We start from the raw sequence: 72,089 nt of genomic DNA on the forward strand, positions 1-72,089 counted from the left end.
CGGAGATACGTAAACAGTCAGAATACGGCGCTGCGGTCGGCAATGCATATGTAAGACAACAAGTGTCTGGCGCAGTTCGTAGATCAGTTATTGCTGCTACAATGGCAAGTTATCAAGATTTAAGTGAGTTTGAACGTGGTGTTATAGTCGGCACATGAACGAGGGGTCACAGCATCTCCGTGGTAGCGATGGAGCGGGGATTTTCCCGTACGACCATTTCACGAGTCTACCGTGAACGTCAGGAATCCGGTAAAACATGAGATTTCCAACATTGCTGCTGCCGGAAAAACATTCCTGCAAGAACGGGACAAACGCCGGCCGAAGTGGCCGCGCGGTTCTGGCGCTGTAGTCTGGAACCGCGAGACCGCTAAGGTCACAGGTTCGAATCCTGCCTCGGGCATGGATGTGTGTGATGTCCTTAGGTTAGTTAGGTTTAACTAGTTCTAAGTTCTAGGGGACTAATGACCTCAGCAGTTGAGTCCCATAGTGCTCAGAGCCATTTGAACCATTTTGAACGGGACAAACAATGACTAAAGAGAATCGTTCAACGTGGCAGAAGCGCAACCCTTCCGCAAACTGCTGCAGATTTCAACGCTGTGCCATCACCTAGTGTCAGCATGGGAACCATTCAACGAAACTTCATCGATGTGGGCTTTCGGATCCGAAGGCCCACTCGTGTACCGTTGATGACTGCACGATACAAAGCTTTACGCCTCGCCTGGGTCCGTCAACACCGACATTGGGCTGTTGATGACTAGAAATATGTCGTCTGGTAGGACGAGTCTTGTTTCAAATTGTGTCGAGTGGATGGACGTGTACGGGTATGGAGACAGCCTCATAAATCCATGGTCCTTGCATGTCAGCAAGGGACTGTCCAAGCTGGTGGATGCTCTGTAATGGTTTGGTGCGTGTCCAGTTGGAGTGATATGGGACCCATGATACGTCTAGATACGACTCTGACTGGTGACACGTACGTACGAATCCTGTCTGATCACGTGCATCCATTCGCGTCCATTGTGCGTTCCAGAGGACTTGTGCAATTTCAGCAGCACAATACAACACCCCACACGTCCATAATTGCTACAGTGTCTACAGCAACACTCTTCCGAGTTTAAACACTTCCGCTGGCTACCAGATTCCCCAGACATGAACGTTATTGAGCATACCTGGGATGCCTTGCAATGTGCTGTTCAGAAGAGATCTCCACCCCCTCGTACTCTTACGGACTTATGGAGAGCCCTGCATGATTCATGATGTCAGTTTCCTCCAGCACTACTTCAGACAATACTCGTGTCCATGCCACGTTTTGTTGCGGCACTTCTGCGTGCTCGAGGGGGCTCTACACGATGTAAGGCAGGTTTACCAGTTTCTTCGGCTTTTCATTGTAGATGTAGCACAGGTTATGTGGTTGTGATGATATAGTTTGTGAGTTGGGACATTGTTGAGAATTGTGTAAATCAGCACTAGTAACTTAAGTTGAGCAGCAAACATATTTGACATTGTAAATAACGGTTTTATATAATGGGCAATATTAAACATAGTACATGGTAAAAATATACAAGATTTAAGTATTACAAGCCATATGGTTGAAGTTTATGGTGTAAGGAATAGTTTTAGTTTTGTGGAGCAGTATGTGTCATTGTGGCGGTTTGTGCGTATGTGGCTGGTTGATAGCATCATGTAAAACTTAAAAGTGGAGATGTGCTCAGCTATAATTGCTCATTTAGGATCACATGGTAATTTTGTGCTGAGTATATGTTATCTCATGTGCGTCTATAGGCTTCCTTTGTTGGCTGTATGACATTTTCATTCAAAAACATTGGCCACTGTGTCTTTTTCTCCATGTGTTGTTTTTCCATAAGCATGAACACTGCAGTTTTTGTCTAGCCTAAAATCGTACATTCCGTTTGTTTACTGTTCCACTGAGGTGGAAATAAGTTTCTTACATTATTGAAAGATGAGAAAACATCTACAAAATAGCAGTAAAAGTTAGATGAATTTGTATACATGTTTTTTGTATTTCTAAATAAATTTTCTTATTGTAATATTTGGAAACATTCAGTAAGGACTCATTATTATCCCTCAAAAAATCTAGAAATTTGAAAATACTCCTCTTTTTTTCTTCTAAAAACAGAGTAATTTCGAAAATGAACCGTTTCTTCTCTCAAAAAGCTCTAAAAAGCTCTCTCTCTCTCTCACACACACACGCACACATACACCACACAAAGAGGTTACCTGTTAAGCAGTTACAGTGTGGCAGGCTGCCCCGTGCTACCTGGTTGCCTCGCAGCTCGTCCGCCGAACGGACACACGAGGTAGGTAGGTTGCCCGCAAGACAGCCCTGTACCACAACGTCGTTCGCGTATTGATCTGTCGGCTGCAAACCGTTCTCACTATTTAGCTCACGACCTTTACTGATCCAAGACTCAACCGACAAAATTTCGGACGTTGTTTGAGATAATTTACTGACTATTTTGGTATAAAAGAAATTTGTAGTCTAGTGCATCTAATTTTGTATGATGTTTAGGGTTCCGTACTTCAAACGGTAAAAACGGAACCTTTGTAGAATCATTTTGTTGTCCGTCTGTCTGTCTGTCAGACTGTTAAGAACCTTTTATCTCAGGACGGTTAGACGGATGAGGTTGAAATTTACCTAACATACTAACGCCTACGATCCCTAGGCTGTGTCACAATTTAAGGCTCTACAGTAAATCAGTCAAAAGATATGGTCATTTACATCACGTGTTTTAACACTCGCAGACTCACTTATCGAATCTAGTAGGGTACTTTTCGTTGACGTAGAATCATGAAATTTGGCTAAATGCAAGGATTCACAGTACAAGTAACGCAAAAAATAGAAAATTATTAATTTGTCATTACATTACATCACATGGAAAAACATATTTTTGTCATTTATCATCCGACTGTCTGTAGTTCAACGACTGTCTTTCTCTTAGAAACGAGTAGACGTATCAAGTTGAAATACACTGTAGCGCCCGCCCCCCCCCCCTTTCTCCCATCTTCCCCAAGGATGGAGAAGTGCCACAACACGACGTGGCATTGACTCGAGTAATGTTTGAGGTAGTGCTGGATGAAATTGACTCCATGAAAGCTGCATGACTCCATAAAGCCGTAGGAATACGAGGGGGTGGAGGTCTCTTCTGAACAGCAGGTTGCCAAACATTCAGGATACGCTGAATAATATTCAGTCTGGGGAGTTTGGTGGCCACCGGAAGTGTTTAAACTCAGAAGAGTGTTACTGGAGCCACTTTGTAGCAGTTCTGGACGTGTGGGGTGTTGCACATTCCTGCTGGAATTTCCCAAGTCCGTCGGAATGCACAATGGACGTGAACGAATGCAGATGATCAGAGAGGATGCTTACGTAAGTATCACCAGTCAGAGTCGTATCTAGACCTATTATGGGTCCCATATCACTCAAACTGTACGCGTCCCACTTCATTACGGTGCCTCCACCAGCTTAGTCCCCTGCTGGTTTGCTCTACCCATAACATTATCTATGTGATAGTTCCAATTTAGGTTATTTGTAATTCTAATCCCTAAGTATTTAGTTGAATTTACAGCCTTCAGATTTGTGTGACCTATCGCGTAATAGAAATTTAGCGGATTACTTCTAGTGCTCATGTGAATAACTTCATAATTTTCTTCATTCAGCGTCAATTGCCACTTTTCGCACCATACAGATATAATATCTAAATCATTTTGCAATTCGTTTTGGTCATCTGATGACTTTTCAAGTCGGTAAATGACAGCATCATCTGCAAACAATCAAGGAGGGCTACTCAGATTGTCTCCTATGTCGCTAATACAGATCAGGAACAGTAGAGGTCATATAACACTTCCTTGGTGAACGCCGGATATTACTTCTGTTTTAGTCGATGACTTTCCATCTGTTACAACGAACTATGACCTTTCTGACAAGAAATCACGAATCCAGTCGCACAACTAAGGCTATATTCCATAGGCTCGCAGTTTGGTTAGAAGGTGCGGCTCGATTGGAACTATTCTACTATTGCTTTCGTAGTTTATATAAAATTGTATTTTCCATCCGACATAGAAAAAAGAATAACTTCCCATAAAATTTCGAGTTGTGTTAGAGATTCGGAATGGTGTAGCACCATTACTAATTCTACTCCGTTTCATTGTCTGCCTCACGGACTAGTGCTAAACAATCTTCTGCAAGGATTATTCGGAAAATAAGTTGAGTTAATTTATAAAAAATGCCAGCATATTAAGAAGTTTTTCCATTACATACAACTTAAAGGTGCAACTGTCAGCTATTTTTCTACGCAATTGTCTTCCAACATCGAGGAACGAGGTTTTCAATGCCTTCTTTGTAGAACTCTGACGCTTGTGAGTTAGCCCATGCTTTGACACTCTCCTTTAACTTACTCTTATCTTCAAACCCCTGTGACGCAAAACTTTTTTTCATCTTAATAAAGAGGTAAGAACTGATGGGTGACCAAATAGGGCTGTATGAAAGATGGGCAAACAACTGAAATTGTTAAGCAACGTTTGTATGCACGCTACACTATTTGAACCAACGTTATCGTACACAAAAACGATATCCGAACTCAGCATCCTACGCATTTTTTTATGTATGCCTTTTTTTTTAACTTGTTTAGGTTATCAAAATAAATTTTGGAGTTTATTGTAGTACTTCTCTCGACAAAATCAACTAGGATTATTCCCTTTCTGTCCCAAATACTACCTCCTTCACCACAAAAGAAATCGTCATCAGTTTTCAAGCAGAAAAAGTCTGACGTCACTTTAAAGTTTTACATGAGGAGTTAATATGGCTCCTCTCTACTGTATCTTTGACATGTGCAACACTTGTTTCATCCCCTGTCACTATATGATTGACGATTTTGTCTCCTTCTGCATCGTAAAGCATCAGAGACAATAATAAGCTCCAAATTTCTTCGTTCTGCAGACATCAGTCTCAAGCTTTGGGATCCACGACGTACAACGTTGTGATAATCAAGTTTATTAGGCACAAGTCCATATGACACTATCATATCTGTGGACAACTAACTGATAGTTCTATAGTGTGTGTCTATAAACCCCCATATCATTTCAAAACTCATAACTTGGAAATTATTACAGATAGAGAATCGTAGTTTGTTGTGCTTTGTTGCAGACTGGAAACGGAGAGCATCAATATGGCAACAGACAAGGACAAGGCGCAAAGTGTCATCTGGTATGCAGAATCCAAATCCGTGACAATTGTACTACGAAATCGTCGACGACAGTATAGGATGACACCACTGGAAAAAGCATAATGGTGAGGTTCAAAAGTCTTAAAGAGACAGACAGTGTCGAAGACCTTTTCCGAAGTAGACGCACCTTGAGTATCAAGCACGTGTTGACAGAGTGCAAGATGCATTTAGACCAAGCCTTCGTAAGTCAATTCGATGTGTACCACGTGCAAACTGCAGGAAGCAAGTCCAATTGTCCATAAAGTTTACATAAGCAGTTTCGCCTTTGCATACCAAGTGCAAATGGTCCAAGCATTGCAGCCAAATGATCTTCCTCTGTGGTATACATTCATGTATTCCATGCTGGCCTCCACAGATACTGACAATACATACTCGAAAAAGTGCCTATTTTCATATGAAGCTACGTTCTACAATTCTGCGCATGTGAATAGCCAATCATTAGGATTCAGGGCTCTAAAAACCCATACAAAACACCTGAACACATGAGTTATCTACATCTACATCTACGTGATTACTCTGATATTCACAGTAAAGTGCCTGTCAGAGCGTTCAGTGAACCACCTTCAAGCTGTCTCTCTACCGTTCCACTCTCGAACGGCGCGCGGGAAAAACGAGCACTTAAATTTTTCTGTGCGAGTCCTGATTTCTCTTATTTTAACGTGATGATTATTTCTCCCTATGTAGGCGGCTGCCAACAGAATGGAAGAAGAAAACTGGTGATTGAAATTTCATGAGAAGATACCGTCGCAACGAAACACGCCTTTGTTTTAATGCTTGCCACTCCAATTCACGTATCATGTCTGTCGCACTATATCCCCTACTTCGCGATAATACGAGCCGCCCTCCGTTGAACTTTTGAGCATCATCCGTCAGTCCCACCTGATACGGATCCCACAACGCACAGCAATACTCCAGAATAGGGCGGACAAGTGTAGTGCAAGCAGTCTCTTTAGTAGACCTGTTGCAGCTTCTAAGTGTTCTGCCAATGAATCGCAGTTTTTGGTTTGCTCTACCCACAACATTATCTATGTGATCATTCCAATTTAGGTTAGTTGTAATTCTAATCCCTAAGTATTTTGTTGAATTTACAGCCTTCAGATTTGTGTAAGTTATCGCGTAATCGAAATTTAGTGGATTTAGTGGATTTCTGTTCATTTTGCAATTCGTTTTGGTCATCTGATGACTTTTCAAATCGGTAAATGACAGTATCATCTGCAAACAATCAAGGAGGTGTACTTAGATCGTCTCCTATATCGCTAGTATAGATCAGGAACAGTAGAGGTCCTATAACACTTTCTTGGGGAACGCCGGATATTACTTCTGTTTTAGTCGATGACTTTCCGTTTAGTACAACGAACTATGACCTTTCTGACAGGAAATCACGAATCCAGTCGCACAACTGAGGCGATATTCCATAGGCACGCAGTCTGGTTAGAAGACGCTTGTGAGGAACGGTGTCGGAAGCCTTCTGGAAATCTAAAAATATGGAATCAATTTGGCATCCCCTGTCGATAGCACTCATTACTTCATGAGTATAAAGAGCTAGTTGTGTTACTCAAGAACGATATTTTCTGGATCCGTGCTGACTATGTGTCAATAAATCGTATTCTTCGAGGTACTTCATAACGTTCCAGTACAGTGTATGTTGCAAAATCCTACTCGAAATCGACGTTAGTGACCTGGGCCTGTAATTCTACGGATTACTCCTACTTCCCTTTTTGGGTATTGGTGTGACTTGAGCAATTTTCCAGTCTTTAGACACGGATCTTTCTGTGAGCAAGCCGTTGTATATAAGTGCTAAATATGGAGCTGTCGTATCAGCATACTCTGAGAGGAACCTGACTGGTATAGAAACTGGACCGGAAGCCATGCCTTTATTAAGTGGTTTAAGCTGCTTTCTGACACCGAGGATATTTACTTCTATGTTTATCTTCTTAGCAGTTGTTCTTGATTGGAATTCAGGAATATTTACTTGGTCTACACTGAAGCTTAATGTATGGCGCGGACTAGTGCACGAGAGGGTGATAAGCCAATTTTCCTACGCAGAAAAGCTGTAACAAATGGTGAACCCCCACAGCGGAGTTTGAATCTGCAGCATCAACGGAATGACAGCCTGAGGCTCCTTGTCACGGTCCTCGCGGCTTGGGTGTATATTGTCCTTAGCGTAAGTTAGTTTAAGTTAGATGAAGTGGTGTGTAAGCTTAAGGACCCATAACCTCAGCAGTTTGGTCCCATAAGATCTTACCGCAAATTTACAACGTTTTGCGGAATGACATTTCCGGAGAGGAGGATGGGTGCGTGATGGTCCAATCGCACGGCCCCTGCGCTCTCGCGATGACGTCCTGTTAGACGTCATGTATGGTGTTACGTCAAGAATCACGTGTACGCAACACTAGTCAGTGATACTGCTACCCTACGTACACGAATAAATGAAGCAATCAAAACTTTTAATGCTGCAGTGCTGAACTGTACATCTGTAGAACTTTAATATCGCCTTGATGTTCTACAAACAACGATTGGAGCATACAATGAAATTATGGCACAACAGTAAAATATGACAGCCGCTAAACGTTTTACAACAAACAACGATGCTCTACGTGAAAAAGTTGCGACGTTATGATTTTTTTTTCAAACGATAGCGCGTCTCTATGGACACACTGTACATTTGTGAACCGACTATTTTCTCTGATTCCGTCATTAACCTTTGCTACAAGTTTTAATTTGTGACAGCAAATGATCGTCCACTTCCTTCATCTTTAGGGACGCTCCCCAACCTTCCCGAATCAAATGGCACCATTTTCTCACAGCGCTATCACTCACAATAGTGTCTCCGTATACTGCTCATAGTTCACTATGAGTGTCTATAGATCTCACGTTTTTCGCACAGAAAAAACGGACACATTCATACTTCTAGCACATAACTCACAGACGCCGAGATTTTTTCCGATGGTAGCGGCCACTTTGATTTGTGGTTACGGCGCAAACAACAGTTCAACAACTTTTCCGCGGAACTGCCAGCCTGGTACTGGGCTGGGCGACACAGCTGTGCTATTACTCCGGTAGCCCCACTGCTCAGCGCAACAGACAGAATCGGAAATTACTTTCCGAACAGCTTTCGAACTTAACGCATTATATGTCTTTCTTTGGATGTCAAGTTTGATATCTAATTTCCTGGCGACTATCAGATTATTCTTTGAATTTTATTGCTTTGGAGTCGGGCAGTTCACGCTTCTAGGGTGGTCTTTGCATGATTGAAGGGCTGAATTGTTGTTAAAGGCGACTATACTGGGTATCGAATTTTTTCTCTGTTCAATAAATACTTGTATATATATTCATCTGGCCCTTTTTTCTGAGCGTACAAAGTATATATACTGTACACATATCACTTCCTAGCTTCCATAAAAGTGGGGGTGAGTAGGGTAGGTAGCCTCTGACATCTAGGGTGCCCCGATCAACAATCATATTGTGCAGGTAGTATCTGAATGCATTCCAAGGAATATGCATGTGGGGGGTCATGGCTAAGCAGAGAGCGAGGGTAAAAGGAGATGGACAGTGAGAGCAGGAGGATAAAGTGGATATAGAAAGGATGAAGGAGGAGATGAGCAGATAGAGGTGGGGAGATGAGAAGGGCAGAGAGAAAGGGGAGGAGGAGGAAATGGACAGAAACAGGGAGAGGAGGAGACTGAGATGGACAGAAATAGGGGAGGAGCAGATAGAAGGAGAGAGAGGAGGAGGAAGTGGACAGAAAGAGGAGTAGAGAGAGGAGATGGACAGAGAGAGGGAGTGGATTAAGATTTGGACAGAGAGGGTTGAGGACGAAATGGGAAGAGGTAGAGGGTGGAGGAAGTGAACAGTGGGGTGAAGGAAATGGACAAAGAGGGGAGAAGGAGGTTGACAGAGAGGGAGGAGAGGATGAGATGCGCTAACAGAAGACTGGAATAAATAAAACCTTGGGCATTGCTGATAATCAGGTGATACAAGAATAAAACTTCTTTCTTGTGGGATCATCGCTACAATTCACTTGTTACTCGTTTTCTGCTAGTATACAAGTTCATATTGTGCGTCCTGTAATACCAATTTCTAAAATATTCATCAAACTGTTTTCAAATGCTTTTTGTTATGAGTTACAACGTTTATTACAGCAAGACGGTAATCATGGTTTAGTGGAATGTAAACTGATGAGTCTTCATTGTTGGTCCTGCTAAAGATCAAACTGTGTGATACAGTTACCATTTCTTGCCGTGAAAGGTGCCTATTTGTCGGCCCTTTCATTGCCTCACTGTACATTTTACCTTTTTTAAATGAATTTTAATATTTATTTACAGCCATTCTTGAGATCATGCAGTAGACAATTTCAATATACTGGTGGTTATAATTAAAATGAAAGTGTTCTGAGTGCTGCAGAGCGGGCGTTATACATCGCAGGACGCTGAAACATCGTAGGTATGTTCATTTAACCGGTGTGCTCACAGAGTAGGATGAAAACAATTATAGTTCCACTCTCTGTCACCAGGTGAAAATATGGCTCTGTAAGCAGTTAGAATGTGAAACGTACCCTGTTTTGACATGCGTAAGCTGTTTATCACTGGGTAACGCATGTTGATTTCCTTTCTGAAATGACTGTTGGTGTAAAGGGTTAAGAGTCTTCTGCACAAATGCAATGGCTATTGAGAAGAAAGATTATGCACTGCTGGTAAAGTTGTCTTATCAGAACGGCAGCAATAGCAGCGGTGCATAATGGGAATATCGCCAACAGAAGAAGCTGTGAAGAGATGACCTAAAGAATACGGTCAAGCAATTTGAAGAAACAGGTGAACTTCTCTCCCCTAGTCAACAGTTCAAAAGATTTCGTATCGCATTTTACATTGGTATCCTTACAAGATTCAGAATGTGAACCAAATGAAGCCCCAAGATAGTTATAAAGCCGTGACTTTGCCCTTCGTCTTTTGGCACACATGGAAAAGAATGACTAATGGCTGGGAAATATTCTTTTCACAGACGAGACATATGTTACTTCACCTAGTGCCGTAAAGGCACAGAAATGTCGCCTATGGTGTTCTACTCCGGCACATGTACAGAAACGTCCAATGTATTCAGCTTACATGACGTATTATAACTTTAAGACATAAACTCGGGAATTTTGTGCCGGCCGGTGTGGCTGAGCGGTTCTAGGCGCTTCAGTCTGGAACCGCGCGACCGCTACGGTCGCAGGTTAGATTCCTGCCTCGGGCATGGATGTGTGTGATGTCCTTAGGTTAGATCGGTGTAAGTAGTTCTAAGTTCTAGGGGACTGATGACCTCAGATGTTAAGTTCCATAGTGCTCAGAGCCATTTGAACCTTTTTTTTATTGTGTCGTGTAGTTTCACAAGATCCTTCATTCTCGTGCCATTTTTATTCGAGGAAATGACACCTCACGGGTCTGTTAGGTATACAGAGATATCTGCACATTATAATGGTCTCATTGTGCAAACACATGAAACCAGCTTTGCAGGAACGCAACTGTGTCGACACCACTATGGGGCGACACTACATGTCACATGCCAGGTGAAAGATTTGCTTCGAGAAACCATCAGTAACGACTACATCGCCTCTAGGCAATTTCAAGATGTGTGGTCTTCCAGATTCCTCGACCTACTTCCATGCAACCGTTCATTTTTGGGACATCTGAAAGATTGTGTCTATCAGGGGTTAGAAGGTTGGCATATGACAACATATCGCTCTGATTACGCCGGATACACTGTGAGAAACTGTCGATGTTGGGGGAGACCGTACTGAACACATGTTGTAGCTTGCGACCATATCCTAATAAACGTTCCAGGACCACTATTATCACGTGTTTGATCGTTCCTCCCCTTCTCCTGCATCACATCATATTCTGGCTGTTTACAGCGACATATTTTCACCTGATGGCAGAAAGGAAACTATTATTTTTTCGGAATTATCTGCGACTGCACCGATTAAAGAACATATGTACAATGTTCAGCGTCCTACGACGTATACAGCCCATACAGCAGCATTCGGTACACCGTCAGTTTAATTATAACCGCACAGCAAAAGGATATAAGCTTTTTCACAAACTCTTTGCTAAGTCACTATGTCAGTATTGTGTCTCTGACGAGCCTGTTTGCTCTGAGCCAATAGCATTTGTTGAGTGGTGACAAGCAATGTGTCTTGCTTGTTCGAAACGCGTTGGCCTTTACTGCGTCTTGTCTGTTTCCTGTATAAATATGGTTATGGTTTAATTTTCGATTTTCCAAAATTTTGTTAATTTCGTATATGTTTATTATCTCCTTTTTACCCATATTTAATGCAAGAATCTGGTTTATTTTAGAAAAAAATTCCCGAGTTTATGTCCTAAAGTTATAATACGTCATATAAGTCTCCCTAAATTCCTATCTTTTACTCATAAAACGTTAATTTTAAGATTTTCTTTTGTTAATTACTTTTAAGTCTAAGCATTTAAATCTTAAGTATTATTAACCCTTATTAAAAACAAGAAATAACACATAAGTTTCACATTCTGTACATGTACAATTTCGTATTGTGTAAGGACGACCCATCATAGTAACTATGTGGCAGATCATTTGTGAATTGCAGCAAATAAATAAATGAATTAAAATAAATAGTATTAAGTTGGAGACGTATTTTCGAAATGACATGAAGTCATCATTGTTTGATAGGGAGCTATGTTGTTGAACAGACTTTACCACCTACAAGAATTCAATTAATACCAATTCAGTTTACATTCAGAGCTGAAGTATAGTTATCCGTGTGAGATCACCTGGCTTTGTTTACAAGTATCGCTCTGCACACATGTATTTTGTTGTGTTTATGCAGAGTGGGATGGATGCGAAGAGGTTGTAAATTCATAATCGCTTGGAAGCTGGTTACTGCATCAGCTATAACTTCATTTCATTCCGCACTAACTTAAATTCACAGATATTAAGTGTTTTCTACTGGTTATTCTGGATTAAGTATCCGATTAGGTTTTCTCGGTTTGTAAGGCTGAGTACAGTTAGATTATACCCACGAGCTTGCAAGCTGTGTCAGTTGTCTTTAAAGGTCAGTACGTTCATGACTGAAATCATGTGTTGCGAGCTTACTTCCCAGACACAAACAGTACGTTTACTTGCTTCATTTCAGTGTGCTACACTAATGAGCCACCATCTTGTCTTGCTATGGAAGTCAAATTCGTTATTCAAAGTCACTTTAATAAATCATCACTCAACTGCTGAGCAGGCATTGAAAATTATAAATAGTAATCAATATAAATTCTATGCATGCCAGTTAGGAGTTGAATAATGTAAGGCTACAAAATTATTATGTGATGCGAGACTTGAGGTTCCACTTCTTCACTGAACTACTACGATAACATGTACGACGAGAAGTAAAACATTTATTAAATAATCTATCAGCTAATTGATAGAGTGGGGTGAAAAAAGTCATGGGACACCTAACGTTGAGTTCGACCTCCTTTTGCCTGACGGAGAGCAGCAACTCTACGTGATATGGACTCGACAGTAATATGGATGCGTGGTGCATGTTCTTTCAGTTCGAATATGTCCGAAAGAACAGACACCACAGGAATGCGCAGCTGCGATAAATATTATGTAAACTGAGGATCAGGAGGGAGAAAGGAAAGGAAAGGGAAGGAACTATTGATGTCAACTGCATCGGTCTTTTATGTGGAATCAGCGGTTAGGAGCGAAAATGTGTGCCTGACCAAGACTCAAACCCAGGATCTTCTGTTTACTAGCTAGATGCGCTAACCACTGTGCCATTCAGACACAGTGTTTATCGCAGTTGCGCGGACTGTCTCGATACACCTCCGCACCGATCCACATTCCCAGCTACCGCCACCTATCCGCAGGCCCGTCCGTGTCCTCTATCGTCGCTACTTTCAGATTCCCTCAGGAGGTCGAACACCCCGTTGCACCTGCATGAATAGTTCCTTCCCCTTATTTTCCCAGGCACCTCGCATTCAGACAACTGATTCGCCTCGATGGATAATGTATCAACCTCCTTCGGTGCCGATGCACAATTACGTTCGAACTCCTGTGGGAATTTCTGATCAGTCAGCATGGAGGACATGGTTGGGGATTACAAATAGGTGGCGCTAGATAGCAATATGGGTCGACAGGCAGGCATGCCGCGATAATCCGAGCTCTTGTGAAAAAACACTGCGTCAGGATGGCGCATTGGCTAATGCAACAGCGGGCTAGTAAACAGAAGATCCCAGGTTCGAGTCGCGGTCTGGCATATTTTCACTCACCTTTACTGATTCCTCATAATGTCCTTAAGCAGCTGACATCAATTCCCTACCTTTCCTTTCTTTTTCCCCCCATCCACCCTCAGTTCACATCTCCGAAAGAATAGGCACCATGCATACACATAACTGGTCGCCTCGATGGGCAACAAATCCACCACCTTCGGTGCGGATTCACTATTACGTGCGACATTCAGTGGTAAAAAAGTAGCGAGCATGGAGGACATGGATGGGGACTGTGGGTAGGTGGCGCTAGACGGGAATGTGGTTCGGTGGGAAGGCGTGCCGAGAGACTCTGTGCAGTCGAGATCAACACTGTGTCTGGATGGCGTTGTGGTTAACGCGGCTGCCTAGTAAGCAGCAGATACCGATTTTAAAGCACACATTATTACACGTTGCCGCTGATTCCACATGAAGTGCCGATGCAACTGACGTCAATAATTCCTTCCCTTTCCTTCCGTTTCCCCCTCCTTCACGCTCTGTTTACGTAATATGGACTCAACTAGTCGGTGGAAGTCCCTTGCATAAATATTGAACCATGCCGCCTCTATAGGCGTCCATAAATGCGAAAGAGTTTCCGGTGAAGGAGTTTGTACACGAACTGACCTCTCGATTACGTCCCACAAATGTTCGATGAAATTTAGGGCGATCTGGGTGGCCAAATCAGTCGCCCAAATTGTCGAGAATGTTCTTCAAACTACTCTCGAACAATTGTAGCCCAATGCCGTGGCACATTGTCATCCATAAGAATTCAATCGTTATTTGAGAAAATGAAATTCATGAATGGCTGCAAATGGTCTCCAAGTAGCCGAACATAACATTTCCAGTCAATGATCGGTTCAGTTGGACCAGTGAACCCATTCCATTAGACGTAAACACAGCCCACACCATTATGGAGTCACCACCAGTTTACACAGTGGCTTGTTGACAACTTGGGTCCATGGTTGCGTGGGTTTTGCGCCGCACTCGAACCCTACCGTCAGTTCTTGTCAACTGTAATCGGGACTCATCTGACCGGGCCACGGTTCTCCAGTCGTCTAGGGTCCATCCAATATGGTCAGGAGCCCCGGATAGGCGCTGCTGGTGTGGTCGTGCCGTTAGAGAAGGTGCTCGCGTCAGTCGTGTGCTGCCATAGGCACTTAACGCAAGATTTCGTTGCACTATAGTAACGAATATGTTCGTCGTACGTCCCACATTGATTTCTGCTGTTATGTTACGCAGTGTTGCTCCTCTGTTAGCGATGAAAACTGTACGCAAATGCTGCTGCTCCCGGTCGTTTAGCGAAGGCCGTCGGCCAAGACATTGTACGTGGTGAGAGGTAGTACCTGAAATTTGATAATTCGGCATGCTCTCGACACAGTGAATCTCGGAATATAGATTTCCCCAGCGATGTCCGTACTGGAAAATGCGTCTAACTTCAACAACTATTCCGCGTTCAAAGTCTGTTAATTCCCGCCGTATGGCCATAATCACGTCGGAAACCTTTTCACATGAATCATCTCAGTACAAATAATTGATCTGCCAATGCACTGTCCTTTTATACCTTGTGAACGCGAAACTACCCGCTATCCCCTGAATTTCGTCACCTCAGTCTATTTTTGCACTGTGAATTGCAGTCCCCCTAACTTTGAGTAATTTTGAAGATTAATTAAGAAGCGAAACTAAACATGGTAAAACAAAATTATATTGTGGTATCAGCAGGATACAAGTGGAAGTTAATTTCGTGGGGTTTTAAGCAACAGGTCTTGGAACTGATGTCCCTCATTGTTAATGCACTACTGCAACGGTCTCTGAAGTTCTGCATAACTCTGTGACGCATCTGTTGCGGAATGCGGCCTACCTCGTGGCATATTGCATGCTTTGAGGTTTTTAGGCCCCTGGATATCGAGGTAGCCCCACTAAAAGTAGTCGCACGGAGTTAAATCCTGCGAGCGTGCGGGCCACGGAATGTCACCGCTCCGAGAGATCAAGCGTCCAGGGGAGTTTTCCCTCAAAACAGAAATAGAATTTCTAACAGCTTCGGCGGTGGCATAATCCTGCTGAAACCATATTAGTCCAAAATCTAACTTCTGACGTTTTAGTTAAAAAAATAGTTAGTTCTTGCTGACACACCGTTCAGAATTGATAGTAACAGCACAGTGTTTCTCCTCAAAGAATTAAGGCCGAATGACTCCACTTCTGATTGCACGTCACACTACCACACGCACGGACGTTTTCTAAACAACAACATCTAATACCGTTAAGGAACCACGTTTCGAGGGGGTATCTGATAAAGACTGTAATGATACACTATTGGCCATTAAAATTGCTACATCAAGAAGAAATGCAGATGATAAACGGGTATTCATTGGACAAATATATTATACTAAAACTGACATGTGATTACATTTACGCGCAGTTTGGGTGCATAGATCCTGAGAAATCAGTACCCAGAACAACCACCTCTGGCCGTAATAACGGCCTTGATACGACTGGGCATTGAGTCAAACAGAGCTTGGACGGCGTGTACAGGTACAGCTGCCCATGCAGCTTCAACACGATACCACAGTCACCAAGAGTAGTGACTGGCGTATAGTGACGAGCCACTTGCTCGGCCACCATTGACCAGACGTTTTCAATTAGTGAGAGATCTGGAGAATGTGCTGGCCAGGGCATCAGTCGAACATTTTCTGTATCCAGAAAGGCCCGTACAGGACCTGCAACATGCGGTCGTGCATTATCCTGCTGAAATGTAGGGTTTCGCAGGGAATGAAGGATAGAGCCACGGGTCGTAACACATCTGAAATGTAACGTCCACTGTCCAACGTACCGTCAATGCGAACAAGAGGTGACCGAGACGTGTAACCAATGGCACCCCATACCATCACGCTAGGTGATACGGCAGTATGGCGATGACGAATACACGCTTCCAATGTGCGTTCACCGTGATATCGCCAAACACGGATGCGACCATCATGATGCTGTAAACAGCACCTGGATTCATCCGGAAAAATGATGTTTTGCCATTAGTGCACCCAGGTTCGTCGTTGAGTACACCATCGCAGGCGCTCCTGTCTGTGATGCAGCGTCAAGGGTAACCGCAGCCACGGTCTCCGAGCTGATAGTCCATGCTGCTGCAAACATCGTCGAACTGTTCGTGCAGACGGTTGTTGTCTTGCAAACGTCCCCATCTGTTGGCTCAGGAATCGAGACGTGGCTGCACGATCCGTTACAGCCATGCGGATAAAATGCCTCTCATCTCGACTCCTAGTGATATGAGGCCGCTGGGATCCAGCACGGCGTTTCGTATTACCCTCCTGAACCCACCGATTCCATATTCTGCTAACAGTCATTGGATCTCGACCAACGCGAGCAGCAATGTCGCCATACGATAAACCGCAATCGCAATAGTCTACAATCTGACATTTATCGAAGTCGCAAACATGATGGTACGCATTTCTCCTCCTTACACGAGGCATCACAACAACGTTTCACCAGGCAACGCCGGTCAACTGCTGTTTGTTTATGAGAAATCTTTTGGAAACTTTCCTCATGTCAGCACGTTGTAGGTGTCGCCACCGGCGCCAACCTTGTGTGAATGCTCTGAAAAGCTAATCATTTGCATATCACGGCATCTTCTTTCTGTCGGTTAAATTTCGCATTTGTAGCACGTCATCTTCGTGGTGTAGCAATTTTAATGGCCAGTAGTGTAGATCGATTTTGGGAAAAGTGCGTTCGATGTCAAAAATGCGTTGCTCGGCCTACCAAACATGTTTACAACTGACCGTGGCACTAACGGAGACTTCCACTAATACAGCCCCATTCCCCATCCTTGCAACATGTTCCCTCTCACCATCTTGAAAGTAGGAATGCTTCCCTGCTCCATCCCGTGCTTGCATAACCGGGAAAAGTGCCCCATACCACAGCTGCACGGAATAAACGAAAAGTTAACACATATATTCAAAGTAATCTGTTACTTTCTTGTAACTATCCAATCACAATACATACGGTATTTCAATATTTAGGTCCCATTTTTCCCCCCTGCGGTTACTTTATGTAACGCGATGTGTAGGGTAGGTGAGGGTAAAGGCCCGAGTGGAGTAAAAACCAGCACCGAGTTTTTGAATTAACTGTCATTCAGGGATTGACCATCTGGTAGCAGGTTTGTGTTATTGTAACTTATTTTTCGTCTCGGCAGGTCGCTCCGTGGTAGGAAAATGAGAAGTCTGTTTTTTAGTACTTACATGTAACTTTTCTGATGTTTTAGTTGAACGTTCTATAACGCAGGGTCCCAAATGAAGAATCAACGAATCACTCATTGACTCTACTGCATTTAAACTTCACTTTCGCATGTAGATAATTCTACATCTACATCTATACTCTGCAAATCACCGTGAAGTGCATGGCACATGATACGCCGCATTGTACCAGTTTTTAGGGTTTCTTCTTGTTCCATTCACGTATGGAGCGCGTGATGAATGATTGTTTGAATGTCTCCGTGGGTATAGTAATTATTCTAAATCTTATCCTCAAGATCTCTATGTGAGCGATGCGTAGGGGGTAGTAGTATATCCCTAGAGTAATTTTTTAAATCCGGCTCTTGAAACTTTGTTAATAGACTTTGTCGGGATTGTTCCGTTTGGTCCCAAAAATCGGCAATGGTACATTTATCAGAAAATGACCAAAGGGGGCAAATCCCCGTATGTATGTATTTTGGGATAAATCCCCCCAACTGCAACGAGCCGGCTGTGGTGGCCGAGCGGTTCTAGGCGCTACAGTCTGGAACCGCGCGACCTCAGAAGTTAAGTCCCATAGTGATCAGAGCCATTTGAACCATTTTTGCAACAGCATGACGACAGTTCTTCAATGACAGACCCTGCAAAATATGACATTCAGCACACACTGTTAGATTACCTCACCGGAAGATATTCCGCTGTCCACAACAAAGAATTAGAGGAAACCGTCTGGTAAAACGCTGAAATCTGTACGTATAGCGTCAACACCAAATAAGTGCCGTATATGAGGTGAATGCATGGGAAAAGAAACGCTTGCTATTGAAACGTATGACGTGCAAAAGAAAGAAAAGAGCTTGCTGTAGAAACAAATCGACGGAAGTTAGTTTTCATTATATCAGTGCCAAAAAAGAAAGATAACAGATTAGACAGCCAGTTGATTATTATCCAGAGTCAGATTCAGATTTTTCACATCGTGACAGTAGCTCACATATAGACATGGGCTTACTATTTGGCAAAGTATATGAAGAAGAAAGTCAAGGGTCTGGGATTTCAAGGGAGAATTAAAGGACCAAACAGAGTACACAATTTACTAGGTTCCTAGCCAGCTTATCCTCAGTCATTGAACTCTTTCAGGTTACCCTATTAATGCTCCTTTCGTGGAGAAGAAAATGTTGTTTGCGTCCAGTATTAGCATCATGTTATAATTTATGACATTTAAGTTCAATATTTTGTTGGGTTACTTGGTTACAACACAACAGTGTTACAAAGGATTATCTGATGTGTTTTTATTATTAAATCATCCATGTTTATCTCAAATAGGGCAAAGACTCACATTGTGGGGTTTTAACCCATTTTGTGGGGTAAAACTCAGCAATTTTAATTCTAGCTAAATTGTAATTTTCTCTGTAATTAATAGTCAGACAGAGCTGAAATTTGGACGGGTTATAAGTTGCAACCCAGCCTATGACTTCATCCTGAAATCACGAAAAAATCCATCCCTCATTCCACACAATATTTGGAAAAATGAAAATTCCGTAGCTTTATCCTCATCTATTTCACGACTATTTCTCATGTGTATTTGAGTCAGATCTTGTTACTCACTATTTGCCCTTGGGCACTACACATACGCACGAACAAACGAACGCACGCACACACACGATCTGATTACAAATTAATATGTGAAGTGCGCGTAGAAGCATACATTACATGACCGTATGTATATGCAGTTGATCAATGTACTGGTTGAGTAGGTGAATGAAAACTGTTTTACACCAATGAGTGACCTATTATTACTGCAATTTCACATCCACGATGTTAGTGAAAGCGGAATGTGAAGTGTGATGGGATGTTAACGTTTTTATTGCTGAACACCGTTGATTGCAATTTAAAACCAAAAATATTCGTCAAATTACTACTACTTTTGATTGTGTATCTGTCAGGTGCTGTTCATTCAGTATATTTAAGTGTCATTCTTCAGGAATAAGAACGGAGCTGTAGCTGCCTGTGAACGTCCCACATCATCTGCTAATCTAACCTGATGTGCATATTTTATGCTCAAAAACTGCTCCAGTATACATCAAAACCTGCCTGACAATAAATTAGTCAAGTTCTTCTGAATAGAGCCGAACGAATCCGTGCAACTTAATAACGTCTGGCTGTTGTGTGGACTGTAAAACGACGCACAGAAAGTCACAGCTTGCTCACCAGAATAATTTGCACGGCTACCGTCCCTGACGTTGGGATATTGTTCCAGCGAGGCCTAAAATTTTATGTAACAGAAGCAGTCAAATGAAAACGAGAAATAAATAAAAAGTAACAAAGCTGTTTATTATTTCATAAGTAAATGCCTTAACTGCTAATACAGTTATCCCATTATGAGACACACTGGTGAATGGCTTTATCGGAAAATGCTTTCGGTTGCCTGCGGAACTACGAGCGTACTCAGGCAGACACCTCGTCTGAAGCAAATCGACGGCCACTGAAAGCTTTCTTCAGAGCATAAAAAATATGGAAATCGTAAGGGGAGAGGTCGGAACTGTATGGAGGATATGCAAGGGATTCCAGCGAAACATCTGGAGCGTAGTCGCAATAACTTTAGAAACATGTGGACGGGAATCTCTGGAAACAGAATGATGCTATTCGTGAACATTAGTGGATGTTTAGACTCGATGGCGAACTGACATTTTTGCAAAGTTCGCGCGAGTACGCTTCAATTTTTGCAAATTGTCCACGTCGACACTATGCAAAAATTGAAGCGCGCCATGGAGTCCAAATGATATAGAAATGGGATAATTAACTGTACGTTTCTTTTTCCAATTCAGAAAAAACGGAAAAAAGACAAGGTAAATGAGTACTTGGTAACGAGTAATTAGAATAAACAGCGACCTCTTACAAGCTCTATTTTTTCGTTGAGTATGCCTTAGTAACGAACAAACATTATAATAATATATCTGTTAACAAAAACAATTTACAGTTTTAGTGTGAAATGATCATTCCCTAGCGTACATGAAGGTGTTAAAAGCGTTGTACGAAATTTGGAGTGTGTCAGAGGTTAAGACATGCTAACAATCATCGTTGCTGAGACATGATACTGTTAACCCATCCGTACTAGTTTGGTCTTTGTATGATAGTAATTCGTAAAGCAACGAACAATGCTGTGTTACAGATCGGTTTCAAGTACAGTAATATTTTTGTTTTTGAATATGTTGTGATTTGATAACTTATGCGGATATATGTGGCATGTTGACTCCGATATCTGAACTTTTACAGACATTGGCACAGGATGAGCTGCCGAATAAATGCAATGATCTGTAATATTTCTGCATCATTTGTACAAATATTTGCCGACGTTTCCGACAAATGGTGCCTATTCGTCTTCGTACATATCCAGGCTACAGAAATGAACGGAACTGATGCCAACCGTTAAAAGGTAAGAAACTGTTTGTGCCAACGAGAGACTAAGGTCATGTCTGACATTTCGGTCTGAACCGCAACGCCTGCTGTTCTGCTAATTATTCCTGATTAGTTCGTGCGGTGCAGTGAGTGCAGAAGGGCTGTTAGTCAGGTTAGAGGGTCTCGGGAAATCACAAGAAGGGCTTCAGTCACAAAGGGTGCAGGCCGACCACAGGAAGACCGTAGATACAAGAAACATCGGTATAACAGTTGTCGTAGCTGTGTTGCGAAAATACCAGAGCTCCAAGCGCTAATAGAAAGCACTCGCACTGAAAGCTGGTTAAAGCCGGAGATAAGCTCAGCTGAAATTTTTGCGAAGAACCTAACGATGTTCCGAAAGGATAGGCTAGACACATTTGGCAGTGGCGTGTTTGTTGCTGTTAGCAGTAGATTATCTTGTCCTGTAGATAGTTCCTGTGAGTTAGTGTGGGCAGAGGCCATTGATGGCAAACGGAATAAAATTTTACCGACCTCCCAATTCAGATGCTACAGTTGCTGAAAGGTTCAGAGAAAACTTGAGTCTGATTCGATTATAGTTTATGGTGACTTTAATTTACCCTCGATAAGTTGGGCGAAAATACATATTTAATTGCGGAGCTACGCATAACACATCATCCTAAATTATACTAAACGCATTCTCTGATAATTATTTCGAGCAGTAAGCTCGTGAGCCCACGCGAATAGTAAACAGTTGTGAAAACACAACTGACCTCTTAGCAACAAATAATCTTAAGTTAATAACGAGCATCAAACTGATACAGGGATTAGTGAACACAGGGTTGTAGTAGCGAGATTGACTACTATAACACCCAAATCCCCCAAAAATAAGCGAAAAATATACCTATTCAGAAAAACAGATAAAAATTCACTTGACGCCTTCCCGAGAGACAATCTCCACTGCTTCTAAATTTATAAGTGTAGACCAAATGTGGCTTGAATTCAAAGACGTAGTATCGGCAGCAATTGAGAGATTTATACCAAATAAATTAACAAACGACGCAGCTGATCCTCCTTGGTACACAAAACGGGTTACAACACTGTTGCAGAAACAACGAAACAAACATGCCAAATTTAAAACAGACGCAAAATCCCCAAGATTGGCGATCTTTTACAAAAGCTCGAAACTTAGCGCGCACTTCAATGCGAGTTCCTTGTAATAGTTTCCACAACGAAACTTTGTCTCGAAACCTGGCAGAAAATCCAAAGAGATTCTGGTCGTATGTGAAGTATGTTAGCGGCAAGAAACAATCAATGCCTTCCAATGCGATAGCAATGGAGTGAAGACAGTGCTGCCAAAGCAGAGTTACTAAACACAGCGTTCCTAAATGCCTTCACAAAAGAAGAAGAAATAAATATTCCAGAATGCGAACCAAGAACAGCTGCCAACATGAGTAACATAGAAGTAAAGTGAAGCAACTTAAATCACTTAATAAAAGCAAGTCTTCTGGTACAGTCTGTATGCACTAAATTACAGGCCCATATCATTAACGTCGATATGCAGCAGGATTTTAGAACATGTATTGTGTTCGAACATTATGAATTACCTCGATTAAACGGTCTATTGGCTCACAGTCAACATGGATTTAGAAAACATAGTTCTTGTGAAACACAACTAGCTCTTTATTCGCATGAACCGTTGAGGGCTATTGACAAGGGATGTCAGCTTGATTCCGTATTTCTGGATAAACTGCAAAACGATTTAGAAGATATATCTGAATGGTGCGAAAATTGGCAGTTGACCCTAAATAACGAAAAGTGTGAGGTCATCCGCATGAGTGCTAAAAGGAATCCGTTAAACGTCGCTTACACGATAAATCAGTCAAATCTAAAGGCCGTAAATATAACTAAATACAAGGGCAGTTTTTGTTTGAACCTCCGATCGCTTAGTATAGAAGCTAAGCGAGCGGCAGAAAGTGGACATGCGCTATAGGCTACTGTGCAATTCTCGCACTACACACTCCCCCATTTTTGACCTCAAGGCATCAATTTGCGTTGTACTACAGCCACGTAAACATGGCTGCCGTCATTGTTGCTCCCGCCAAGTGTGAATTACGAAGTGTAATTCGGTTTCTGCAAGCTGAAGGGAATATTGCAGCAGAAATTCATCCGAGAATGAGCCAAGTGTTCGGTGATGACTTCACGACTGATGGCGTTGTGCGTGAATGGTGCCGAAAGTTTTAAGATGTCCGAAATAACGTTCATGATGCAGGGTGCCAAGGACGCATGTCTGTCGTTACAGCTGATCTTGCTGAACGAGTCGACAGAATGATTACAGAAAATCGTAGGTTCACGGTAACTGCTTTGTCTATGGAAATTCCGGAAGTTTCAAGATCTGTCGTACACTCTATCGTTACTGAACATTTAGGCTACAAAAAACTTTGTGCTCGTTGGGTTCCAAAAATTCTGACGGACGCCCACAAAAGTCACCGAATGGTGTCAGCTTTGAATTTCCTTGACCGTTATTTCGATGAAGGAGAGTACTTCTTGAAATCAATTGTTACTAGAGATGAAACTTGGATCCAGTACGACACATTGGAAACAAAACGACAATCACAACAGTGGATGCATCCAAATTCACCAAACAAACCAAAAAAATTCAATCAAACATTCAACATCAGAAAGGTTATGGCTACCGTGTTTTGGGACCAAAAAGGTGTGTTGCTTGTAGAGTTTATGCAGCTCAAAACCACTATAAATGCAGCTGCTTGTTATGACACTTCATGACGTTTGTGGAGAGCCATTCAGAATAAACGAAGAGGACTGCTAACTTCAGCAGTTCTGTTGATCGATGGTAACACTCGTCCACAAACTGCTTGCACAACCAAACGGCTTCTTGAACAATTTCATTGGGACTTTTTCGATCATCCGCCGTACAGTCCTGACTTGACACCCAGCGACTTCCACGTTTTCCCTGAACTGAAGACGTAGCTAGGACGGCAGCACCTTCAAACCAACGAATATCTTCAAAACAACGTCAATGCTCATTTGACATCATTGGCGGCAACATTTTTTGAAGAGGGAATTGCAAAGCTTATCCACAGGTATGATAAATGTCTCAGTCTTTTCGGTGATTATGTTGAAAAGTAACCATAAGTGCACAAAACTCTTGGTATTAAAATAATTGTTTTCTATGAACTTGTCTTTTATTTGTAGCCTATCAAAGGTTGAAAAAAAAATGGCCTTCGTACCTAGGAATTACAATTACGAACAAATGAAATTGGAAGCAACACACAGAAAATGTTGTGGGGAAGGCTAACCAAAGACTGCGTTTTATTGGCAGGACACTTAGAAAACGTAACAGTCAACTCCAGAGTTGACTGTATTTCATTATACCAGAACTTTGAATCTGAACTGTCCTTCCGGAAATTTATCTTGTATGGTGTTTAAGGGTACAGACCTTCAGCTTTACACTGTCCCATCAGGACTGCAAATGGCTACCAATGTGCTTTGTGTCTTTACTGGTTACTGACAGGTTCCTAGTAGTGTTTGTATTCTTCTTAAGAGCCTTCAGTCTTATACGATGTTTAAGTTTATTCGTTGTTCCACCAGCAGAGACTGCCTCGCCGAGGCCTTCAGCCTCCCCCGCCCCCCCCCCCCCCCCCCCGCACTATAAATATTATTCCCTACTACTCGAGGAGAGACTTTCTTTTCAGTACTGTTCTTCCTTATTCAAGGAGTAGTTGTCTTAGTCATGTGATTAATTCTTGAGTTGTACTAAAGAGCCCGCATCTCGTGGTCGTGAGGTAGCGTTCTCGCTTCCCACGCCCGGGTTCCCGGGTTCGATTCCCGGCGGGGTCAGGGATTTTCTCTGCCTCGTGATGGCTGGGTGTTGTGTGCTGTCCTTAGGCTAGTTAGGTTTAAGTAGTTCTAAGTTATAGGGGACTGATGACCGTAGATGTTAAGTCCCATAGTGCTCAGAGCCATTTGAACCATTTTGTACTAAACAACACGTCAGAGAAGACGTATTCTCTTTTCTTAAAAAAACTTTGTTCTACCGCATCCATGTGAACAGTGTCTTGTCCGCCAAATCAGGCGAACGCTACAGTTTTGGCTCCTCTATAGGCGTTCTACTGTTCTATGGAGTGGGAAAGTGAATTTTTACCAGGACTGCAGGCAGATGCCTGCAAAACGAAACAAAAAATTAACCATGCGTATTTTTGAGACATGATATTTAAAACCTTATGACTACAGTTAACAGTGTCGTTTATCGACTAGTGAATTCACCAGAAAATTGTAAAACGATTTAGAAAAGATATCTGTGTGGTGCTAAATTTGACAATTGACCCTAAATAACGAAAACTGTGAGGTCACTCACATGAGTGCTGAAAGGGATCCGTTAAACTACGGTTACACGATAAACCAGTCAAATCTAAAGATCGTAAATTCAACTAAACACCTAGGAATTACAGTTACGAACAACTGTACTTGGAAAGAACACACAGAAAATGTTGTGGAGAAGGAAAACCAAAGACTTTGTTTTATTGGCTGAACATTTAGAAAATGTAACAGACCTACTGAGGAGACAGAGTACCCTTCGCTTGTCCGTCCTCTTTTAGAATACTGCTGCGTGGTGTGAGATCCTTACCAGATAGGATTGACGGAGTACATCGCAAAAGTTCAAAGAAGGGCAGCACATTCTGTATTATCGCGAAATGTGGGAGAGAGTGTCACTGAAACGATACAGGATTTGGGCTGGACGTCATTAAAACAAAGGCGTTTTTCATTGCGATGGAATCTTCTCACGAAATTCCAATCACCAACTTCCTCGTCCGAATCCGAAAATATTTTGTTGACGCCGACCCACATAGGGAGGAACGATCACCACGATAAAATAAGGGAAATCAGAGCTCGCACGGAAAGATACCAGTATTCGATCTTTCCGCGCGCTATACGAGACTGGGATAATATATATTTGCAAAGGTGGTTCGATGAACACTCTGCCAGGCACTTAAATGTGATTTGCAGAGTATCCCTGTAGATGTAGTAAGTTTTTTGAGGAGGGAGCTTGCAGAACTTAAAATTACATTATTACTTCCATTGCATACCTCGTCAAAGGGTCATAACATAACAACGTGATAAGGACAACAGGATGTGTGAAGAAGGATTAAATACAGCCTTGCCGGCCGAAGTGGCCGTGCGGTTAAAGGCGCTGCCAGTCTGGAACCGCAAGACCGCTACGGTCGCAGGTTCGAATCCTGCCTCGGGCATGGATGTTTGTGATGTCCTTAGGTTAGTTAGGTTTAACTAGTTCTAATTTCTAGGGGACTAATGACCTCAGCAGTTGAGTCCCATAGTGCTCAGAGCCATTTGAACCAAATACAGCCTTTCTATGTGTTACATTAGTGTATGACATATGACAGGGAGGGCGGGGAGGGGAGCATAGTGCCTTTCACCATGTAGTGTGTAGTGACTTGTGTTTTAAACAGATGATGGATCTTTACGATTACTGTCAATATGATGTGCAGAAAAACTGAGATGATTTGTCACAATACTAGAGTCTGAGTGTCACAGAGAATGAGGAATATTATTCCACTTTCTTCCTTAAACGTTGCAATCTTAATTCCACGGAAAGCTCTATTCCAGCAGGGCATTTCACAGCCATTAGGTGTAACAAGCTGGGAGCGTTGCGTCCGTTTGTGGTTACGTGGTCTCGCATATAAGGCAGGGATCTAGGTCACTGTTTAGCAGCGAGCGAAGTGGCGCTGTGCCAAATGTGTGGCTACGAGCTAGTCCGGCACAGATGCAGTATGATCCTAGTTTTCCTAGCATTTTCATAATTGCTTCAGCTGTTTGCTAGGAAATCGGCTTTGTTACTGAATAAAATAAACTGACTAATGCTTAATAATATCGACTTCGCAAGGGCGCTTCATTCTGTTGAGAGGACTGGGTGTAAAACACAGGTATAGAGAAGTAACGTGTAGTATCCGTGAAAAACAAGCAGAGTATCAGGACAGACAGAAAGACAAAGCTGTGTTGTATAACGTAAGACTGCAGCTTACCTTCCCTGTTATTTTACTTATATATCGACGCAAAAATGATCAAACTGAAAGAAAATTTCAATAAATTAATCGAAGCGTAAATAATAACCACAGAATTCTTAGGTTCGCTGACGGAATAACCCTTCTGACAGTGAAACTGTTAATTCTTGAGTCTATATAATCAGATAATTTGCAGCCAGAGAGGGTAATAAGATATGCTTTTAATTTTCTTTAGTAATCTTAAGGATTCCCAAATTCTTATGATACTGTGTGAAGGCAGCGAGTAATAATCAATCTCTTACGAATTAAACCATGTCTTATAACTGGAAACTTCATTAATGCTATTTTAAGCAATATAAACTTCCAAGTTATAATGGGGAATAAGATGAGCTCTCTAAGGAAGCTTAATAATGGCCTTCCACAAGGATCAGTGCTATTCCCTCTTCCTTTTTACCTGTAAATAGAATACGTGCCTCAGGCACCATCAAGGAAACTTGGGTATGCTGACGATTGGGCTCTTGCTGCGAGTCGCAAAGCCCTTTGCAATACTGAGTCTGTCTTGACCGAAGACCTGCAAATTGTTGGCAAATACTTCCGCAACTGGAGTACGGTCCAGTACGGCCAAAAAAGAAGCCGCCAATCTCCACTTCAACAACAAGATGGTCTACAACAAAATAAAGGTATATTTCGAAGGGAAACAGCTGATGTATAACTGAAGACTACGTTATCTGAGGGTCACACTTGACAGGCCGCTGAGCTTTAAAGGGCACTTGCTGAGAACTGCGGTTAGGATGAAGACAAGGAGACACACCTTGTAGAAACTTAGTGCTATGAAAAGGAGTTCATCAGCTCCAACACGAAGAACCACAGCTTCTGGATTGGTGGGTCTGGATCAACAGCCCACACACCAGACTCGTCGACTGCTAGCTGAGTGGTCAGCGCGACAGAATGTCAATCCTAAGGGCCCGGGTTCGATTCCCGGCTGGGTCCGCTCAGGGACTGCGTGTTGTGTTGTCCTAATCATCATCATTTCATCCCTATCGATATGCAAGTCGCCGAAGTGGCGTCTAATCGAAAGACTTGCACCCGGCGAACGGTCTACCCGACGGGAGGTCCTAATCACACGACATTTTCAGTTATTTATCACAGAGACAATCAGAAACATTCCAACTTCCAAGCTGCCTATCTCATCCATACGTTCCCCCATCGTGATGGCAACAAGCAGTCTCTTGTGATAGTTTACAGAAATAACTGGTGATCCTTATCTTCTGGTACGAGAGCACATTCTAGCACTCAATAAAAACAGAATTTGCTTCCGTTGCTCATCTCGACAATGTGCAAAATTTTTTATGGGTTACGGACTAACAACAACAGACCGATGTACAGAAAAATGGTGGAACAATGTTACCCAGAACAGCTTAAGATGTCCTGCATCTCGTCCAGGCACCCAAGTTTTGAAGAGCACCACAAGATCTGGTTTGGGCTCAACGGGATAAGGACGAACACTGGAAGATGTGCTGACTCAATCTACAAATGGGCATTAACAAAATCACTCAGCTGTGATTGGCGCAGAACGACAAACGGTTCAGCGTCTCATACATGTGAGCGCCAAAATCGACGTTTTCTTGACAATCTGAAGGCGTTCCTGATCGCAATAAAGACATCAATTGAATGTATTAAGCGGTTGGATATATGTAAGTAACCTTCTCTGCTTTGTAAATACTGTAAATTTAATTAAATTATAATTATGATTATTTTCTGTGCGTTAAATATGTTTATATGTACTATTACGGAAAAACGTTTTGTTGTGTAACGATAAATAAATATGCTAACATCTGAACTGATACTGAGTTTGGACCCTTGGTTAGTATACTTGTGTCGCTGGTCCTTGCGTTTCCCCATTCTGAGATTAGCTTTATTTTTGTGACATAGTCTGTTAATGTGACACTATTTTCTGTTATGAAGATATGACGGCATCCCTATAAGATTGGCTGCCATTAATGTCATACCAGTTTAGTTTGCCAACAGTCGAAGAATTTAGCATGGTCACTGAATATAAGAACAGAATAGTTTTGTATCGAGCCAGGCGAGAATTTCATTTGTTACGCCTTCCTTGGTTTTCTGTGTGGAGAACACCTTACAAAAATCAAATGGGGAAGCAGCTAAAAAGTACTCCTCGGAAAAATGAGACAGTATTTTAGGATAGGTCACACCTAAAAAAACGTTTGAAGACTGGTATATGTACATCTACTTCTACGTGATTACTCTGCAATTCACAATAAAGTGCCTGGCAGAGGGTTCAATGAACCACCTTCAAGCTGTCTCTCTACCGTTCCACTCTCGAACGCAGCGTTCGAAAAACGAGCACTTAAATTTTTCTGTGCGAGCCCCGATTTCTCTTATTTTATCGTGATGATCATTCCTCCCTATGTAGGTGGGTGGCAACAGAATGTTTTCGCAATCGGAGGAGAAAACTGATGTTTGAAATTTCGTGAGAAGATCACGTCGCAACGAAAAACGCCTTTGTTTTAATGATTGTCACTCCAGTTCACGTAGCATATCTGTGGCACTATCTCCCCTACCTTGCGATAATACAAAACGAGCCACCCTTCTTAGTACTTTTTAGATGTCATTCGTCAGATCCACCTGATGCGGATCCCACACCGCACAGCAGTGCTCCAGAATAGGGCGGACAGGCTTGGTGTAAGCAGTCTCTTTAGTAGAACTGTTGCACCTTCTAAGTGTTTTGCCAATGAATCGCAGTCTTTGGTTAGCTCTACCCACAACATTATCTATGTGATAGTTCCAGTTTAGGTTATTTGAATTGTAAACACTAAGTATTTGGTTGAATTTACAGCTTTCAGATTTGTGTGACTCATCGCGTAATTCAAATTTAGCGGATTTCTTTTAATGCTCATGTGAATAACTTCACTTTCTTTATTCAGCGTCGAATGCCACTTTTCGCACCACACAGATATCTTATCTAAATCATTTTGCAATTCGTTTTGTTCATCTGATGACTTTACAAGACGGTAAATGACAGCATCATCTGCAAACAACCTAAGAGGGCCAGTCAGATTGTCTCCTGTGTCGTTAATATAGATTAGGAACAATAGAGGGCCTATAACACTTCCTTGGGGTACACCGATTATTACTTCTGTTTAATTCGATGACTTTTTGCCTATTACTACGAACTATGACAGGAAATGACGAATCCAGTCGCACAACTGAGGCGCTATTCCATAGGCACGCAGTTTGGTTAGAATACGCTTGTGAGGAACGGTGTCGAAAGCTTTCTGGAAATCTAAAAACATGGAATCAGTTTGACATAACCTGCCGATAGCATTCATTACTTCGTGAGTATGAAGATCTTGTCGTGTTTCGCAAGAACGATATTTTCTGAATCTGTGCTGACTATGTGTCAGTAAATCGTATTCTTCGAGGTACATCGTAATGTTCGAATACAGTACAAGTACATGTTCCAGAACCCTACTGCAAATCGAAGTTAGTGATATGGGCCTGTAATTCAACGGATTATTTCAACTTCCCTTTTTGTGTATTGGTGTGACTTGAGCAATTTTCCAGTCTTTAGGTAAGGATTTTTCTATGAGCGAGTGGTTGTATATAATTGCTAAATATGGAGCTATTTTATAAGCATACTCTGAAAGAAACCTGACTGGTATTCAATCTGGACCGAGTATCTTGCCTTTATTAAGTGATTTAAGCTGCTTTGCTACACCGAGGATACCTACTTCTATATGTTTTGATCTTAGCAGGTGTTCTTGATTGACATTCAGGAATATTTACTTCGTCTTCTTTGGTGAAGGAGTTTCGGAAACCCGTGTTTAACAACTCTGCTTTAGTGGCACTGTCTTCAGTAACTTCACCGTTGTTATCACGCAATGAGGGTATTGATTGCGTCTTGTCACTGGTGTGCTTTATGTATGAGCAGAATCTCTTTGGGTTTTATGATAGATTCCGAGACAGAGTTTCGTTGCGGAAATTATTAAAAGCATCTCGCATTGAAGTACGCGCTAGATTTCTAACTTCTGCAAAACTTTGCGTATTTGGGGATTTTGATTTCTTTTAAATTTGGTATGCTTTTTCGTTGATTCTGCTACAGCGATCTGACCCGTTTGGTGCGCTATGGGGGATCAGTACCGTCACTTATTAATTTATGTTGTGTATATCTTTCAATTGCCGTCGATACTATCTCTTTCAAATCATTCTGCATCTTTTCCACGCCTACATGATCAGATGGGAAGGAGTGTAGACTGTGTGTTAAAAAGGCGTTAAGAGCATTTTTATTATCTTTTTAGATGGACGTACTTTGAGCTTCTTTTTGATGTCTGTGGTTGTTACGGTATTCCGGTAGGAGTGAAAACACTGAAAGGGGGTTTGTTTACAATCAGTTTTATAGGGGGATGTTACTAGAGAATTTTTAAGTTTATCAGGAATCATTAATTGACAACAGAGATAGTTGGTTGGATGTGTGAGGTTAAAGGGACCAAACAGCAAGGTCATCAGTCCCTGGTTTCAAATAGACTCCATTCTGCTAACGGGACATCTCAGAAAAGTCATAACAATAAAACGGAAAAAGGGGAAACGTAAAAGGGCAGTCACGTTGTCAATAGTAAAAACAAACGAGGGAAGTTGGCAAGAGAACGAACCCAACACTATGCTGAAGCAGCATAGGCAAGACCACCTGTGACTTAAAAGGTACAACTGCTATAATGCAGAAAGTACGTATGGGAATAGAAAAACTAACCAAGCCTTAAAAAGAAGGGGTAAAAACAGAGTAAAAGGGAAAGAAAAGAGGATTCCGGTCAGGGAGGTGAATCGGGAATCTCTGAACACTGCCTACAGTGGGAGACACCCAAACACTCACCGCCCTGCCCCAACACCAGAGGGAGATTAAAAACTTTAAAACTGAGAATAAAAACCACTCTCCCGGAGGAAACCTAGAACCAGAGAGACCATCCGGGAATCGTCAGCCAACATCAAAGGTAAAGTGTGGGGGAGTCTGTACTTAGCACACAGAGCCAAAAGAAGAGGGCATTCAACCAAAATGTGGGCCACTGACTGGAAGGCTCCACAACCACATAGCGGAGGTGGCTCATCACGCAAAAGGAAACCATGGGTCAGCCTGGTATGGCCAATGCGGAGACGACACAGTGTGGTCGAGTCCTTGCGGGAGAGGCTAAAGGAAGAACGCCATGGGCCTGGATTCACCTTAATGGCACGAAGTTTATTAGACAGTGGAGTAGCCTCCCAAGAATTGGCCCATGACTGTGCAAAGTGGGATTTGATGTGAAGCCGTAAATCCGCTGCAGGAGGGGTTACAGAAAACGGGGGGTAAGTAACTGCTCCCCCAGCCAAACGATCAGCGAGCTCATTACCCGGGATACCCACATGGCCCGGGACCCATAGGAAGTCAATGGAACAAGCAACACGGTGAAGATCAGCGAGATGGTCATGGATGGCAGAGACCAAGGGATGGCGCGAAAAACACCGGTCAATAGCAAGAAGGCCACTCATCGAGTCCGTACATAACAAAACGCGGTTGTGTTGGGATTGTTTAATAAAGGTAACGGCCCGGGAAATTGCCATCAATTCCGCAGTAAACACCCCACATGAGGGTGGCAGTAGATGATTTTCCGTTCCAACAAAGGACGTGAAGGCATACCCAACATGATCAGCAGATTTAGAGCCATCAGTGTAAAAAACAACAGCATCCCGAAACTCCCATAAAATTTGGCGGAAAAAGGAACGGAACACCACTGGGGGGATGGAATCTTTCGGACCGCGGCGGAGATCCATCCGAATTCGAGGCCGAGGAACTAACCAAGGAGGGGTGGAGGGGAGGGAGCGAGGAAGACAGGACAAAGAAGGAAACCGAAAATCACGGTTAAGAGACGCAAGGCGCAGTCCAACCGGTAAACCCGCCCGAGGGCGGGAGTCAGGCGGGCGACGTCCATGGTCTGGGAATAGGACAGAATAGGAAGGATGAGCGGGAGAAGAACGGATAGTAAGGGCATAAGACACCAGAAGCTGGGACCGCCGAACAGAAAGGGGGGGGGGGATCCCAGCTTCAACCAGGAGACTATCAACAGGGCTAGTAGGGAAGGCACCGGTGGCCAAACGGATACCACGATGGTGGACCGGATCCAGCACGTGCAGCGTGGAAGGAGCAGCTGAACCATAAACTTGACAACCATAGTCCAAACGTGACAGAACTAGAGCACGATAAAGACGGAGGAGGAGGGAACGGTCCGCACCCCAACAGGAGTGGGCAAGGAAGCGAAGGACATTGAGTTTACGGAAACATCCTACCTTCAGGAGTCTGATATGGGGCAGCCAAGTGAGCTTGTTGTCGAAAAGAAGACCTAGGAAACGAAACTGTGGAACCACAGGCAATCTTTGTGCAGCGAGATAGAGCTCCGGATCAGGGTGGACCGTAGTACGGCGACAGAAGTGGACCACCCGCGATTTTAAAGGAGGGAATTGAAACCCGTGTGAGAGGGTCCATGCAGAGGCACGCCGTATAGCCACCTGGAGCTGCCGTTCTGCAGATGGCATCGAGGAGGAACTAACCCAAATGCAGAAATCATCCACATACAGGGCAGGGGCGACCAAGGGACCGACAGAGGCCACAAGTCCATCGATAGCAATGAGGAAAAGAAGGACACTCAAGACAGAACCCTGTGGGATGCCCGTCTCCTGGGTCCGTGGAGAACTAAAAGCAGTACCAACTCGAACTCTGAATGACCGATGGATCAGGAACTGGCGGATAAAAATCGGAAGTGGGCCCCGAAGACCCCACTGATGAAGGGTTAGTAAGATGTGATGGCGCCAGGCCGTGTCATAGGCCTTGCGAAGGTCAAAAAACACTGCAACCAAATGGCGGCGCTGGGAAAAAGCCTGCCGAACTGCGGATTCCAAGCGAAGTAAATGATCGATTGGAGATCGTCCCTCTCGAAAGCCACACTGGTAAGGGGACAATAGATCCTGAGATTCGAGGACCCAAGTGAGCCGACGGGCTACCAGCCGTTCAAGTAACTTACAGCCAACATTGGTCAAACTAATTGGCCGATAGCTGTCAACAGATAGGGGGTTCTGACCAGGCTTAAGGACAGGAACCACAATGCTATCCCTCCACTGAGAAGGGAAGTCACCCTGGAGCCAGATACGGTTAAACACCCGAAGAAGATGGTGCCGTTGTGAAGCACTGAGATGTTGAAGCAGCTGGTTATGAATGGAATCTGGGCCAGGGGCCGTATCGTGAGAAGAAGATAGAGCAGAAAGAAATTCCCATTCAGTGAAAGGTTCGTTGTAAGATTCTGACTCACAAGTGGTGAAACATAAGGTGACAGCTTCAGCCTGCTGTTTTTGATGAAGGAAAGCAGCTGGATAGGAGGCTGACGCTGATGCCACTGCAAAATGGGTCGCAAGATGTTCTGCGAGAACTAATGGGTCCGTACAAATGCCATCTGGGAGGTGAAGGCCTGGGAGGGTGGACTGCCGATGGCAACCTTGAAGAGAGCGAAGTGTAGCCCATACCCGTGACAGAGGGACAGTGGAACCAAGGGAAGAAACGAATCGTTCCCAACATATCCGCTTGCTCTGTTTGATTAAATAACGGGCTTTAGCGCGAAGGCGCTTAAAGGTAGAAAGGCTGGATACAGATGGGTGCCTCTTAAAGTGTTGCAAAGCTCGACGGCGATCACGGATGGCAATGGCAATGGCCGTACTCCACCACGGGACTTGCCGACGACGAAATTGTCCAGATGAGCGCGGGACAGCAAGGTTAGCAGCGCGAACAATCGCGTCAGACACGTCACGTAGGACGTCATCAATACAACCCGACAAAGAGGGAGAAAACTCGACCTGTGCAGTATATAGAGGCCAATCGGCGCGGTGGAAAGACCAACGAGGTAACCTCTCCATCGGGGAGCGGGAAGGGAGCGTGATAATCAACGGGAAATGGTCACTATCACAAAGGTCGTCGTGTGGCGACCAGTGTAATGAAGGGAGGAGAGAGGGAGAAGAAAGAGAAAGATCAATGGCAGAAAAGGTACCATGACCAGCACTGAAATGAGTAGGGGAGCCATCATTAAGAAGGCACAGGTCGTGGTCTGCAATAAATTGGTCTATAAGAAGACCTCGTCTAGATGGAAAGGCACTGCCCCACAAAGGATGATGAGCATTAAAATCCCCAAGGAGGAGGAAGGGAGGAGGAAGTTGCTGAAGAAGGGTGGTTAAGGCAGCAGGTGTAAGAGTCCTGTCAGGAGGGAGATAAAGATTGCATACTGTGACTGCAGAGTCTAAGTGGACCGTAACAGCAACCGCTTCCAATGTAGTTTGGAGAGGAATCCACGTGCTAGCAATGTCTGTACGGACCAACGTACAAACGCCACCAGAAGCCCGCAAGGGTCCGACCCGATTTCGACAGAAAACACGGAACCCACGGAGGGTCGGTGAGTGAGCATCAGTAAAATGAGATTCCTGGAGAACCACACAAGCTGCTGAGTAGGACGAAAGAAGGGATTTCAATTCCGGAAGGTGACGATAGTAGCCATTACAATTCCATTGGAGAACCACAGAACGATGGTTTAAATGAGGGCTGAACATGCTAAATCCAGTCATACCGCCGGGTCCCCACCCGTCACCGACAAGGAGGGGGCGACATCCATAAACGACAGGTCAGAATCCGGTTGTGAAGTCGGGGAAGGGACCTCCGGTGACACCAGAGGCTCTTTGTCCCGGGACTTATGTTTCTTCTTCTTTTCAGGCTGAGATCGAGGAGGGCTGTGTGGTATAATGGAGCCAGCTGCAGCAAGATCAGGAACAGAAAGAGACCGGGCGACCTGGGGGCCGATAGACCGCGGCTCTCGCGGTCGCCGCGCTGCAGCAGACCTTTGACCTGGAAGGTGCCGGGAAGGGGCATCCCGGGAGAGGTGCCCTTGACCGGCAGACGCCGAAGGAGTGGGACACTTCTCCGGCTGGGGAGGGGGAGCAGCGCCCAGAGGAGAAGGTGTGGGAGCCGCAGGGGAGGGGGGAAGGAGAGGGGTCCGGGATGGAGGTAAGGAAGGGGGAGGAAGGGATGAAGATGTAACCAAGGCGTAACTAGATGTCATGGACACAGGGTGCAATCGTGCATATTTCTTACGGGCCTCTGTGTAGCTTAAACGATCAAGGGACTTATACTCCTGTATCTTTTTTTCTTTCTTATAGACTGGGCAATCTGCTGAACGTGGAGAATGACTACCATGACAATTTACACATACAGGAGGGGGAACACAGGGACTCCCCTCATGTAGTGGACGTCCACAGTCACCACAGAGAGGGTCCTGGGAACAGCGAGAAGACATGTGGCCAAAACGCAAGCACTTAAAACACCGCATAGGAGGTGGGATGTACGGCTTCACATCACAGCGATAGACCATAATCTTAACTTTCTCAGGAAGGGTATCCCCTTCAAAGGCCAGGATAAAGGCACCAGTATCAATACGATTATCTTTAGGACCCTTCTGAACACGCCGAACAAAGTGAACACCCCGCCGTCCGAGATTGTCCCGAAGTTCCTCATCAGTTTGAAGGATGAGGTCTCTGTGAAAAATCACACCTTGTACCATATTTAGAGACTGCTGAGGGGTAATGGACACGGGAATTGTGCCAAGATGGGTACAGGCACGAAGGGCCGCAGATTGGGCAGCCGAAGCAGTTTTTATCAGCAACGAACCCGACCGCATCTTACTCAGGGAGTCCACTTCGCCGAACTTGTCTTCAATGTGTTCCACAAAGAATAAAGGTTTGACACTGGTGAAAGTATCTCCATCAGTCCTGGTGCAAACTAGATAACGGGGGAAAGGTTTTGCCCCTAGACGACGGGCCTGACCCTCCTCCCAGGGGGTAGCCACGGAAGGGAAGGCCGAAGGGGTAAGAGAAGCAGCACTTGAGGAATCAGTACCACGCAGAGAGACGGCCGCAGAAGAGCGGCCAGAGTTTTGGACCCGTATGCGTTTCATCTGCATAGCGTCCGCCCTGATACCACCCACTCCGATCAGGGGCTCTCCTCACGGGCGCCACCCAGCCACAGCAAGTGCCGTCTGGCACGGCGGCCATTGCCGGGAGTTCCGATGCTCCAGGATGACGAGCAACCACTCCAAGGCATGCATGAGGAGGTCACAGCTCAGGTATCAGAAGTGTGATCCCTGTGTGTTCAGGGGGCTCAACCAAAAGGGTACATAGCGACCCCACCACACGGGCTGGCTAACCGTGCTGGCTATGCACCCTAGCATCAGACAACGACGTAAAAGAAAAGGTGGAATGTACTAGGAGGGCACATGTTGGAGACACTAGGTAAGGTGCTCTTCCCCAAATGGCTCACACTACGGAAGAGAAATTTTGGAATGGAGGTCAAACCCCAGAGGGGGACCAAGGAATGCCAAAAGGAGGAGATGATTACGCAACAAAGCCGGAGTGTAAAACCAACAGAACCAGGAGGATAGCGGGGGCCAACATAAGCAAGGACACCAATAGAGGGAGAGGAGAGGGCGAGGGGAAAAGGGTATGGAGGGGAAAGGAGGGGAAGGGAAAGGAAATGCAGCCCGGGAGAGAAAGAAGGCTGCAATGGCTCGGGGCCCCGTGCTCGCCACGCACGTATCCACAAAAGAGTTGTGGACCCCCTGGGGGGGACAACAGAGATAGCTTAAGGGTAATTCGATGGGCCAACTCCCCATTCATTGGAAAAACCTCACTGGTTAAAAAGCCTGTAAGATTACAGCAGGATGGATATAATAGGAGACGAAAAAGGCTAAGAAAACGGACTGTCTTAATTGGTGTACGGAATATACAAGGATTACAAAATAAAGTAGGAGAAGTGATTAAAGAAATGGAGGCTAGAAATCAAGATATTATTATACTCCCAGAAACTAAGAAAAAAGGACGAGGTATTGAACGAATAGGATCATATACACATTTCTATAGTGGTGTCCCAAAAAATCAAAGAGCAAAAAGGGGGATATCGATATTGATGAAAAACAAATTCAAAAGAATGGTCACAAACTGGGAACCTATTGATGAAAATCTGATTAAAATTAATATTGATATTCATGGATACAAAATTACTATTATAGGAGTATATGGAATAAGTGAAGATGAACCAATTTGTAAAAAGGATGATTTCTATAATAATTTAAATGGAATCATAGAGGATATCGGGAAAACCAGGGAGATTATTATTGCAGGGGATTTTAACAGTAGAACTGGAAGTAAAATTGGAAATAAAATTATAGGACCATATGGAGAAAATGTTATAAATGATAATGGTAATAGACTTATTGATATTTGTGAACAAAATTCATTGAAAATATTAAATGGCTTTTATCAACATAAAGAAATACATAAATACACATGGCATAAAGATACATTGAATCAAAAATCAATAATAGACTATATTATAATTAAACAGCAAATGAGGATAAAAATACATGACATAAGAGTATATAGAGGGCTAACTCTTAGCGATCATTATTTGGTAAATTCCAAATTTTTATTCCCCTTCAGAGGAAAAAGCACTGAAGAAAATCGAAATTGTCCTATAGAAAATATACAAACAGAAATCAAAATTCCTAAATATAATTTGAATAGTTTTGAGAATGAAAGCACAATATTTTTATATCAAAAGAGATTAGATGAAAAACTGGTAGAAACAGAGTTTGATAATACAGAAGATCAATATCATTATATTGTAAATAAACTACATGAAGCCGCCAAGGAAGCTTTAGGAGAAACAGAAGAAACACGTACAAACCATCCATTATACTACTGGAATGAAGAAATTAAAAAGGAAGTGAAATTAAAGAAAGAAAAATATTTAAAATGGTTAAATACCAGAAATCTTCAAGATAAAATAGAGCTTAATGCACAACAAGCGAAAATCCGGAAAAAGGTTGCAGAAACAAAAAACAAAGTTTGGGAACAGTCATGTCAAAAAATTGAATCCTATATTGGTGGTAAAAGAAACACAGAAGCATGGAAAACTATAAAAAATTTAAGAAGGAATTCTAAAGAAACAACACATATTAAATATATTACTCATGACTCTTGGGAAAAATATTTTAAAAGTTTATTAACAGAAAACAGGGAAGAATACTTGGGAAACCCTGAATATAATGAAATGATAGATCTACAAGCAGAGAATTACATCCGTTTGGAAATAGAGACAGTAAAAACTGCAATAAAATCTTTAAAGAATGGAAGGGCTACAGGCATTGGAGGTATTCCTGCAGAATTATTAAAATTAGGAACAAAGAAATTAATGAAATTGTTAAGAAACCTTTTCGAAAGATGTTTAAATGGGGAAGATGTCCCAAATGATTTGAAAGTAGAATATATTTCAGTGATACATAAAAAAGGAGCGAAAGATGAGTGTAAAAATTATAGGGGAATAACAGTGACCAATACCTTCAGTAGATTATATGGAAGAATTATTAAATATTTGTTAGAACAAGAATATAAAGAAAAGGAGGCTGAAGAACAAGCAGGTTTTAGAGCTGGAAGATCAACAATTGATCATATCTTTTGCCTACAACAAATTATTGAAAAAAAAATGGTTTGGGCACAACCTATACATTTAGTATTCATAGATACAGAAAAAGCCTATGATAGTGTGCCTTTATCCAGTTTATGGAAAGCTTTAATGTTGTTGTTGTTGTGGTCTTCAGTCCTGAGACTGGTTTGATGCAGCTCTCCATGCTACTCTATCCTGTGCAAGCTTTTTCATCTCCCAGTACCTACTGCAGCCTACATCCTTCTGAATCTGCTTAGTGTATTCATCTCTTGGTCTCCCTCTACGATTTTTACCCTCCACGCTGCCCTCCAATACTAAATTGGTGATCCCTTGATGCCTCAGAACATGTCCTACCAACCGATCTCTTCTTCTGGTCAAGTTGTGCCACAAACTTCTCTTCTCCCCAATCCTATTCAATACTTCCTCATTAGTTATGTGATCTACCCATCTAATCTTCAGCATTCTTCTGTAGCACCACATTTCGAAAGCTTCTATTCTCTTCTTGTCCAAACTATTTATCGTCCATGTTTCACTTCCATACATGGCTACACTCCATACGAATACTTTCAGAAATGACTTCCTGACACTTAAATCAATACTGGATGTTAACAAATTTCTCTTCTTCAGAAACGCTTTCCTTGCCATAGCCAGCCTACATTTTATATCCTCTCTACTTCGACCATCATCAGTTATTTTGCTCCCTAAATAGCAAAACTCCTTTACTACTTTAAGTGTCTCATTTCCTAATCTAATTCCCTCAGCATCACCCGACTTAATTAGACTACATTCCATTATCCTTGTTTTGCTTTTGTTGATGTTCATCTTATATCCTCCTTTCAAGACACTGTCCATTCCATTCAACTGCTCTTCCAAGTCCTTTGCTGTCTCTGACAGAATTACAATGTCATCGGCGAACCTCAAAGTTTTTATTTCTTCTCCATGAATTTTAATACCTACTCCGAATTTTTCTTTTGTTTCCTTTACTGCTTGCTCAATATACAGATTGAACAACATCGGGGAGAGGCTACAACCCTGTCTTACTCCCTTCCCAACCACTGCTTCCCTTTCATGTCCCTCGACTCTTATAACTGCCATCTGGTTTCTGTACAAATTGTAAATAGCCTTTCGCTCCCTGTATTTTACCCCTGCCACCTTTAGAATTTGAAAGAGAGTATTCCAGTCAACATTGTCAAAAGCTTTCTCTAAGTCTACAAATGCTAGAAACGTAGGTTTGCCTTTTCTTAATCTTTCTTCTAAGATAAGTCGTAAGGTCAGTATTGCCTCACGTGTTCCAGTGTTTCTACGGAATCCAAACTGATCTTCCCCGAGGTTGGCTTCTACTGGTTTTTCCATTCGTCTGTAAAGAATTCGTGTTAGTATTTTGCAGCTGTGACTTATTAAGCTGATAGTTCGGTAATTTTCACATCTGTCAACACCTGCTTTCTTTGGGATTGGAATTATTATGTTCTTCTTGAAGTCTGAGGGTATTTCGCCTGTTTCATACATCTTGCTCACCAGATGGTAGAGTTTTGTCAGGAATGGCTCTCCCACGGCCGTCAGTAGTTCCAATGGAATATTGTCTACTCCGGGGGCCTTGTTTCGACTCAGGTCTTTCAGTGCTCTGTCAAACTCTTCACGCAGTATCATATCTCCCATTTCATCTTCATCTACATCCTCTTCCAATTTCATAATATTGTCCTCAAGTACATCGCCCTTGTATAGACCCTCTATATACTCCTTCCACCTTTCTGCTTTCCCTTCTTTGCTTAGAACTGGGTTTCCATCTGAGCTCTTGATATTCATACAAGTCGTTCTCTTATCTCCAAAGGTCTCTTTAATTTTCCTGTAGGCGGTATCTATCTTACCCCTAGTGAGATAGGCCTCTACATCCTTACATTTGTCCTCGAGCCATCCCTGCTTAGCCATTTTGCACTTCCTGTCGATCTCATTTTTGAGACGTTTGTATTCCTTTTTGCCTGTTTCACTTACTGCATTTTTATATTTTCTCCTTTCATCAATTAAATTCAGTATTTCTTCTGTTACCCAAGGATTTCTACTAGCCCTTGTCTTTTTACCTACTTGATCCTCTGCTGCCTTCACTACTTCATCCCTCAAAGCTACCCATTCTTCTTCTACTGTATTTATTTCCCCCATTCCTGTCAATTGCTCCCTTATGCTCTCCCTGAATCTCTGTACAACCTCTGGTTCTTTTAGTTTAACCAGGTCCCATCTCCTTAAATTCCCACCTTTTTGCAGTTTCTTCAGTTTTAATCTACAGGTCATAACCAATAGATTGTGGTCAGAGTCCACATCTGCCCCTGGAAATGTCTTACAATTTAAAACCTGGTTCCTAAATCTCTGTCTTACCATTATATAATCTATCTGATACCTTTTAGTATCTCCAGGGTTCTTCCATGTATACAACCTTCTTTCATGATTCTTAAACCAAGTGTTAGTTATGATTATGTTGTGCTCTGTGCAAAATTCTACAAGGCGGCTTCCTCTTTCATTTCTGTCCCCCAATCCATATTCACCTACTATGTTTCCTTCTCTCCCTTTTCCTACACTCGAATTCCAGTCACCCATGACTATTAAATTTTCGTCTCCCTTCACAATCTGAATAATTTCTTTTATTTCATCATACATTTCTTCAATTTCTTCGTCATCTGCAGAGCTAGTTGGCATATAAACTTGTACTACTGTAGTAGGTGTGGGCTTCGTATCTATCTTGGCCACAATAATGCGTTCACTATGCTGTTTGTAGTAGCTTACCCGCATTCCTATTTTCCTATTCATTATTAAACCTACTCCTGCATTACCCCTATTTGATTTTGTGTTTATAACCCTGTATTCACCTGACCAGAAGTCTTGTTCCTCCTGCCACCGAACTTCACTAATTCCCACTATATCTAACTTCAACCTATCCATTTCCATTTTTAAATTTTCTAACCTACCTGCCCGATTAAGGGATCTGACATTCCACGCTCCGATCCGTAGAACGCCAGTTTTCTTTCTCCTGATAACGACATCCTCTTGAGTAGTCCCCGCCCGGAGATCCGAATGGGGGACTATTTTACCTCCGGAATATTTTACCCAAGAGGACGCCATCATCATGTAATCATACAGTAAAGCTGCATGCCCTCGGGAAAAATTACGGCTGTAGTTTCCCCTTGCTTTCAGCCGTTCGCAGTACCAGCACAGCAAGGCCGTTTTGGTTATTGTTACAAGGCCAGATCAGTCAATCATCCAGACTGTTGCCCTTGCAACTACTGAAAAGGCTGCTGCCCCTCTTCAGGAACCACACGTTTGTCTGGCCTCTCAACAGATACCCCTCCGTTGTGGTTGCACCTACGGTACGGCTATCTGTATCGCTGAGGCACGCAAGCCTCCCCACCAACGGCAAGGTCCATGGTTCATGGGGGGGGAAGCTTTAATATCAATAGGAATAAATCCAAGAATAATTAAAGCAATTCAAAATTTATATAAAAATTCTATTTCAAAAATAAAAATTGGTAAATATCTATCACATGGATTCCAAGTCACAAAAGGATTACGTCAAGGATGTAGCATCTCACCTACATTGTATAAAATATATACAGAAGTAACTTTACAGAATTGGAAGAAAAAATGTCACGCTATGGGAATACCAATAAATGATAGAACAATATACTCGTTACAATTTGCAGATGACCAACTGATTATAGCCCAAGACTGTGAGGACATAGAGTATATGACCAGAAAATTGATTCAAGAATATAAAAAATCAGGTCTAAATGTAAACATGAATAAAACAAAGTACATGGTAATTGGTGGAGTGAATGGAGACTTAATATTAGAAGAAGGGATGGGAACAATAACAGCTACTGAGGAATATAAATATTTAGGTGTGAAAATTACAAATGATGGGAAACAGGACAAAGAAATTAGATCAAGAATAAATTCTGGAAAAACGACAATCTCTTTATTGAATGGAATTCTCTGGGACAAACACGTAACAACTGATAACAAAATAAGGATTTTTAAAACAATAGTTAGGAGCATTATTACATATGGTTCAGAAGTGTGGACAACAAAATGGCAACTGAAATCAAAATTATTAGCCACAGAAATGGATTTCTGGAGACGTTCAGCAAGAGTATCAAGACGAGAAAGAATAAGAAATGAAGTAATAAGAGACAAGATGAAATGTAAACTTTTCAATTATTAATTTCATCGAGCACAAACAACTTAAATGGTATGGACACATCAGACGAATGGAACAGGAAAGGCTACCAAAATGCATAATCGACTGGGTACCAATTGGAAGAAGAAAAAGGGGACGACCACCTGATACATGGATACAGGGAGTTCAGTCAGCAATGAGGAAGAACAACATTCCTGAAGATTTATGGACAAATAGAGAAGAGTGGAGAACAATAATTAGTGACTTACTGTAATCTAGAATAGGTGCTGGAAAAATGTACTCACATTGTAAATCCAGAATAATAATAATGCTTTTTCGTTGATTCTGCTACAGCGATCTGACCCGTTTGGTGTGCTATGGGGGATCAGTACCGTCACTTATTAATTTATGTTGTGTATATCTTTCAATTGCCGTCGATACTATCTCTTTCAAATCATTCCGCATCTTTTCCACGCCTACATGATCAGATGGGAAGGAGTGTAGACTGTGTGTTAAAAAGGCGTTAAGAGCATTTTTATTATCTTTTTAGATGGACGTACTTTGAGCTTCTTTTTGATGTCTGTGGTTGTTACGGTATTCCGGTAGGAGTGAAAACACTGAAAGGGGGTTTGTTTACAATCAGTTTTATAGGGGGATGTTACTAGAGAATTTTTAAGTTTATCAGGAATCATTAATTGACAACAGAGATAGCTTAAGGGTAATCATATCAAGTCAGCACAATACTGTAATATTCCGCTAGAAACATCGTCATATCCAGAGCAATTATTACCTTTTAGTGACTTTATGAATTTTGTAGAGAACATAAGTGGTTATCTCGTACGTTAAAGAATTATGTCTGTTTGCGGTGCCACAGTATCTAACGAAGTGAATCTAATGCCTTTGTATTTAGTTGTTTATTAGTGGGTGCAAAATCTGTTGTCACTGTGACACAGTAATCACTGAATTTGGTGACCAATGATTTCAGTGTACCATTTCTTCGGATTGAATTTTATTTGGATTGCTATTTTTGTTTGTATCTATATTAATTATGTTCCAAATTCTTTTTACTTTATTCTTGAGGTCTTTAATTTCTTTAATATAGTTCCTGCATTCAGTTTTTCAGTAACAGACTGGAGGATGTGACAGTACTGTTGGTACCGGAATTTCTCCCCTAGAGTGCTCCTTGTCCTCCGAATTAGATGGAGTTCTCTCTTTCTAGCGCAAGAGTCTTGTCTTTCCTTCTGTTCATTTTTACACATGTTTGTTTCAAGGCAAAACAAGAATCAAAGTGCACCAGAAGTATGATTAAGAATGTTAAATTTTTCATTTACAGTGTTGCTGTTACAAATTTCTTCAAAACTTACATCCCGTAATTGCTCTCTAAACATGTTACTGGGTCATTTATCATGATTCTATGATTTTTTTTTGTCATCAGTCTACTGACTGGTTTGATGCGGCCCGCCACGAATTCCTTTCCTGTGCTAACCTCTTCATCTCAGAGTAGCACTTGCAACCTACGTCCTCAATTATTTGCTTGACGTATTCCAATCACTGTCTTCCTCTACAGTTTTTGCCCTCTACAGCTCCCTCTAGTACCACGGAAGTCATTCCCTCATGTCTTATCAGATGTCCTATCATCCTGTCCCTTCTCCTTATCAGTGTTTTCCAAATATTCCTTTCCTCTCCGATTCTCCGTAGAACCTTCTCATTCCTTACCTTATCAGTCCACCTAATTTTCAACATTCGTCTATAGCACCACATCTCAAATGCTTCGATTCTCTTCTGTTCCGGTTTTCCCACAGTCCATGTTTCACTACCATACAATGCTGTACTCCAGACGTACATCCTCAGAAATTTCTTCCTCAAATTAAGGCCGGTATTTGATATTAGTAGACTTCTCTTGGCCAGAAATACCTTTTTGGCCATAGCGAGTCTGCTTTTGATGTCCTCCTTGCTCCGTTCGTCATTGGTTATTTTACTGCCTAGGTAGCAGAATTCCTTAACTTCATTGACTTCGTGACCATCAATCCTGATGTTAAGTTTATCACTGTTCTCATTTCTACTACTTCTCATTACCTTCGTCTTTCTCCGATTTACTCTCAAACCATACTGTGTACTCATTAGACTGTTCATTCCGTTCAGCAGATCATTTAATTCTTCTTCACTTTCACTCAGGATCGCAATGTCATCAGCGAATCGTATCATTGATATCCTTTCACCTTGTATTTTAATTCCACTCCTGAACTTTCTTTTATTTCCATCATTGCTTCCTCGATGTACAGATTGAAGAGTAGGAGCGAAAGGCTACAGCCTTGTCTTACACCCTTCTTAATACGAGCACTTCGTTCTTGATCGTCCACTCTTATTATTCTATGATACAATATTGATTTCCTGTGATCTGAATGTAATTGTTAAGGATATTGTATTGTTATTATGTGGCCGTTATGATCAGATAAACGATTGACTATCGCTTCTACAACTGAACCACTGAAGGTTGTTCGGCCTAAAAATAAATTTTCGTGGCTGTTGCACTGTGTCCTTTAATTCCGAAAATGAATTTTACTGCAGTAAATAATTCAGAATCGGGCGTCAACAGCTGTAGATGCTCTCCATCAGTGTTATCTGACGGAAAACCAACATTAAGGCTCTACAAACAACGATTCTCTCGTTACATTACACTCGTTACAGGTCTTGTCATAACGCTCAAAGATTGACGCGATTTTCACCTTGGTGTGAGGAGCATTATCAGCCGAATGTCTAATGTCATTCTCTATTACATAATCGACGTTGAGGCCCCTGTGTGGACGAAAGAGTCTTAGCTATTATTACATGATATTCTTTTTAGAGACCGTTTCTCAAAGAGCATAAAAGAGACCGTTTCTCAAAGAGCATAAATCATTGCTGAAATCGCTTGGCTTAAAAATAGTAATTACCCTTTGTTCGTTTGCCGGGGTATTTAGTAACAGTTCTGATACTTAGAAATAAGACCTCCTTGCTGTTCATCACTCTTTACCATCTGGTATTTGTTTGCACCATAATGCCCGTACTGCCAAACTAGTTTTGAAATTGTTGCATTGTCTGTCTGCTTTCGTCAACAGTCCTCACAACACTGAGGCTATTGATTATAGCTAGACTGAAGCTATTTGGCCTGTAGCATATTCTGTACGTTTTCTGTGATTTGGAAGACTTGATTGTTATCCATTGTTTTGATCTCTACCTAAAATTAGTACTATTACACCTGCTAACGTGCAACAAATACTGAAAGGATACACAATTATCACTTGACAGTTCGCAAAGTCAGTTCGTGTCGGGTCGTCGTAAGTTGTAGACACACACCGAGAGAAAAATTCAGGTAGTCCGTGGTCACACAAATCCGTCCAAGTAAGACCAATTAAGTTGCACGGTTTATGTATGCATATTGTCACTGAGGCAGACAGTAGAGTACAACACGACACGATGTGAGTTCATGCTGGCATTATTTCCTGCATGACGTCAGAGGCCAAGCCCTAGCGATTACTCACAGGTGCCTCTTGTCGACCGCAGGTGATCTTTGGGAGCGTATGTCGCAGGCTGTAGACCTTACCCTCTGTGGGCACAGACATAGCAACTGCAGCAAACCGCGGACTCGCAATCATGATAACTCTTCTTGTGACACTGCAAAATCTTCTCGAGGTTTCAAGTTTAGCGATCGCTTTTCAGTATAGTGCAACGGTAGTGGTTCAAATGGCTCTGAGCACTACGGGACTTAACTTCTGAGGTCATCAGTCCCCTAGAACTTAGAACTAGTTAAACCTAACTAACCTAAGGACATCACACACATCCATGCCCGAGGCAGGATTCGAACCTGCGACCGTAGCAGTCGCGCGGTTCCGGACTGAAGCGCCTAGAACCGCTTGGCCATCACGGCCGACGTAACGGTAGTGAGAATCCCTGAATCACAAGAAATGGCCAGTATCGTTCTTCGCCTTCGTGTACATCACTACCATATTCGACATGAAAATAACAGACATCCATCACACTGATATTCCTTCGGTGGTAATCTGTACATTTGTTCATTCCATGAGTTAAATTTTGTTGCAGGTACTCAGTTTAAGATATTTGTTCAATGAAATATAACGATTAAGTGACTTCTAATTTTTTCAATAAAATAATTTGTGAATGACAGTTGTTCAACAACAATTACATCCCATTGTAGACCCACGGTACTTTACAGCCAATTAGTAGTCTCGCTGATAGTAGGACAGAGAGGTTTCTAATTTTGGGTAAATGGCGTGGGATACCAGTTCAGAGTTTATTTCACAAACAGCGACAATCTATCAAAAACTTTGGTCGTGACTAGGCAGTTGTTGGAACTATTTTTAATTTATTTCCGTGGCTACATTGGCCGTTGCCTTGGACTGAAATTGTGTATGTGTGTGTGCCTGTGTGTGTGTAGCTTTTGAGCGTAAATAATTAACTTAATTATAAGAGAATGAAAATTATTCACAAAAATTACGTTATTTACGAAAGAAAATCAAAATGATTTACGAGAGATAACGTTCACGTAATTTGTAAGGGCAGTTTATTTTATTTGAAAAACTGATCAAGGAAGATTAAACAATAGATTAAATAGTTCACTGGCATAAAAGTAGAGATTGTTTTAGTTCACACTCAGTATGCTATCTAGATAATCACAATATTGCATCTGTTAAACTATATATCACTAGTATTTTTGTGAACACTGAAGGGATGTAAAACTAATAACCGAATAAACATTTTCGTAAACTAAGAACTGAAGTATAGCCTTTGTTACATTAGGTCGCTGGTGCGCATTTCGTCACTATAAATTGTATTATATCCTGGATACAAGAACGCTAGTATTTCTATAGTTGTAAGTACACTAAAATTAAACTTCTTTAACTATAAAATTGTAAACATCGGCCATTAATCTGTTAATTTAACTGGTCGCTACAGTGTTTGCGTATTACATAATTCGTCCTAGCGCTACACTCTCCAAACCCTATTTAGTTACACTTTGTGAAATCGGAACAGTACTACATTACAGAAAATAAGAAATTCAAATTCTGATTAATTAAAATAATCACCATTTATTATTTAGTTAAATCCGTGGGACAGTAACAGCTGAACGAGAAAACTTCTCTCGGCTTACATCCAACGATGTCGTCTCATACCGATTATTAGATGAATGAGCTGCCTCCTCTTTAATGAAATCACGTTACAAAAAGAACATCTAATTAACACAATATTTCCAGAATAAGGTTTTTGCTAGCTGCACTATTCGAAACCATTTTACAAATTTCAAATATCTGAGTAGTATAACAGCGGAGGACTGACCAGTTTATAAAACAAGTTGGGGGAGGGGGCAGAAACGTTTCTGCACAGCGTAAGCAGATTGTACTTGTGTGGGCAAATCGCAGCAGTCGGTCGCTGATCGCATGGAAATAGCAGGAAATCTTACGAATTTCGTGCGATGCGTTGCAGAGTGGCTGCATGGTTGCTATTCATTTGTCTAGTTACTGAGTATGGTTGTGTAGTTTAATTTCGTTTCGCTTTGTTCATGTTGAGTAAGAAAATTGATGTTAGAACTTGTAATTATTCAGGGATCACGAAGTAATCCGAGAAATGAAGCTGAGGCTAAAGTTCCATTTATATTAAGAAGTAATATAAACTAAAATTTACGATGTTAAAGTGATAGCATTTTGAAGCTTGTGCTGGAACAATAGAATTGATGGAAAGCTCCCAATAACAGTTGCGGTACACTGGGCTCCATCTGATAATTTTGAGTTATTTATGAAACAACTACAGGCTTTATTAAAGTTTTTAACTTCTAAACAGAACGACATACCGCAAAATAAAATTTAAATGTTCAGGGCAAATCTGTTACACAGTTTTAGCGAAGGCCTTTATCGTTTCATATACACTGACCGGGACACCGAGATCAACCGCCACTAGTGATAAACATTGTAATTCATTTCCCTTGAAAGTAATTCTCGACACATTGACGTTTGTAATACTGGTTGGCTGACTGCAGCGATATCGTTTGCGATGGATCACTGCGACTCTTTGAATTAGGAGATATTATTTTGAAATGAGAGTTCTGGATGGTCTCATGTTCAACCTTGGGTACTGTAAACCACCTTCCATCGCTCACCGGTAGTGGCGCTAGAGGCAATTCAGTTCCCACCGTGATGACAAGATGGCTCAGAACATCTTTCACCACATCGCTACATAAGTTCATACGCTGTCAGACACAGCATAATTGATATTTCATCGTATTCCGTGGAATCATGTATGATAGAGATTCTACAGGAATGTGTAACAACTTAAGGAATGCACTAAGAAAATGAAACAGCTCACAGAAGTATGAGGGAACGTTCTTACATTAAAAAATCTGTAAGTAGGCTGTTTAGGTTTTTATGTTGGTAACGCCACGTAGCGCTCCGTATGAAAATCGCTGGCTGTACTGTGTGCAGTCTGTGGCTGGTTTACATTGTTGGAATATTTGCTATTGTATTGTTGGGAAGTTGGATGTGAACAGCGCATAGCGTTGCGCAATTGCAGGTGAGCGGCCAGCAGTGGTGGATGTGGGGAGAGAGATGGCAGAATGTTGAGAGCGAACGAACTGGACGTGTGTCCATCAGAAAGAGTAAATTTGTAATACTGGATATCATAACTGATTATATATGTGACGACTTTTGAATATTATTAAGGTAAATACATTGTTTGTTCTCTATCAAAATCTTTCATTTGCTAACTATTCCTATCAGCAGTTAGTGCGTTCAGTAGTTACAATCTTTTATTTAGCTGGCAGTATTGGCACTCGCTGTATTGCAGTGGTTCGAGTAACAAAGATTTTTGTGAGGTAAGTAATTCATGAAAGGTATAGGTTATTGTTAGTCAGGGGCATTCTTTTATAGGGATTATTGAAAGTCAGATTGCGTTGCGCTAAAAATATTGTGTTTCAGTTTAGTGTTGTTCAGAATAACCGAAGAGAGAAATGAAAGAGTACGTTCAGTTCTGCTAAACTGTTTGAAAATCAAATAACGTAAGAGATTTATCAGCTCAGTCATTCATTAATTTTCCAAAGGGGACGTTTCAAAACTAAATACAAGAAATACATTTAACCATATACATCAGAAAGAGCGACTGACATGCTACTTTTCCACATAGTCAACCCAACACATTGAGGCACTTATCATGGCGGTGGACAAGCTCTGAAAGACCTTCATCATAAAGTTCTGCCGCCTGAGACTTCAGCCAATGAGTCACACCCACCTGGAGTTCCGCGTCGTCATCAAAGCGCTGCGTTGCAAGCCAGTCCTTCACCTTGGGAAACAATTGGAAGTCGCTTGGTGCAACATCAGGACTGTAGGGCGGATGAGGGAAAACTCCCCATTTGAATGAATTAAGGAGTTCTTTAGTGCGGTTTGTTGTGTGAGGTCAGGCATTGTCGTGCAAAAACAAAATTTTGGACGTCAGGTTTCCTCGGCGTTTGTTTTTGAACCACTCTTCTAGGGTTTGCAAAGTTCGACAGTAACGGGCAGAATTTATGGTTGCTCCACATTCGAGAAAATCAATAAGAAGCACACGTTGCCTATTCCAAAACACTGTCGTCATCAACTTCCTTGCTGACAAGGTTTTTGGGGGGACCTTGTGTGCCCCCATTCCATGGACTGTAATTTCATCTCGCAATTGACGTGTTTCACCCATGTCTCGTCACCGATTACAATTCGATCCAGTAATGGATCACCATGTTTGTGGTAGGCCTCCACAAATGTCAACGTTGCCCCAATTCGCTGTTCTTTACGGTGCTCTGTAAGCATTTTGGGCACCCATCGTGCACAAAATTTGTGGTAGCGTAACTTTTGAGTGACATTTTCAAACAACAAAGTCCGTGAAACTTGCGGCAAAGAAAGCGAAAGCTCGGTTATTATGAAGCGACGGTTTTCACGAATCTTTTCATCAACTTGAGCGACAAGATCGTCAGTCACAATAGTCGTGCGTTCGCTTTTATCTTCGTCATGAACGTTGGTTCGGCCATTTTTAAACCGAATGCACCATTTCCGGACGGAAAATTCACACATTACGTTGTTCCCGTACGCTTCCCACAGTTCGCGATAAATTTCTATAGGTTTTAGGTTTTTTGCCAACAAAAACATTATCACAGACCGCACCTCACAACTGGCGTGGTTTTCGATTGCAGCGCACATTTCAAATTCTAATATCGAAAAGACCAGACGCGCAGAGACGTTCCCGCTCTCACGGATGGATGCCGACTGAGCTGCCGAGCACGCACATACCAAAATATACATCTTCGGCGCGCGCCTAGCAGCTTTAGACGGAAACGTTCCCTTCTTTGTGAATAGTCCTCGTATTTGCCACCAGATGTATACGCACAAGTCAAGCAATTCCCATTAATTACGGGATGGTGGACTATGGGAGTGCAGTTGGTGCTCGATATGTGTTCCAAAGTGTTCAAACTGTATAGCTCGATTCAGGCAGAAATGGCTGTATTATCCCGCACAGAAAAAGGCAACTCAGTATTTGTATCAAGAATTCTACTTATTTCAACTAACAATCGATTCAACTTTAAAAGTTTCCATTTCCTGTAAGATTAGCGTACAATATGTCGATCAGTACAACACAAGGTCAAACGTTGTAATATTGCGGAACGACTTTAAAAGAATTGTGTTTCTCGCACGGACAATGGTACGGAAACCTGGTTTCGCAGGACAGAGCGGATCAGGTTATGCTTGTGGAAAGGGACCAAAGTCAGTTACTGCCAGTTGCACAAAACACACAAACTTTATTTTCCTAAAAACTCTTAATCACACATGCCCTTAAAAGGATTCAAGACGATATGGATGAAAGCCCGAACACATTAAAATTGCTTTAATGAATGCAAGCGGCTGAAGGATACACTTTAAAATATTTCACGTAAAAGATCCGCTAAAGGCTACTTACTGAACACAGAACAACTCAGGGCTTAGGGCCTGGATAACAAGGATTTCCAATAGAGCAAAATTGCTCCACTTTTTTAGTTTAAACAAGAATCTTCAAAGTTTTAAATTAAGAAACATTTCATATAAAAGCTCAACTGAATGCCACATACTGAACATTAAACAACTCAAGGCTTAAGGCCTGTACAACAAAGATGTCCAATGTAGCCAAACCACCTTTTTTAAATAGTTTTAAACGAATCAATCTTGAAAAAAATGGCTCTGAGCACTATGCGACTTAACTGCTGAGGTCATCAGTCGCTTAGAACTTAGAACTGATTAAACCTATCCTAAGGACATCACACACATCCATGCCCGAGGCAGGATTCGAACCTGCGACCGTAGCGGTCGCTCGGTTCCAGACTGTAGCGCCTAGAACCGCACGGCCACTCCGGCCAGCTCAATCTTGAAAGCTCAGTTTAACTCGGCTGAAGGCCTTATTTTAAAATAAAACCAACTAAACTAATAGATCGCCGAAGGCCTCGCACAGTACTTCAGACTAAAAGAAAATCACAATCTAAAACCAACAGAACAGTGGAGCTTAGAAGTGTTCCAAGGGTCGGCCTGAGGAGGTAGCTCTAACGTAAGGTTAGGTGAGACAGGCACCCGAAAGTAAGATTAAATAATCGGGTGGCAACCCGACCCAGGGACGGCTGAAGGACCGACCAGCAACCTAATCAATTCCCTTCCGTCCGACCAGCGGCACGACAACGAAAAATGTAAGCGAGGACGCAGATACCAGCAACACTACGTCTACAAATATTGGCGTCTAAATACAGCCAAGGCACAATAACCCCTCATAAACCGCGCGACCGCTGCCGTCGCAGGTTCCAATCTTGCCTCGGGCATGGATGTGTGTGATGTCCTTAGTTTAGTTAGGTTTGAGTAGTTCTAAGTTCTAGGGGACTGATGACCTCAGAAGTTAAGTCCCATAGTGCTCAGATCCATTTGAACCATTTGAACAACACCAAAGGCTGTCGAACTACACGCGGTCCGGACAGCATCAACACGGCGAGGAAAAACACACTCCGGAACACTACGCTAATGACCTCGCCACGGAGACTTCCTCGCTGCTCTGTCCCAACCGACCGACTGCCTACTCCAGTAACGTAACTCCTCAGTCGAAATTACACAAGCTAGACACAGTTCCATGAAGACACTTCCACAAGAACTTTAACAATCCTAAAAACAATCACTGTGGGACAACATGGACGAATGAGAAGTTGACACACAGGGAACGAAACGGTCGGCGACAGAATAAACGTCCTCCGATGAGACGACCGACCGAACGACCAACCAAGGTCGTCCCCACTCAAGTCACGTGCGTCAGCAACGGTCGGGCGAGTCTTGGCTGTCCGGACCTCACTGCAGCTCCATCCCGACTCAACTCCATTCCATTCGGAACTCAGAGACAAGGCGACCCGGTCACACTGGCTCATTGGCCACCCGACATCTCTGCGTAAGGAAGGAGCCGACCCACGGCCGGCATGATGACCAACTGACGAGGCCTAGAAACGGTCAAAAGACCAAATACTCGTCGCCCGATGAGACGACCAACCGAACGACCGACCTACAGTAGTTCTCGTTCCAGTCTCCTTCCGTTGGACAGTACATGTGTGTCGCCAGCGCGGGTGAGTACTGGCTGTCCGAACCTCACTGGCGCTGGGTCTCGACTGAAGCCCCGACACGACAAGCCGGAAATACTAGCGGTCGCTTCAAAGATAATACGACATTGCTCTTATCGATACGCGCTGCTGCTGCCACTCAAGGGCAGGCAAGAAAACAACTTAGTGACGCCGGTAAACTGAATAAGAAACGAGGCGACAATTCCGTAAAGACGAGCTGTCAAGCAAGAAACGGCATGAACACGAGCCGCACACGGCTCAGGTACGTTACGTGTTCGCGTGCTGGACAACTAGAAAACTTATTCGTCTTTGCCCCGAATGCAAAACACCAAATGTAGTTTACAACAATATTTTGGAGCAAGTTTGATGATATGCAGAGGAGATGATTAACTCCACAATTTTTTCCTAATTCAGTACACAAATGAAAGAAAAAGACGAGTACTTTTAAGAAAGCTTGAAAAACAAAACAAAAATTAAGTAAAAAATACTGCATCCTTTGTTATATGAGTGTAACTGTTTATGTTCCATTGTTAGCTTAATTTTTGCAACTCCACATCGACATTTATCTAGGGCAACAGTTTAATGCGCTCGTCATTCCATATGTCATAGCAACTATTGTATATCTTGCGATAATGCGACAGCAAAAAATGTTCCAATGTGTGTGAATTCCTAAGAGACCAAACTGCTGAGGTCATCGGTCCCTAGATTTACACTCTACTTAAACTAACTTATGCTTAGAACAACACACCCACCGATGACCGTGGAAGCGGGGGGGGGGGGGGGGGGCGCAGTCCGTGTTGTCTGTGCATGGCGCCTCTAACCGTGCGGCCACCCCGCGCGGCAATGCGACAACAGGAAATTGTACGATCTACATCTACATCTACATGGATACTCTGCAAATCACATTTAAGTGCCTGGCAGAGGGTTCATCGAACCACCTTCACAGTTCTCTATTATTCCAATCTCGTATAGCCCGCGGAAAGAATAAACACCTATATCTTTCCGTACGAGCTCTGATTTCCCTGATTTTATCGTGGTGATCGTTCCTCCCTATGTAGGTCGGTGTCAACAAAATATTTTCACATTTGGAGAAAAAAGTTGGTGATTGGAATTTCGTGAGAAGATTCCGTCGCAACGAAAAACGCCTTTCTTTTAATGATATCCTGCCCAAATCCTGTATCATTTCTGTGACACTCTCTCCCATATTTCGCGATCATACAAACGTGCTGCCTTTCTTTGAACTTTTTCGATGTTCTCCGTCAGTCCCACCTGGTAAGGATCCCACACCGCGCAGCAGTATTCTAAAGAGGACGGACAAGCGTAGTGTAGGCAGTCTCCTTAGTAGGTCTGTTACATTTTCTAAGTGTCCTGCCAATAAAACGTAGCCTTTGGTTAGCTCTCCCCACAACATTTACTATGTGTTCTTTCCAAGTTAAGTTGTTCGTAACTGTAATACCTAGGTATTTAGTTGAATTTACGGCTTTTCGATTAGACTGATTTATCGTGTAACCGAAGTTTAACGAGTTCCTTTTAACACTCATGTGGATGACCTCACACTTTTCGTTATTTAAGGTCAACTGCCATTTTTCGCACCATTCCGATATTTCTTCTAAATCGTTTTGCAGTTTGTTTTGATCTTCTGATGATTACTAGTCGATAAACGACATTGTCATCTGCAAACAACCGAAGAGGGCTGCTCAGATTGTCTCCCAAATATTTTATACAGATAAGGAACAGCAAAGAGCCTATAACACTATCTTCGGAAACGCCTGAAATCACTTCTGTTTTATTCGATGACTTTCCGTGAATTACTACGAACTGTGACCTCTCTGACAGGAAATCGCAAATCCACTCACATAACTGAGATGATATTCCATAAGCACGCAATTTTACTACGAGCCGCTTGTGTGGTACAGTGTCAAAAGCCTTCCGAAAACCCAGGAATACGGAATCCATCTGAAATCCCTTGTCAATAGCACTCAGCACTTCATGTGAATAAAGAGCTAGTTGTGTTTTACAGGAACGATGTCTTCTAAACCCATGTTGACTGTGTGTCAATACACCGTTTCCTTCGATGTAATTCATAATGTTCGAACACAATATATGTTGCAGAATCCTGCTGCATATCGACGTTAATGATATGGACCTCTAATTTAGTGGATTACTCCTACCACCTTTCTTGAATATTGGTACGGATCTTTCGTCGAGCGAACGGTTGTATATGATTGTTAAGTATGGAGCTAATGCATCAGCATACTCCGAAAGAAACCTAATTGGTATACAGTCTGGACCAGAACACTTGATTTTATTAAGTGATTTGAGTTGCTTCCCTACTCCGAGGACATTTTCTCCTACGTTACTCACGTTGGCAGCTGTTCTCGATTCGAATTCTGGAATATTTACTTCGTCTTCTTTTGTGAAGGCATTTCGGGAGGCTGTGTTTACTAAATTTGCTTTGGCAGCACAGTCTTCGATAGTATCTCCATTGTTATCGCGCAGAGAAGGCATTGATTGTTTCTTGCCGCTAACATACTTCACATATGACCAGAATCTCTTCGGATTTTCTGCCAGGTTTCGAAAAAAATGGTTCAAATGGAACTGAGCACTATGGGACTTAACATCTGTGGTCATCAGTCCCCTAGAACTTAGAACTACTTAAACCTAACCAACCTAAGGACATTACACACATCCATGCCCGAGGCAGGATTCGAACCTGCGACCGTAGCAGCAGCGCGGTTCCAGACTGAAGCGCCTAGAACCGCTCGGCCACACTGGCCGGCTCCAGGTTTCGAGACAAAGTTTCGTTGTGAAAACTGTTATAGGCGACTCGCATTGAACTCCGAGCTAAGTTTCGAGCTTCTGTAAAGCATCGCCAATCTTGAGGATTCTGCGTCTTTTAAAATTGGCATGTTTGTTTCGTTGTTTCTGCAACAGTGTTCTAACCCGTTTTGTGCAGCAAGGAGGATCAGCTCCGTCATTTGTTAGTTTATTTCGTATAAACCTCTCAATTGCTGCCGATACTATTTCTTTGAATTTAAGCCACATCTGGTCTACACTTATATTACTAATTTGGAATGAACGGAGATTGTCTCTCAGGAAGGCGTCAAGTCAATTTTTATCTGCTTTTCTGAATAGGTATATTTTTCGCTTACTTTTCGACGATTTGGCGATTACAATATTCAGTCTCGCTACGACAACCCTGTGTTCACTAATCCCTATATCGGTTTTGATGTTGGTTATTAACTCAGGATTATTTGTTGGTAAGAGGTCAAGTGTGTTTTTAGAACCGTTTACTATTCGCGTGGTCTCATGAACTAACTGCTCGAAATGATTTTCAGAGAATGCTTTTAGCACAATTTCGGATGATATTTTACGCGTACCTCCGGAATTAAACATGTCTTTCCGCCAACATATCGAGGGTAAATTAAAGTCACCACCAATTACTATCGTATGAGTTGGGTACGTGTTTGAAATCAAACTCTAGTTTTCTTTGAACCTTTCAGCAACTGTATCATCTGAACTGGGAGGTCGGTAAAAGGATCCAATTATTATTTTATTCCGGTTGCCAACAATGGCCTCTGCCCATACTAACTCACAGGAAGTATCTACTTCAATTTCGCGACAAGTTAAACTACTTCTAACGGCAACAAACACGCCACTGCCAACCGTGTTTAGCCTATCTTTTCAGAACACCGTTAGGTTCTTCGCAAAAATTTCAGCTGAGCTTATATCCGGCTTTAGCCAGCTTTCAGTGCCTATAACGATTTGAGCATCAGTGCTTTCTATTAGCGCTTGGAGCTCTGGTACTTTCCCAACACAGCTACGACAATTTACAACTGTTATACCAATGGTTCCTGTATCTATGTTGTTCCTGTGTTCAGCCTGCACCCTTTGTGACTGAAGCCCATCTTGTGTTTTCCCGAGACCCTCTAACCTAAATAACCGCCCAGTCCACGCCTCACAGCAGCCCCTGCTACCCGTGTAGCCGCCTCCTGCGTATAGTGGACACCTGACCTATTCAGCGGAACCCGAAACCCAACCACCCTTTGGCGTAAGTCGAGGAATCTGCAGCCTGTACGGTCGCAGAACCGTCTGAGCCTCTAATTCAGACCCTTCACTCGGCTCTGTACCAGAGGTCCGCAGTCGGTCCTGTCGACTATGCTGCAAATGATCAGCTCTGCTTTCATCTTGCAAGCGAGACTGGCAGCTTTTACCACTTCTGTTAGCCGCTCGAAACCAGAGAGAATCTCTTCTGATCCAAAGCGACACACATCATTGGTACTGACGTGAGCAACCACCTGCAGTTGGCTGCACCCTGTGCTCCTCATGGCATCCGGTTCAAATGGCTCGTAGCACTATGGGACTTAACTCCTGTGGTCATCAGTCCCTTAGAACTTAGAACTACTTAAACCTAACCTAAGGACATCACACACATCCATGCCCGAGGCAGGATTCGAACCCGCGACCGTAGCGTTCGCGCGGTTATGGCATCCGGGAGGACCTTTTCCACATCTGGAATGACTCCACCCGGTATTCACACGGAGTGCACATTGGTTTTCTTACCCTCTGTGGTGTCACCGCCAGACACCAACCACACTTGCTAGGTGGTAGCCTTTAAATCGGCCGCGGTCCGTTAGTATATGTCGCACCCGCGTGTCGCCACTATCAGTGATTGCAGACCGAGCGCCGCCACACGGCAGGTCTAGTCTAGAGAGACTCCCTAGCACTCGGCCCAGTTGTACAGCCGACTTTGCTAGCGATGGTTCACTGTCTGCATACGTTCTCATTTGCAGAGACGATAGTTTAGCATAGCCTTCAGCTACCTCATTTGCTACGACCTAGCAAGGCGCCATATTCTTCAAGAATGTATTCTGAACTGATAATAATTGTGAATCATGTACCGTCAAGAGCGACGTTAATCATTAATGGATTAAAGTTAAGTATCAAACTAATTACGTCCGCTTTTTGAATTCTAATTCCTTGTCATGTTCCAGGCCTCACGTCAGTATAGTTCTTCCCTCCTCACGCCAGCGTGGTTGAGCTAAAACGCATGCATTTCGGCCTCCATTAATAACACGGTGTTGGCTCTTCTGCCAACACAAAACCCTCCTTGTCAGCCAAGTCCCTAAGGGGCTAACGTTGTAGCTCCCAACTACCAATAGCCTCACCCTCTGCAATTGCCCGGATCTTGCAGGCTGAGTGGTTTCCCCTGATACAAGACAGGCGACAGCATCCTGCTCAGCGACAGTGTCAGCCACAGACAGAACCTGTTGGACGTCCGTCGGATCCCCACGACTGGCCCACAACAGTGGTGCCCATCCACTGCAGCCTCAAGCTGTGTAACCGAAGCCATCACAGCCTGGAGCTTGAAGCTGAGAGCGAAGTGTAGGGCAGTGTGTATCTAAATGCGAAATAAAATAGGGTTCCAGTACAGGAAATCACGGCAAAGGTTGAAATGAAACAAACATATTGCAACTGTGCATAAAATTATTGTGAACGAGGACAAATGGACCAAAAATGAATCAAAATCAGTCATCCAGTGCATCGATACAGCGTTGTCAACGATGGTGAAGGTGCTGAATGGCATTGGCGTTGCCATGAATCTGTGCCACCAGTCGCTGAAATGCCGTGAGGTTATCCGGCCTGTTTGCAAAACGCCTTTCACGAAGTAGTTTCTTCAGTTATTGGTTGAGGTTGGGGTCGCATGAGACTGATGTCTGGTGAGTAGAGTGGAGGGCGACGGATTCTTGCACCCCCGCCACTGTACAAAACCCTTGATGATTCTGTAGTGTGGACTGTAGCGTTATCATGTGGTATGATTGCATTGTCCAGCAATGTCCTATGTTTTCGATGAAGTGTACGTCGCAGACTGTAAGGCGGAAACTTGCGGTAGTATTAGGAACTGGCAGTGTGGCCGTCCTTAATAGGGCGACACTCCAGAATACCGTGGCTGTCGTACGCCAGAATGAGCATGACCTTCGTGGGAGATGGATTCTGTCGTACTTTGTGTCGTCACGGTGAACCTGGCTAACGCCATTCTGCTGACTGGATCTTCTGTTCTGGTTCATACGATCACGTGCAGGTTCCATCATTCGCAACAATGCTACTGAAGATGTCATTGACTTCCGACTCAAATTGCTCCAAGCTGATACAACTGCACTCCTGCACATCTGTTAACTTGTGTGATACCCATTCTGAACACTGCCTGTGCACTTCTAAGTCCTGTGTGATAAGGAATTACGTTCACTAATTGCAATGGAAAAGCACTTCATACAATATGTTTTTTTTTGTTTACTTATTTGTGAATTTATTTTGTCTGGCAATATTAGAGCTTCAGGCCCTCTCTTATATCAACCAGACTTGCCCAGTGAGTAGACGTTACCATTTGTTTAGCATATTATAAATACAATAAAGATAAAAATGACAATATGTGTAGTAATGATGAAATCTGGTAATCAAGGAAGGCAGAATTCGGTTATGATTGTGGACGGGGCCGTAATCAGTTACTATTGGTTCCCTTTTGCAATTACACACATTTATTTTAAAATGGCAATTCCAGACTCAGCAATAAATAAATATATCAGATGTTATTAATGACAGAATAAACAACTGTAAGTACTTTCAGTGCGTTACAATTTACCAAATGAGCATAAAACACAGACACAGAAAATAATGTTTTAAAAGCAAGCCAATGTGATCGCAATTAGAATTTTAAGGTAAGTAACCACAGTCACGGCTGAAGGCCTTTAAAGCAAAGAACGGCAATTATAAAAAATTAACAAACATATTTTAAAACAGCAATACAATAGCAAAGGTTAATTTAAAAAGACAGGCAACTGATCACCAAACGGGTGAGACAAAATGATGGTAAACTTGGTAGCACAATCATTTAAAACTGCCAAGAATGGCAATTATATAAAAAATTTAGAAACATAGAATATAACAGCAAATACAATAATAAAACACAAGGGCCAATCACAGACGGTGCAACAGGAATCGACCTCTGAGTAGGTCTGACAAAAACAAAAAAAAGTAAAATAAAAAAAAACACTTTTGGGAGCGATGAGATAAGCAGCCAAGAGTTGCATTCACTTCATAAGATGGTAACTCAGACTAGTGGCAGTCTAACGAATGACTAATGATAATCTTGCTGATGCTACCTGACGTCCGATAAACCAAATGCAAAGATGTAAAAATACGCCAAAGCCGGAACTGGCGGTCTGGACTCCCCCTGCAGAATACTGTGCTTAGAGCACCCCGAACGAGAAAGGAATGACTACCACCAGAGTAGAAGAATCGCCGACCAACCTACAATCAAGAAAGCTGACAAAACTTCACGCCTCACCAAACAGCAGCGGCAAGGCGAGGAAACGTACACTGCTGTTACATACACCAACCCCCAGGGCAGGTAACTGGGGCGTTAGCGGCCACGAGGCAGGAAAAATACCGCTGGCTGAACTTAACAAATAGTAACAAGTTGAACGTAGTAATAAGAAGTCGAGGAAAGCTAATCAGATCCGCTTTCCCCAAGCACTCCACTCGCTGCTCTTCGCCTCGGCAACACTACGATCAGCAACATGAGCCAAAGTCACTGGAGAATCGCAAGATTTGACAATGGTGGAGGTTTCTCTACTTAAATCCAAATACACTCAACTTAAAGCTTGCAGAATCCAGTTTACGACGAGGTCGTGCTCCCTCGTGAACACAGGCCTTCTATCCGGCAGTCCACGCGCGCCGCCGGTGGCCCCTGGGTGTTCTCGCACTGTGCGGACCTGGCTCCTCCGGAGTCCTCTACCGAACTGCACACTGCCACGACCCAGAAGAACAACAACGTCGCCCCAAAGATAGGGCCACAGTTACTACACATCGATAACCACCGCTGCTGCCACTAGTGGACAGGCAGCACTTGCGAAACCAAGTGGCGCCAGCCAACACGAAAATAAGACAAACAGCCTCAACCATGTCAACAGAATGATACGGAAATTTACAAACAGCACCAACGCGAGCCACAGCCCGGCTCAAATGAATATGTGCAATTTAAGAAATGTCAGTCTTATTAATATAAAGTAAATTTATTCACCACGCTCTCGTCGAATGTGGGTTGTCACATCTAACGGAAATGTATGACGGTAGTACAAAAGGATTCAAGTGGATAAAGAAGTTGACTGGTCAGAGGAAGAGCGATAAATACATGTCCAGTCACTTTAGTGTGACCACCTGCCAAAAGCCTAAATAAACTCCTTTTGCAAAGTGAAATTTGCACAAAGAGAGTCAGTGATGTTCTGAAAGGTACAGACAGGGATGTGGTGCCATGCCGACTTTAGTGCGATGGCCAACTGCGCTACGTTTCTCGGTTTGAAGGCCCATGTCGCAAACATCCTGATCGAGGTGGTCCCACAGGTTCTCGACTAAGATTAAATCTGGGAGTTGGGTGACTAGGGGAGTACGTGATGTGAAGGTCGATAGCAGCATGTTATGACCTCACACAAATGCAGGATGCTTTTCGATCGGTACCCCTGGGATTTGCAGTGGGATGATAGAGGCTAGCACGAGTGGGGTGGTTGTAGAAATCTGGAACATTCTGTAATAATTAGTACTGGAATACTTGAGTAAATAACTTTTACTTAACTTCGTCCTGCTGCTGCACTGCCGACCGTTGTGGCCGAGCGGTTCTAGGCGCTACAGTCTGGAGCCGCGCGACCGCTACGGTCGCAGGTTAGAATTCTGCCTCGGGCATGGGTGTGTGTGATGTCCTTAGGTTAGTTAGCTTTAAGTAGTTCTAAGTTCTATGGGATTGATGACCTCAGATGTTAAGTCCCATAGTGCTCAGAGCCATTTGAACCTTTTTTTTTTTTTTTTTTTTTTTTTTTTTTTTTTTTTTTTTTTGCTACTGCGCTCCAGGAACATAACTAATAACTAAATTTCTTAAATACAAACGTCAACTGGATTATACAAAAAGCAAAATAACACAATTCTAGTATTACGTGCGTAATAAATGCGCGAACTAGAGGCTGCGAACCTAGCGAGCTGAAGGCTATTCTAAGATGACTTCGCTCGCGTCCTGTAGCTGACTCGGCAGGTGCGATCTTCAAGTCTCTGTCCATGCCATACGGCGGCGCTGCAAGCGCCGAGTCCACAAAGGTTGCAAGTGCTGGACCGCTACCGATTATCGTAACCTCTAGCGTGGTGTCTAACGCTGACACCACAGTACCGTAAACTTATCCTGATAGTTTTCGAAAAACGCACATGCGCTGCGAGCTATGCGAAACGTTGCATTGTCCTGCTGGTAGATACCATCGAGCCGAGGCAAAAAGAACTGAATGCAGAGATGAATAAGGTCCCTAAGGATAGCTGCATACTTGTTAACCCAGGGAAAGCTACGAGCCGGCCGGTGTGGCCTAGCGGTTCTAGGCGCTTCAGTCTGGAACCGCGCGACCGCTACGGTCTCAGGTTCGAATCCTGCCTCGGGCAATGGATGTGTGTGATGTCCTTAGGTTAGTTCGGTTTAAGTAGTTCTAAGTTCTAGGGGACTGATGACCTCAGATGTTAAGTCCCATAGTGCTCAGAACCATTTTTGAAAGCTACGAAAACATTCCCCAGACCGTAACACATGCAGGATGGTTGTTTTCAGACGTTGCACGCCGTACACGCTAATGGCCGTCTGTTCGATGGAGCATAAAACGTGATTAATCTTAAAAGGTCACCTGTGGAATGGCAAAGACTGTCACGTCAAACGATGTACTATTGAGCAGCAACATGTCTTTATTGAAACGATTTTCAATGAGTAGGCTGCAATAATCTTTAGAAGACATGCTGCACAGATACGATACGAAATAGTTGTGCATATTTATAAAGTTCGTATGTAGATTGCACTTTTTTTAATTACATGTGACAATTTTTAAAAAGGCATCGCTACTACTTAAGTTGCATACCAGTCTTATAAGCAAATAAAAATAATGAAAATGGAAGGAATTTAAAATTATAACACTATGAGCCGTGGTGTCAAATATAAAAGGATGTGAATTAGCAATATGCAGTCTAAAAGCATATAAGCAAACATTCTAAAACAGATAGGCAGTCATAAAATAACGTTTGGTGAAATGTTTGGTGTTTTTAATAGTAAAAATAAAACAAAGGGATTCTGCTATGAAAAGAAATGGCACCCTAGACCATCGCTTCTGGTTGACGGGTCGTATGGCGGGAGGGATTCTGGTTGGTATCTCACTGCTACCTGAGGCAACTCCAGACACGTCTTCAGCCCGGAACCTCATTGAGTAGAATTGTCTTCAGTGATGGCTCCCGCTTCGAATTGAGCCCCATAACCAGCTAAGGCATGCCTGGAGAAGTGCCACACAGTGGGGGATACCAACCAGACTGACAGCACGACAGCTGTGAGTGATGGTGTGGGGTGCCATTTCACTTCATAGCAGGACCTCTTTTCAGAATGAGATTTTCACTCTGCAGCGGAGTGTGCGCTGATATGAAACCTTGCTGGCAGATTAAAACTGTGTGCCAGACCGAGACTCGAACACGGGACCTTTGCAAGTGCTCTACCATCTGAGTTACCCAAGCACGACTCACGCCCCGTCCTCACAACTTTACTTCCGCCAGTATATCGTTTCCTACCTTTCAAACTTGACCTAAGCTCCCCTGCGAACCTAGCGGAACGAGCGCTCCTGGAAGAAAGGACATTGCGGAGACATGGCTTTGTCACAGCCTGGGGGATGTTTCCAGAATGAGATTTTCACTCTGCAGCGGAGAGCTTCTGTGAACTTTGAAAGGTAGGAGACGAAGTACTTGCGGAAGTAAAGCTGTGAAGACGGGCGTGAGTCGTGCTTGGGTAGCTCAGATGGTAGAGCACTTGCCGACGAAAGGTAAAGGTCCCGTGTCTCGGTCCGGTACACAGTTTTAATCTGTCAGCTAATTTCAGGGCCCTTTGGATGTCATCTGCGGCACCCCTACAGCAAAGCTCTACGTCGACAATGTTCTACTTCCTGTTATGTTGCCCTTCACGGCAAGACATTCTGCATTTCAGCATAAAAATGCCAGCCCGCGCTCGGGAGAGTTTCTACTGATTGTCTTCGTACCTGTCAAATCCTACCGTCGCCAGCAAGGTCTCCAGATCTCTTCCCAGCTGAGAACCTTTGGAGCATTATTGGCAGGTCTCTTCAACTATCTAGAGATTTTGACGATCTAATGCGCCAGTTCGACAGAATTTGGCACGATATGCCTCAGGAGGCTGTACACAACAACTCTGTCAATCAATTCCAAGCTTAATAACTGCTTGCTTAATAACTGCAGAGGAGGGGCAACGCGTTGTTGACTTGCTCAGTTTGTGAAACTCTTTCTCTGGAACAAATCGTTTCAGTTTTTCTATAATTTTAATCATTTGTTTAGCTGCACAGGTACAGCACATATATCGAGTTCCCTCCCATTCGGATAATTCCTTGGGCGTGCGTCTTTTTTGTGTTAGAGTGTACGCAGCCTGACAAAAAAAATTAAGAGTTCAGAAGGGAGAGGGAAACGTTATGAGACGTGTAATTGATAATTTGGAGTTCTACTTAATGTTGTTGTGCCGTGTGCTCCTGCGATTTGATTGTTCCTGTGTAGTGTGTTCGATCTCTTTCGATTCGCGTTGCGGTGCGCGGGTTGGTGCGCCCTCTGGGATTCCGTGCGGGAAGCCGAAAGGGAGTCTCGGGCAGAGAGAGAGAGAGACGAGCGGGCGTGGGCGGAGCGACGCCGAAAGATCGCGGAAGTCGCGTCGGCAAGTGGTGTGAGTGTGGCAGTTGCATTGGGGCCGGCCCAGCAGCGGAACTGGAGGTGCTGCAGTGACTCACTGTCGTTCTTTCTGTTTACGAGTTCAACCTTCCTCTCGCTGTGGCTACGGGCTGGTGTTATTCTGGCCATTACCTTATTAGCGGCGTTTGAATTAATGTTGTTAAAGGTGAGCTGTTAGTTTGGTGCATCTTCATCTGGTGGAGTTACAGCGAGACATCTTTGTGTCGTATTCCGGCTTGCGCTGCTGAGCAGTGAGTGTTCTCACGTCAAGTGTCGAAATACTGACTTGTGCCCCGGTTGATTTACGTATGAACTGGAGTGCCTACGTGGGCGTGTTTGCTTACATTGTTGATGAAGTGTTTCACAGTGCCCTTAGATGAATGTCTTTAAATTGCATTTCAGTTTGTTACTGAACTTATGTCAGTTAAGGGACGCCCAAATTGTCACGCAAGTCAAGTAAGGCTTAAGTCTACTGTGACACCACGTCGGCCGGGGTGGCCGAGCGGTTCTAGGCGCTACAGTGTGGAACTGCGCGACCGCTACGGTCGCAGGTTCGAATCCTGCCTCGGGCATGGATGTGTGTTGTCCTTAGGTTAGTTAGGTTTAAGTAGTTCTAAGTTCTAGGGGACTGATGACCTTAGAAGTTAAGTCCCATAGTGCTCAGAGCCATTTGAACCATTTTTTGTGACACCACTGTTTACATGTCGGATTAAAATTAATTTAATCTTAACCACAGCTAGAAATAATTCAAGGCTAATTGTAAGTGCCGTGTGTGATTGTTTTTGGTCCTTTTCTCTTACTCGCTATTTTTGAGTGTTAAACTGTTTTGGAAACCCATTGACATCATTATTTCCTGTAAGCCATTGTGCCCATTAGGTTATGTAAGGCTTAAATACATTGGCCAGTTTGGTAATTTTCTGTGTTTCGTACATTTTACAAGCATTAAAATTTTGGGAAAGGTTTAAATCTCATATTTGCAGATTGGTTGATGTTAGATAACTTGTCGATGATTCATGTTAAATCAACTGATGTACATTTAAATTGAACAAGTTATATGTCAATATGTTGTTACCAGTACCTTGCATGAATTTTCTTGTGTAATAAATTAAATTTTATATTCTATCCTCAATTTGTTGCCCAGCTTTCCACTCCAGCAGCCTCTGTATCCTGCTCTCAACCATATCAATTGCTGTTGTTGTGGTGTTTAAGTGTTATTGTAAAACATATAAAATGTAGCAGCAAGAATAATAGTATTATTTGAAAGAAATAAATAAACTCCGATAATTCTTATTTTTGTGCTGCTGAGCCCGGCTGTAACGAGTTTCAATAATTCCATACTTGGCATTAAAATGTATGTACCAAATAACTAATACATCAGACCATCACGTCTAACCATAGCAACACTGGTACCGTAAATATTTCTATTTAAAGTCCCTGATGAATTAGTTTTGGTAAAGTTAATCTTACGCACAAGCCATAAAATATTTCATTATGTAAGGTCTAAGATTGTCCTATTGAATATTATCTTCACTTTTACGATAGAAAAATAATAAATTCCTGTGTGGTGTTGTCGTCCTCGGAGTTCAAACATTGTAATATCGATCGAAAGAATTAGTGTCTGATTATTTCTGCAATTTAAAATTGCCGCTCCATACGCTCACGTAATGGCGGCAAACAAAGCACAGTCTTGACTGCTGCGGACACAAAACTTAAAACATTCACAGTTGGTTATTTAGTTACAAATAAAAGTCCGCACACTAGAATTCCATTTAGTAAATTTTACGTTATATTTTTCCTTTGACCACTAATGACTACCTTTTACAATATTTAAAAGAACAGACCTCAGCTTCGATTTCATCCTCTTCATACAACATAGAGAATAAGAACATTAGTAGGAAGAATTCCACAGGCAATACAAAGGTAATGAACTCGTTTAGCGGTATTAACTTTTGCTATGTGGTTATTCTTTGTAGGGAACTGGTTATAAAATAATAAAACATATTGTTGTTATTTTACAATATAATAATAATTCATAATATAATAATAAGTGCCTTCTCAGTTAGAAGATATTTCTGGAAAAACACTCGTTAATTCACAAGTCCGGAGCACTGTCCCACACACTGGCGACACAAAATATTCGCGTTGACATTACAACTGGGAGAGTATGTAACATTATTTCAGTGATTACAAAACTGAGTCAGATTTACAAGGAACTTGTCAATATCAGGCCAGTTATCAGGACGACGTTGCTCCCCCTCTGGCCTGGATGCGCGCGCTGATTCAGTTGGGAAGGACGCCATATTGCCGTTATTTCACTCTCGAGGCAAGCTGTCCGACAACTATCGTATCCGTTCGTTGACTTCCTGGGCACTGTCGCTGGGACAGAGCTGAGAACCAGACAGGTTCCACATACGTTCTATCATGGACAAGTCTGGGGATCTCGCTGCCCGTAAGAGTACCTCAGCATCACGGAGACAGTTCACAGAGATGTGTGCCATGCGCGGACGAGCCCTGTTGCGTTGAAAAATAGCATCACGGTACCGTCGCATGATAACACATGAGGACGCAGGATGCTGGTCACGTACCGTTGTGCTGTCAGAGTGCCCTCAGCCACTACCAGCTTTGAGCTGAAGTGACATGTGATGGCTCCCCACACTGTGATGCCAGTAATGACACCGCTGAGCATCCCCAAGTCATTGGAAGAATGGGGTGTCATACCAGTTCGCCATCATAATCACCGAATACGGTCATTAGAGGTAATGCAGAACTGTAATTCATCAGTGAACGCAATGTGACGTCATTCGTCAGCAGTCCGTGCTTCACATACACGACACCGCTCCAAATGCAGCTGTTTACGTTCTCGTGTTCATGGCAGCCTACGCAGTGGACATTAATTGCTTAGTCCGGCTGCTGCTAGTCTCCAACCGTTGGTGCGGGACGACATAGAATGTTGTAGGACGTCCATTATTTGTTCTCAGATGTGGTGCAGATGTGAAGGTGTTACAAAGCTCTTGGTGCACAATACGGGGAGTCTCCCGTAGTGTTCACACGTGGTCGACAGGAACTTTGACGACGATTATGCCTGCCCTCCCATTTAAATGCTGTCCAACGTCCGGCCACTGTCACTTCGAAATACCCCACAAATCTGGATATTGTACGAGTTGACTAGTTCACAAAATGTAAACCCAACGTGAGGCCCTCTGTAGCTCCGTCAGCTGCCGATGATGCAGTGTCAGACTAGCACACGGCATCGCTGTTTCCTTCAGGGTGATCGCTCAACATCTGACGGTGTTCACGCCCCTTACATGTGTATACCCTACCAGGCCTGGTTCAAATGTACAAATGTGTGTGAATTCGTAAACGACCAAATTGTTGAGGTCATCGGTCCTACGACTTACACATTACGTAAACTACCTTAAACTAACTTTCGCTAAAGACAACTCACACACACCCATGCCCGAGGGAGGACTCGCGCAAGTCGTGACAGGGCGCCTCTAACCGCGCGGCCACTCCGCGCGGCCCAGGCCTGGTAACGACACCAAACACGAACAACACTAATACACTCTGGTGGCCGTTGTACCAGTCACAGAGAATTACAGCTCTAATCATTTACATGCACTTCGATGGTGTGTACGTCTACGGAGTTATGCGACACCCGAAAATGTGATTTGGCTGTTTCACTTTTTTGTCAGCAGTGAATTCAGTTGCTTTTTTTCGAATATTTCAAGATTTAAGAGGTTGTGATTAGGTTGGGACTTTAGAGCACAGCTTAAACTGTCGCGAGTGAAATTAAATTGATAATATTTCTTGTCACAGGTACTTGGTTTCTTTTCCGAGCACGTTGCGATTTCCCAGGTTGTGACTAGACTGGGACCGGCGCAGCTTAAATTTTACGAAACATTATTCGCAGGCTGTGACTTCTTTGACGTGAGCTGTGTTACGTACAGCTGTACTACCTATTTGTGACACATGGAAGTTTGTGCTGCCGCTAGGAGTGGCCGCGTGATTTGAGGCGCCATGTCACGGACTGCGCGGCCCCTCCCGCTGGAGGTTCGAGTCCTCCCTCGGGCATTGCTGTATCTGTTGTCCTTAGCATAGTTTAGGTAGTGTGTAAGTCTAGGGACTGGTGACCTCAGCAGTTTGGTCCCTTAGGAATTCACACACACACACACACACACACACACACACACACACACACACACACACACACACTCATATTGAAGTTTCTGTTGGAACTGGGGATTCCTTGCTCATTTCAAACGATCGCTTTAACCATTTAGGTTATCCGTGCATTCTCCCCGACCGATCCAGACCTCCATTGGCACACACTCTATATCGGCAATGCTCACATATAACATGATACTAGCAACAATGAGAATGAGACTACAAGGAAGCTGGGCTGATGTTATTACTGTCGTGTTTGCCCGTCGAGGCTTGTAATATGTATTTTACTGTAAAATGTCTGAAGCGACTGACGTTGTTGTATAATAGCAGCGGGCCGGCGTAGCCGAGTGGTTCTAGGCGCTACAGTCTGGAACCGCGCGACCGCTACGGTAGCAGGTTCGAATCCTGCCTCGGGCATGGATGTGTGTGATGTCCTTATTAGTTAGGTTTAAGTAGTTCTAAGTTATAGGGGACTAATGACCACAGCAGTTAAGTCCCATAGTGCTCAGAGCCATTTGAACCATTTTTTGTATAACAGCTTAAATTCCAGAGAGTGAAACGATCAGCAATGAAATTTGTTATCATATATGTCACAGTTGTCTGGCTGTTTTTCCGAATATGTTGGTATTTCCGTGGCGTCAGTTACCTGTGGACCTATAACCTCACCTTAAATTGTTGCAGGTGAACAGAGTACCAGCTCACTTGGATAAATTCTAGCTTACGATTCTGCCCGTCATCTGACCAGTGACGACATACCAGAGGAAAATATGCGACACACGCAAGATATCAAAATTGCGACCAATATTCGTAAACGTCCCATGGTACCGAAATGAAATCACGAATTATAAAATAGCCGAAATTCATAATAATAAATAAATAAACTAACGGGATAACAGGGGGAAATGGAGTTCTACATCTACATCTACGGCTACATCTACATCTACACGATTACTCTGCAATTCACATTTAAGTGCTTGGCGGAGGGTTCATCGAACCACAATTATACCATCTCCCTACCATTCCACTCCCGAACAGCGCGCGGGAAAAACGAACACCTAAACCTTTCTGTTCGAGCTCTGATTTCTGTTATTTTATTTTGATGATCATTCCTACCTATGTAGGTTGGACTCAACAAAATATTTTCGCATTCGGAAGAGAAAGTTGGTGACTCAAATTTCGTAAATAGATCTCGCAGCGACGAAAAACGTCTTTGCTTTAATGACTTCCATCCCAACTCGCGTATCATATCTGCCACACTCTCTCCCCTGTTACGTGATAATACAAAACGAGCTGCCCTTTTTTGCACTCTTTCGATGTACTCCGTCAATCCCACCTTGTAAGGATCCCACACCGCGCAGCAATATTCTAACAGAGGACGAACGAGTGTAGTGTAAGCTGTCTCCTTAGTGGACTTGTTGCATCTTCTAAGTGTCCTGCCAATGAAACGCAACCTTTGGCTCGCCTTCCCCACAATATTATCTATGTGGTCTTTCCAACTGAAGCTGTTCGTAATTTTAACACCCAGGTATGTAGTTGAATTGACAGCCTTGAGAATTGTACTATTTATCGAGTAATCGAATTCCAACGGATTTCTTTTGGAACTCATGTGGATCACCTCACACTTTTCGTTATTTAGCG

Source organism: Schistocerca serialis, chromosome 4 (assembly GCF_023864345.2).
Source record: "Schistocerca serialis cubense isolate TAMUIC-IGC-003099 chromosome 4, iqSchSeri2.2, whole genome shotgun sequence".
Lineage (NCBI taxonomy): Eukaryota > Metazoa > Arthropoda > Insecta > Orthoptera > Acrididae > Schistocerca > Schistocerca serialis.